Raw genomic sequence first — 72,089 nt, forward strand, 5'->3', positions numbered from 1 at the left:
CTACTTAGCTAATCTCTTGTCTCTTCTGACTTCTCTTTGCAGTAGCCCTTGATCACTCTGTTGTCCTTGATGCACTTTTCCATGTGGCTTCCCGGTACCTCCCTTTCTCTCTCCCTTGCTCTCTCTTCCCCATCCTCCTCTCTTTTTTTCCTGGCTTCTCTTCTCAGTGCTCTTTGCTGGTTTCCCTGTGTCTCCTTCAACTCTGAGTGTTCAGTGCCCCAGGACTCAGATCGTGGGTCCCTTTCCATTTCTATCCTCACTGGCTTCCTTGCCGACTTCATAGTTTTAACTTTTCTTCTATGTATTTATGATTCCCATATTTCCATCTCCAGCTTGAACATCTTCCAAGTTATGCCCATACATCGTCTCCACTTGGATATATATAATAAACCTCCCAGCATGAGAATGTTCAAAACAAAACTCCTGATTTATTCTTTTTCTGTTTTCCACAAAAATCCATTGTTATCTTCAGCTCAGAAAATGTTGACTCTATCTTTATGGTTTCTCCAGTGGTGGGTGTGGGGGGGGACCTGGATCTGTGGAAACAGCCTGAATTCCTTCTCCATCTTTCAACACCCACATCCATTCTGTGGGCTCCACTTTTAAAACACAGCGACAATCTGATAATGTTTCTCCATTACTCTCTTGGCCAACGCACTGTATTTTACCCGCGTTTCTTTAATATTCTTCTAATGGGTTTTCCTCTTTCAGGCTTGTTCTGCTATGTTTATTTTTAGCATGGCAGCCAGAGTGATAACTTTCAAAACCTAGATTAGCCAAAGTCACCACTTTGCTCAGACCAGGGTTTGCTTTCTTGCTTTAGAATTAAGCTAAATCCCAGTAATGAACTCTAAAAGCTTTGCATGAATTGGCTTTTCATTACTATGACTGAAATATCTGAAAATAACAATTTAAAATAGGAAAAGGTTTATTCTGACTCGTGGTTTCAGAGGTTTCAGTCCAGGGTTGGTCAACTCCATTGCTTTGGGCCTGAAGCAAGGCAGAAAGGCATAGTAGAGAAAAGGTGCTCACTTTATGGTGGCCAGGAAGAGGAGAGAGAGAGAGAGAGAGAGAGAGAGAGAGAGAGAGAGAGAGAGAGAGAGAGAGAGAGAGAGGCTGAGGGTGGGACAAAATAAACCCTTTCAGGGCATTTCCCTGTGACCTTCGACCATGCCCCATCTGCCCACAGTTTCCACTTCTCCCAGGAGTCCATTCAAATGATTAATCCAGTGATGAATAAAATGGATTAATCCAATTACGAAGTTAGAGCCCTCATCATCCAATCACTTCCCCCAAGCTCACCACTGGACACTGGCACTTTGGAGACCCAATCTTCAACACATGAGCTTTTGTGGGACACTCCAGATCCAAACCATAGCGACTTCATTTCCTGCCACATTCCTAGCTTTCTGAGAACTTTATTCAGTGCCTACAATGGCACCTGGCACCTTGTAGATTCTTAATAAATATTTTCTAAATCTGTCAAGTAAAAATCTGGCTCCTCAGGAAGGGAAACAAAGTGATACTATATGTCAGTAATAATTGAAAGTTGCTCAGAAACTCCCAGTGAGGTAAGGGACATGTAGAATTTCCTGGTGACTGACCCCCTCCTCTGTGACTTTTGTTCATTCCCTTCTGTTTTCTACCTTCTTACCTAGTTCTCTTTCTTGCTTTTATTCCACCTGAGCAATACTATCTTTCTTATGTGTTTCCAACAAGCCAGGCACATTCCTGTGTTGGGGCTTCAACACTTATTGATTCTGAAGCCCTCTTATCCCCACATCTGCATGGCTTGCTCATCCCTTCACCCCTTCAATCCTTAGCTCAAGTGAGCCTTTTTATTTTCAACTAGTTCCTTCCTGACCCTCCTTTAAAAGATTTTAATCCACACATGTATCAGCTCATTTTTCTTCTTCCTGAAAGTATTGCTCTTCACCCAGATGATAACTATCTGACACTTGATCATATTGTATTTTTTATTTGATTAAATGGAAACGCCTTGAGGGATTTTGGTCTGGTTGGTTTTCTGTTGAATCTGCAACATTTGCACCAATGCTGGCACATTGGAGGTTCTCAGTACATGTGAAATGAATAGAGGGGAGAGATAATGAATGAACCATCTCTGATACAAAAAAAGCTGAAACCTTCATTGGATGAGAATTTGAAAGACAGAAATCTCAGAAATTGCAATTGATTTTTTTGTGTGTGTGTGCATGAATGAAAAGAATTGCCAGAACATGATAGATTTTAAAATACGTCATTCTGAGTATTTTACATTTACATTGCTACACTTGCTTGTAAACGTGATTTTAGATTTGTTCATTATAATCTATGTCTGCCTACTAGGGAAAGTTTACCTCCAAGATCAAATATGAGCACAGAGACTTCTTGACCTATGGTGGAATTATGTATTCCTGAAAAACCCATTCTTAGGTTGAAAATGCTGTAAGTTCCAAGGGTGTTTAATTTATCTAACCTACCAAATGTCATAGCTTAGCTTAGACTGCTTTAAATATGCTCAGAACATTTCTGTTAGCCTATAGTTGGGAAAGATCATTGGAGATAAAGCCAGTCTTATACTAAAGTGTTGAATATCTCATGTAATTCATTGAATACTGAACTGATAAGGAAAAACTGTAAAGAAAAAACATGTGTATGATTTTGCATAACCGTGATACAAAGATCAGTAAGTTGAACCATCATAAGTTGGGGGCCATCAGCATAAAAAGAACAAATTGTGGTGGACTAAATTTAATTTCTAATTTGTCTTTTTAAAAACTAGAATTCCAGAAAAATGTGGCAGAGGTTTTTTTTTGTCATGGATTAAAAGACACTGATTAAAAATCTCCCATTATTTTATTATGGACATAACGAGCAAAAATAAGCTAGACCTTACATAATTAGATGGATTAAAGGTTTGTTTAACAACTAAAGTGATTGCCATCAGCCTACATACATATTCCACTCAAAGAGTCTTAATCAGTTCTCCATTTTTGACGATAATTCCCCATCCTTTCCTTTTCTCCTCTAGGTAGTGATCTGTAGTACCCGGTGGCTCCCTTCCTCATCCAAATCAATACCTTCACCAGTAAGTTTATCAACATTATTTTTTAGATAACACTTGGTTGGGAGAAATGGCAAATGTATTGAATGACATAAAGTGGGTCAGATACTATCTAGGCTTGTTTGGATGGAGAGTTCCTCCTAACAAGACTAAGTATTTGGGGTCCTGCCAAGTTTTAACAGCTGGTAGCACCCACTTTAGATGGGACAGACATAGCTCAGTAATCGCACATGCGAAAAGACTTAGAGGTTTGATTAGAGAAGGTTGAGGTGAAGTTGATACAGTTTGTTGACTTCATACATGATAGTCTGAGTTCACTGGGACAATTGTGTTTCCTGGACCATTGCTTGGTGTGTCAGGACATTAGTCTTGTCCACAAGGTCAAAATGACCCAGTTTTATGTCAGTGTACCAGAATGTGGGCAGGAGGAGGGAAAGTAATTTTATTTTTTGTTTTATAAAATTATTTTAAATTTATATATAATAAAACTCATGTTTTGGAGTACATAGTCCTATGAATGCATAAATTTTTATAGTCATCACGCTTGGCTCTCTGGTTAGAGAATATGGGCTTCTCTTGGAGCTTTCTTTCAGAGTTCCATGTTTGGACTACCCCAGAGCCTAGACTGACATTTATCAGAGGCATGAACCAATCAACAAACAACAACAATGCTGTGGGGTCACTTTCAAGTCCTGAGTTCCCTATTCAGTCCTCTTGTTCTCAAGTACTTTTCAGAGCCCTCTGATAGTTCCTTCATGTATTATTCACAGAATTTTGAACTGTAATAACTGGGAGAGATACGATGGGTGTGTTTACTCCACTTTAATCAGAACTAAACCTTGTGATTTCCTCTTAAAGGCATGGATGGACATTCTTAATTGTGTTTGCTTCTATTGGTGAGAACTTAATAACGGTCACACCCAACAGTGAGGAAGGCTGGAAAACACGTCCTCGAGCTGAAAAGGTAATGTGACAAGTTAGACTCTTTTATGAAGAAGCAAGGAACATAGATTTTTGGAGACTATTGGTGGTCTGCCACAGGGGTGTTAGTGAAGAATAGATTCAATTTAGGTTGAAAGAATAAGATAGCTAATAAGATCTCATGTTATGTGTTTCTGAGTCTAAAATAGATTAGAATGAGACTCTCCCAGCCTCAGTTTCACTTTGCACTCCAGTATAGACCATAGAGACCAAAGCCAGGATCAGACTGATTGCTCTGTGAAGAACTGCAAAGATGATAGCTACAAACCACAGTGCAGAGATAGAGGAGATTTGGCAGGAAATATCTTTGTAAGAAGCTGTGGCCTTAACTTCTAGCCTCCTAAGGGCAGCTTCCATGAATCCATATGGAAAGCTGCTGTGTGTATCCATTACCACTGAGAGGGGAGCTGGTGCCTGACTTATATACCTGAGGCTGGAGGTGGCTGCATCTGATAGACCCAAAATTCATTGAGACAACGGTGGACCATGCTGAACAGAGAGACAGGTGGAAGACTATATTTAGTCTATCCACCTAAGAGACAGACAACTTCAGAAGCAAGATAGTGGAAGAAAATAAAGAATTCTAAAGTTTAGGAAGGGTCTCAAAGAACCATAGTGGAGATAACAAGCCATCAAGTGAGATAGATATGGTCAAGAGATTTTCCAGAAAAGAAATTTCCAGGGCTGGAATTCTCCACTAAAATACATGGGTAGGCCCATGAAAGGGTGTGGGATTAGTATAATACATCTACTAGTCCCAGAGGGAGCAAAGCCAGGATGTGATTCAAGACCTTGTCAACTCTGGACAGGTCAGAATTTATCTGGTAAGCAGAGAAACAGGTCAGAAACCAAAAACCATACCACTACCTTTTCCACATGAATACATGCAGTTGCCACCTTTTTCCTCTTTCAGCCTTCTAATTTTGAGCAGACCTAAGCTGAGATAAAATGTTGGATGGATGAAATTGGCAATTTTGATTAATATCTTGAACTAGGCATTTTAACTACTGAACAGTCTATTTTTTTGTGTGACAAAGTGACATAAGGAATATCTGTTATCTAAGAGTGAGAAAAATATCATGTTTCTGTTATAGAGAGAGGAAGTTTACTTTCTCTGATCATATTTTAAAGGGAAGATAGGAGACAAAATAGTGTTACATTTTAATTGTGCCACAAAGCATACTTCATCAATATAACAAGTACAAATATGTGGTATTTCAGAGGCAAGAAAAGAGAAAAAAATTCTTTTGCTTAGTGAAGAATTTTGTGGTGCATTAAGTCACCTTTTCTTCTGTGATCAAAATGCCCAGGAAGAACAAATTAGAGGAGGAAAAGTGAATTTTGGCTCACAGTTCCAGAAGATTAGTCCATGGTTGACTAAATCCATTGCTCTGGGTCCGAGGTGAGGCAGAACATCATGGAGGAAGGGCTTGGTGGAGGAATGCTCCTATATTCAAGTCACCTCCTATATGGAAGTCAGGAAGCAGAGAGAAGAAAGCAGGAAAGAAGTAACAGGAAAAATTAACCCTTCTAGGGCTCACTCCCAGTGACTCACCTCCTCCAGACATGCCCCACCTTCTACAGTTACCACCCAGGCTATTCAAACTAGGACAGACTGATTACATTACAACTTTTACAGTCCAATCGTCTTACTTCTGAAAGGTCCTGCATGAATACAGGAGCTTTTGGGGACCGAATCATAAACATGTAAGCATCATATATTAAGAAGACAGAAAGAATCCATCAACATCAATGTGACCATAGACAGATTCAGAAGGATCGTGTTACTATTTTCTCAAACTTAAGGACTGTCATGAGGAAGATTAAGCATGCTCAGTAGACTAACAGATGAAGTAGATGGAAGCCTCATAGCCTCATGTATATATATGTATATATATATGTGTGTGTGTGTGTGTGTGTGTATCCTCTTTAGTAATCTTGGGGCTCCTCAGATAGAATGTGCTGCCTTGGAAGGTGCTAAACTTTGCATCATTGGAGATACTCAAGTTCACTGAATGATATAGTAAGGTCATTTTACAGGGGATCTAAACACCAGGAGGGTGGTTAGAATTGATGATCTTTAAGGTCTTTTCCAGCTTTAACGTTATAGTATTCTATAATTTCTACATCCCACTGAGCTTATACTTTTCAGAAACTGTAATGCTGAGTTTTAAACACAGCGAAATTGAGAACTCCGCGTACCCTCTTATGTAACAAGCATTTACTCTATCTGATCACTTCTTTTAGAACCCCATAGGAAAATGGCCAATTGGAAAGAAACTGCAGCAGGTTTTTAAAAACATGGAATCTATACCTTTAAAAAAACATTGCTTTGAATAATGAGAGTTTAGCTATGTGTAAATGATCACTAAATTTATGGTTCATTTTAACTACAAAAATAGAATCTTTCCAGCTTCCCCTATCTTTCCTTTTCTTCCAGTGCTGCCCTGTCAATCACCCTCTCTCAGTTACCCACTAGCTCTTTACAACTCTATCCACAGAGAGAAAGGTAAATTTTTGTTGCAATACATCCAGACCATTATCTGGACCCATCTTTCTGGAACACAGTTGAGGGAGCACAGCTGCTCCTGGCTAAATATGCTGCACGGGGGTTCCATGTGCACGTCTGTTCTTTTAAAGAGTTGTTTATGCCAATGGCTCTTAGATTTTTCTCAGAGTCCACAATAGCGGGAGGCACATGGGGATGTTCAGTGGAGAAACAATGATGGCCTATTCTTTTCATCTTTCTTTGGGGAGCTACTGAGAGAAAACCAAATTGGTCTTACAAAGAAAACCACACGGCTTTTAAGAGTGCTGGGCATTGCTTTCATCCTCACTTATTTGCTGACCATGTGAAAGAGAAAGACAAAGCCCACAAGCTCCCCACCATTAATATGCCAGTAAGTTGGTTGGAGAAGTTAAACATGGAGAAGTAGCTACAGCAAAAGAAAATAGATGAGGGTAATAACTATTATGGGCAGAATATTACTTTTCTACCCAGTTGGGTAACCTGAGGCCCTTCCAAGTCTCCTGCTTTCCTGAGTACTGCCTTCTGAGAATCACTTGAAGCCCCACCCCTTGGTGTGACTGACATTGCAGTGTGCCTTCCCAGCAGCCATTGCTCTCTCCTTGCTCACAGGATCCTGCTGGTTGTGTAACCCTGTGCTCAGCCCAAGGAATGAATCCGGGCTGGCTATCCCACCCCTTTATTGTGAATAATTGATAAAGGGATGCGAGTGTGACAATGAAATTTAAGGAAGTTCAGTGGGTGGCTTCAGCTTCAAGGGAAGATTTCCTTTTCTGAATAAAAAGCAAACAAACAAAAGACCAGTGAGAAGGATCTTTGGCCTTTTCTACTTTATTTCAAAGGTAGATGCTTATGTTTGAGGAGGTGACACTTCGAGCTGGCATAGACATACTTATGCCATGAAGGGAGACATTGCCAACACATGATAGATGACAGATTGCTATAATCAAAAGAACCAAAATCAACTTCTATTGAGGCTTCCTAGAAAACAATTCCTGTGTTTGGTGTAATCTGCATATGCTTCTTTTACTTTCGATGATAAACACGGCTAATGTTTTAGCCATCTCTTTTGTTTCTGTGACCAAAGCACCTGACAAGAATAACAAAAATAGAGGAGAAAATGTTTATTTGTAGCTCACAGTTTGAGAGATCTCCATCCATAGATGGGCCAAATCTGTTGCTCTAGGCCCCAAGGGGAGGCAGAACATCCAGCAGAAGGGTGTAATGGAGGAAAACAGCTCAGAATATGACAGTCAGGAAGCAGAGAGAGCAATCTCTCACCAGTGACAAATATATACCCCCGAAGGCACACCCCTAGGGACCCACCTCCTCCAGCCACACCCTACCTGCTTACAGTTGCCTACAGGTAACCACTATCAGGGAATTAATGCACTGATTAGGTTAAGGCTCTCATAACCCAATCATTTCACCTCTAAACCTTCTGCATTGTCCCACACATGGGTTTTGGGGGGATACCTCATATCTAAACTGCTAACTTTTGTCTTTTGTAACTTCCTGTTTGTGTCTACCCTCCTTACTTTACAAGAATCTTGGAACCTGGGTTCTATTGTAAATAATTCTGATGCCATGCCCACTCTCATCTCTTTGTCTCACCGAATGCTGGCACTCCTCAGAGGGCACTGGTTCGGTTGCAGCCCTTTCAGCTAATTGTGTCATTCTCCATTCTCCAAATGTCACAGGGATCGGAGGTAAGGATGGCATTATCCTAGATGCCTAGTGCCTGAGTAGACCATTAATTCTCTACTATTGTGGGGAAAGAAATCCTTCCTCCTCCTTTGAGAAGCAAAGAGGAAACAGATTGTGATTATACCTGATTATGCCTAATAATAGCTGCCATCTGGCTCAGACATCCTCTACCCTTGCATGTTGTTGCCATGTTCTCCACCCTCCTGGGTAACGCCTTCACATTCCTTTTCTGAAGTCTTTGGCAATTGGTCCACAGGCTTCCCCTTTCTCTTAACACTGCCAACGGCATAGGTGACTTCAGTATCCATGTGCATGACCCTTCCCATACTAGAGTTCCAGGAAGAGGAGTTCAGCCTTTCACTGAAATGGTGCTTTCATCAAGGATAGGCTTGTTAGAAAGCCATCTTGAACATCCAGGTTCACTTCTGGATGATTCCATTCTCCAGTCATGGACAGAGCCCCATAGGTCTTGAATTTTTCCAGGTAGAACTTGGAACAAACCATGCCAGTTGTGTTCTGTCCAAATTTTTGGCACAGAGTTTGGGAGTCTAATGAAATTGGTGTTTTAAGCTATTAAGTCTCGGGATAATTTGTTATGCAGGAATAGCAAGCAGAAATCCTGCAACTGGCTTTCAGAAGAGGGCAATGCATTCAATGATCATTAAAGTCCTCTAGAGAGGACCTCGGAAACAGGGAACAAGACAGAACAGGTCTTATCCAGTAAAACCTAATGAGAATTACTAATTTTTGTACACTACCATTGTGCCAGGTACTGTGCTCAGGTCCAGAACATGACATTGGTATCAAACAAACTCAGGTTCAAATTCCTGCCCTGATGTTTATCAGTTATAATTCGGGGTAAAAAGCCTCGTTACATTTCTGAGACTCAGTTTCTTCATCTATAAAATGAGATATCGTAGGATGGTTTTAAAGATTAAAGATAAGATAAATTATATAAGCTGAGTGTTATTGGCATTTAACAACTGGTGTTTACTTTTGATAAATCAAGAATAATATGGTTTTGTGTTTGTCAGCCTTTCAAAGCTATGACCAAAATATCTTAAAAGAATAGTTTAAAGGAGGTGAGGTATATTTTGGTTCAGTTTCAGTTCCTGATTGACTGGTTCCAAGGCAGAAACATCATGGTGGAAGGGCACTGCAGAGGAAAACTGATCCACTCATCACACACCAGAAAGAAAGAGAGAGACCCTGGATAAGATATAATTCCCAAGGACACATTCCCTAGTGACCTACTTCCTCCAACCACGCTCCATTTGCCTACAGTTTCCACCTTCTACTTGTCCATTCAAATGATCAATCCATCAAATGGATTAATCCACTGTTGAGATTAGAGTTCTGATGAGCCAATCACTTCCCAAAAGCCCCACTTCTGGATATTGCTGTATTGGGGACTAAGACTTCAACACTTGAGTTTTTTGGTAGAACATTCCAGATCCAAACCATAATAGTTTCTATAAAGAAGAAGTGAGAAATAAAGTAAGCGAAGCTACAGAATCTTAAATATTGGGTGAAGAAGTTTGGAATTTGGGAGAGCTAATAATTTTTTTTTAGTCTAAACAAACAGGTTTTCATCAGTTTAATATTTTAATTTGTGTAGGAGAGTGGCTTGCATCTACTAAAATTATATTTAAGGCTCACTTTACTATGTAACAATTTAATTTAAAAATACACAGTTAAGAAATATTTATAAAGTCAAGGGAAGAAAAAAAAATATATTAGTTGCCAAGGACTACCCTCATTCTCTCAAATGCTAATATTTAGCCAGCTTTTTGTTTTAGAAGACTGATTTGGTAACATGTTACAGGATGAACTGAAAGGTGGAACCCCAGAGGAGGGAGGACATTTGGAGTGTTCAAGTTCTCATTACTGGGAGGTCATCATGCAACGGTACAGGGTAGGTGGCAGGCTGGGTGGGAGAGTTGTGACCTCCTCAAAAGAAGATGTGACAGGCCTTGGCTATCTGGGACACTCATGGTCAAATTCCCCTCTTCCTCATCCCAACATTTGATCATTAATCATTTCTCCTTTTGCTTGCACTAAAAATAAAACTAACGAAGTGTGACTACTAAGCAAGTTACGCTAAGATGTGTGAGCAATTTTGTCAGAAATATAAATTCTACATATTGCAGTAAAGGAAACATGGAATGTTTGCCAAGTTCTTGTGAGAAATCTCTGTCTAAAAATTGTGCCAGCTCACTAAATATAGAGTTGGTACGAAGAACAGAGCCATCGCGCCTGTTAAACCCATCTTAAACGAGATAATGGGGTTCGGCTGCACTTTACCTCATCAACTGCTTCTACCCCAGGGGAATTAGGAATAAGGTTAAGGGAACCTTTATTCCTTTGATCCACTGTCTCCCAGTGTCTGTAGCTGCCCCTCCCCACAAAAGGTGCTAGGAAGTATCCATATGGTCTCCCACACCTGGGAAAAGAAGAAATCTCATAGGCAGATGGCTGAAACAAGGCCGAGTACTATCTTTGTATTGTTTAATATTTTTCTGATTAAATAACTCAGGGGAATAGAGATACTCTTTGAATGTTCTCATATTATTCCAAGACTTCTGTACCATGGACTTATTTATTTATTTTTTTTAAGAACAAAAATTAGGTCTGGTTCCAAGGAAGTAGTCACCCCTAACATTAGAAAGCACTTAAATATGTTTGTAATGGACTGACTTGAAATATGGTGTGTTTAACAGGAAGTGGGGATTAGGTTGGGGAGAAGAGGCATGTGTGTGGTTTTTGGATATCACAGTGATTAACATGCGAATCACCTGTATCTGGGAAGGTGAACTGTGTCTTGGGCAAACCTGAAGTTATACACTGCCTTAGATGTAAAAAAGGACATGCTGGTGGAAGAAGGTGCTGGAAAAACTACTGTAGTGGGTTCAACTGTGCCCCTAAAGACATGTCTGAATTCTAATCCAAGTACGTGTGAATGAGACCTTGTTTGTAGGTGTAGTCTTTGATGATGTAATTAAGTTAAAGATCTCAAGATGAAATTACTATGCATGTAGGGTAGACTCTAAATCTAAGGTTGGTATCCTTATTAGGAGAGAGAGAGGGTGGGGAGAGAGACTCTTGGGAAGTAGAAATTCACTGAGAGAGAAATGGGCAATGAGAAGACTGAGGTAGAGATTGGAGCAGTGCAACTCTAAGTCAAAACATATCAGGGGTTACTGGCAACCTCCAGAAGTTGTGATACAGGCATGGAAAAGTTCTCCCTCTGTTTCCAGAAGAAAACATGATGACTTGATTTTGGATTTCTGGCCTCTGCAACTATGAGAGATGATTTTATGTTGGTTTACACTTCTAGTTTATGGTAATTTGTTATGGCAGCCTCAGGAAGCTAACAGAACCACCCAGAAAAATACACACAAACACAAAGAGGAGATATGGGGCTGAGAGTGGGGACTTTGGTAGGTCTAGAATATGGTAGCATTAGAGTTTAGGGCAATAGAGATACTCTTTAAATGCTCTCATATTAGGTTGCTCAAAAATATGGCTATTCAATAAATTAATTAGGATTAAATATGATAAAATCTCAGTTCCTCAGTTGCACTAGCCACAGTTCAAGTGCTCAGTAGCCGCTGTAGCACACAGTTCCCAAGTGAGACAGCCCAGATAGGAACATTTCCCTCATTGTAGAAAGTTCCACCAGACTGCAGTGCTGTAGAGGGTAACTGCTGTAGGAGCTACAAATCAAGGTCCCATCTTTATGGGGAAGCAGCGTGTGTGGGGACTGTGGGCTTCAAATCTGTCTATTCACTCACACCTGCACCAGAAGATAGCAGTTAGTCGCTGGTGGTGTCACTTTTGATTATGAAGGGACAAAAACAGCAAGGTGTAAATATAGTGCAGCCACCTGTCTCAGGCTTCCTCACACATGCCATCTTCCCAAACAACAAACATATTAAATGATACTATTGATCAGAAATTCTCTCCCAAGCCAACATCCCAAATCACTAGGATAGCAACCATCAAACATGTCACTGTTATCTGTAAATGCTAGGTGAGTCATACCCAGGTGACCTTATTTACCCAATTCCCCTTCTTGAATATTCCCAGTTCCTTTAAAATTTAAAGAGGAATATCCCCCCTTGGAACCACTTACCCTGAGTTCTCTTATTGAGAACAGCAGGAGCTCCTTGATGGGCTTGGGAAACGAAGGAAAGGTTTTTAACCGGGGATTGATATGATATACAGTTAATTTCTCCCAAAAGATGAATCTGGCAGTGATGTTACAATGATTTGAAGAGATAAAGACGGGCCGTTAGGTGGTCTTGATGAAAATGGGAAAGAAATTATGCTCTGAATTGCCAAAGCTGTCTTCACTGAGATCCACCTGCTCAGAGCTATCTTTAGCTGCGGCTGGGAACACTTTATCCACATAACCTTTCTCTCCCTCACTTCTCTTCCCTCCAGGTACAGGGGAGGAGGAGTCTGCAACATGAACATGAGAAAGTGCATTGCAGAATTATGAGGATGAGTGTGTGTGTGTGTTTGTGCGTGTGTGTGTGCCCATGTGCACACACACCTTTATGTGCAAGACAGAGCAATGCAGAGAGACACAGAGGCAGAGAGAGAGAGACGAGACAGAGAAAAGAGAATGATTATATTTTATGGGGTAGGAAGGAGTGAGAGGCATTTTTGGTTACAGATAGTTTGAATGGAATCATTCTCCATGGTTTCTTACAACCTGACCACAAATGCATCATCCCTTTTACTCTAACCCTGCTTTCCTAGAACCACCAGGTGTCCCCTGAGTATGTCGTGTATGCCATCTTTTGTCCCTACCCTACTTCATCTGCTGGGCTATACTTTGTCTTCTCCTTGTGGTAAGTTCCTACTCATTTTAAAGGCCAGCACATAGGTTCGATAGGAAATTTCCCCCATCATTTCCCTTTCCTTTTAGAAGGTATTTCTGCCTCCTCCCCTTCCCCATTCTAATTATGTTTGCCCACCAGGCAGAACTTGAGTTAGTTGTATTTGTTATGATTTTTTTTATACTTTATCATCAGAATTGATCCCTCAATGCACACCCAGGGAGAACATGCTTGGTGGAGGTGTGAGTTGGGTGGGGTTGTCTATAGTTAGGTGGGAAAGGATAGGCTGGAGGGGAATCTCTCAGACACATTTCTCATTATTTGCCATATGCTGCTATGCCCTGATTTCATTCAGTGAGGCTCACTGGTCTATAATTTCGAGGTGGCATATCATTTTACATCCGAATAAATTACTCATCATAACAACAGGACTCTTTCTTCTTCTCACCTATCCACATGTATTTTTCTCCATTAATTCCATCTGCCCCATCCCCATTGCATCCCATCTTAGAAAATGGTACCTCCCTCCACTTAATTGTGTAAGCCAGAAATCTGGGCTATCTACTGCATTTTGTTCCTTTCTCTTTACATTTCCTGTCATATCAAATCCGTCATTATAATTTATCTATCCTCAAATTCTCTCTTCATCTCGTCTGTTCCGCAACCATTGAGAAGAGTATGTTCCCAGAATATTAAGAGATTTAATATTATTAGTACTATGGCACACCCACCAGTATCTTTTTTTTTCTTTCTTTCTTTCCATAAAGTGGCCAGATTGACAACTCTGGAAGATAAGTTGGAGAATTCTATTCCTCTGCTGAATTGTTTTAATGAATTCCCACTGTCCTGTGAATAAAATTGAAATTCTGGAACATGGCCTATGAAGCCCCATAAAGTCTCTCCCACCACTGACCCCCAGCTCCTGTTGCTATCCTCTTCCCACTCACTCTGAGCTTCCCTCACTCTGAGTGTCTTTCTTCAATCCAGAGCTTTGCCCAAATTCATCCGATTCAAATGATCTTCCTTCTGCTTGTGGAGAGTTGCTTCTTTCTCAAATATGACTCATACTTAATGGAACTTCCTTAGCAAGGACTTCTCTGACCTTCACAACACAGGGTTCTATTTCTACAATTTATTTGTGCCATTCATAGGACTTGTCGCATTTGTCATAAATTCAGTGACTGGTATGTTTGTTTGACTGTTGACTGTTTTCCCAGTGGACCGTAAGCCCTACAAGGGCATAAATCATGGCTCTCAAGTTCATTCAGTCACTAGCATGGAGCCTGGTGCAAAGTATGTGCTCCATAAAACACACATTGAATACAATGATTGAGTATTTGGACTCCATTTCCTGTTCATTAACTATCCCAATCTTGCTTATGCTTTAAGACTTCCTTCAAAGTCAACTCTGCAGTTTTCTCCAATACCTGTATTCAACATGAGCCCTATATTGTTGTATTTAAAGCATTGATTTTGAGAAGCAATATGTGCTATAATTGAGAGAAGAGTTACCAGTAAGCAGGACTTGAGGGGAATCCTTGCCTTGCATATTTTACCTTTATGATCTACTTGGGCAAACAAACTCTCTGACTTTTTATTTCTTTATATTAGGGGAAATGTCTCCAACTTCATTTATATACAGTACTTGGTGCATTGAAGGAGACTTGCTAAGTGCTATAGCTACTATAACATGGTTCATCATTATATGAATGACTTGAAAGCAAAAAAGTGAACCTTAAATGAAGGCATTTGATGTCTGAACCAGGTCATAGCAGCTTGATATTGGAGAGTATCCCAGGTACTACAGTCGTAAAATCCTGGTGTTAATCCCCAGCTTTAGAACTAATTGGCTGTTACCTTGTGTAACTTTCTTGTCTTTTTGAAGTTTAGTTTCCTGTTATAATAGAAATGATACTATCATAATAGGAGTCTTGTGAGGATTAAATATAACATATACAAAGGTCAAGTCATAACTGCATAAACTACTTTTAACCCTAGATCTATTTCACTCAACCAGGACAGAGCTGTGGTTGAAATGAATGTAATCAAATCTGACATGCCTAATGATGCCAGCAGAATTCCTGTCAATTTCTTAAAGCAGCCAAACTTACCAGAACCTGACAAAAAATGATTTTCTCAGATTGATGAACCCAGTGTAAAGGTCTGGGCTTTTCTCCAAAGCCTGCCAGTCTGTTCAAGGTAGTAATTTCAGTCATTCTTGCAACAGCTGTGGGTTCAAGGTGAACTCTGGATGGGACTGACTTAGTACTAAAACATGGTGTATTACAATGGTTCCTGATCAGCTGGCAGGCTTGTCTTCTTGGTGGGACCTGAGAAAACTGCAGACAAAACACAAAGCTTTCTTTAAAAAGAATAACAAATACCTGATTCCTCTAGGGAAATATCTTTAATGCTCAATTAATTAAAGAAAAATGTATGGAAATTATTTTAGCATATTTCAAAAGGAGAGGACCTAGGTCTGGTTTGAATAGGGTCTCCCCCGCAAGTCATGTCTACCTGAAACTTGAGGGTACAATTTTATTTGCAAATAGGATCTTTGCAGATGTAAAGTTAACATCGGGTCATAGTAAATTACGGTGATTATATTAAGTTCAATATAATTAGAGTTACATGATCATTATAATAGATGAAGAAATGTTTGAAAAAAATTGATATTTTCATAGTAGAAGTACTCAACCAATAGAGTATAGAATAAAACATACATCAACATAATAAAAGCCAGATATGAAAAATCCATAGTTAACATCATATTCAAAGTGAAAAACTAAAAGCTTGTCTGATAAGATCAGGAACAAAAAGAATGCCCACTCTTGGCACTTATATTCAACATTGTACTGCAAGTCCTAGCCAGTGCAATTAAGCAAGAAGCCAAGAAGAAGAAAGGAAATATATTCAAATTGGAAAGGAAGAAATAAAATGATTTCTCTTTGCAAGTGACGTGATATCTTTTAGACAGTAATATACAAATATGTTTCTATATGCTAACAATGAACTACTAAAAAGGAAATTAAGAATCCCATTTATAATAGCATTAAAAGAATAAAGTTATTTAAAAATAAATTTAACCAGAGAGATGAAAAGCTTATTTTCCCAAAACTATGAAACATTGATAAAAGATATTTTAAAAAGACACAAATAAATGAAGAGACATCCCATGTTCATAGATGGGAAGATTTAAAATGCCTGTATTACTCAATGTGATCTATGTATGCAATTCTATTCTCAATAAACTCCCAATGACATTAGTTACAGAATAGAAAAAACAACTCATAAAAGTCATATGAAATGGGCTGGGGATGTGGCTCAAGTGGTAGCACGTTCACCTGGCAAGCGTGGGGCCCTGAGTTCGATCCTCAGCACCACATAAAAATAAAATAAAGATGTTGTGTCCATCGAAAACTAAAAAATAAATACTAAAAAATTCTCTCTCTCTCTCTCTCTCTCTCTCTCTCTCTCTTTAAAAAAAAGGGTCATATGAAATAACAAAAGGCTCAGCATAACCAAAGCAATCTTGAGAAAGAAGAAGAAAGTTGGAGGCATCACATTTACTGATTTTAAATATATTACAAAGCTACAGTAATTAAAATAGACATTTGAAAAATATAGTAGAGAGCCTAGAAATAAATTCATAAATCCATGCATGTAAGATCAACTGGTCTTCAACAAGGGTGCCACCAATAGACCATGGGTAAAGATATTCTCTTCAACACATGATGTTGGGAAAACTGAGTCTCTATATGCAAGAGGATGAAGCTGGACCTCCATGTTACATAATCACATAAAGATCGACTGGATTGGATTAAAGACATAAACATAAATTTGAAACTGCTAAATTCCTAGAAAAACATGGCGGGGGGTGGTGGGGAAGTGCCATATGATTAGTCTTGTGCAATGTTTTCATGGATATGACACCAAAGTGGGATTATGTCAAACCAAGCAATTCTGCACAGCAAGGGAAGCAATCAATGGAATAAAAAGACAACCCACAGAATGGGACAAAATATTTGCAAATCATTATATCTAATAAAGGGCTAACATAAAAGTGTACAAGTAACAAAATAACTCAACAGCAATAGAACAAATAACCCAATTTAAAAATGAACAATGTGGATAGACATTTCTCCTAAGACATACAAATGGCCAACAAATATATGGAGAGTGTATCAGGGAAATGCAAATTGAAACCTCAATTAGGACCCACCTCTGTTAGAACAACTATTATATAAAAAATGATTCACAAATGCTGAGAAGAATGTGGGAATTGGAACTCTTTTAAAAAATTTTTATATGTTCTTTTTAGTAGTTATACATGACAGCAAAATATATTTTGACATAATATATACATGGAGTATAACTTCTCATTTTTGTGGTTGTTCATGATGTGGAATTACACATGATGTGGAGTTATTTGTGTATTCAAATATGAACATAGGAAAGTTATGTCTGATTCATTCTACTGTCGTTCCTATTCCTATCTCTTCTCCTTTCCCTGCATTTCCCTTTCTCTAATCCAGTGAACTTCTATTCTTCATCCCCCTGTGCCAGTTATTGTAAGTTAACATCTATCTATCAGAGAGAATATCTGGCGTTTGGATTTATTGGGACTGGCTTATTTCACTTAGCATGATAGTCTCCAGTTCCATCCACTTACCAGCAAATGCTATAATTTCATTGTTCTTTATGGCTGAGTAATATTGCATCGTGTATATCTACTACATTTTTGTTATCCACTCATCTATTGAAAACCACCTAGGTTGGTTCCAAAAGTAGCTATTGTAAATTGAGCTGCCATAAACATGAATGTGGCTGCATCACTATAGTATGCTCATTTTAAGTCCTTTGGGTATAAACTGAGGAGTGGAATAACTGGGTCAAATGGTGGTTCCATTTCAAGTTTTTTGAGGAATCTCCAGACTGCTTTCCTGAGTAGTTGTACCAATTTTCAGTCCCACTAGCATCATGTGAATACCTTTCCCCCAACATCCTTGCCAACATTTATTGTTACTTGTATTCTTGATAATTGCCATTCTGACTGGAATGAGATGAAATCTCAGTGTCGTTTTAATTTGCATTTATTGAATTGCTAGATATGTTGAAAGTTTTCTCATATCTTTGTTGACCAATTGTGAGAAATTGGAACTCTCAAACAATGTTGGTGTGGATGGAAAATTTTGAGTCTACTCAGTAAAACAGTATGGTAGATACTCAAAAAATAAAACTAATATATGATCCAGCAATTGTATCCTGGATAGATAGATAAAAGAATTGAAATCAAGATCTTGAAAATGTATCTGTGCACTCATGTTCATTGTAGCATGGTTCACAGTAGTAAAGATATTAAAACAACTAAATTATCCATCAACAGATCAATGGAGAAAGAAACTGTGGTCTACACATATAATAAAATATTGTTCAGCCTTCAAAAGAAGGAAATCCTATCATTTGTGACATGAGTAATCCTTGAAGACATTAAACTAAGTGAAATAAGCCATTTACAGAAAGATAACTATTATTTCACCTAAATGTGGTATCTAAAGTAGTCAAAATTCTAGAAACAGAAAATAAAATGGTGCTTTCTAGAAGATGGGTGTTGGGGGCGGGGGTTGTTGTTTAATGTGTATAAATTTACATTTATACAATAAGTTCTAGAGATCTTCTGAACAATCCAGTGTCTACAGTTAACAACAAGGTGTTATGCACTTAAAAACTCAAGAGGGTGGATCTCATTTTAAGTGTTCCTATCCCACACCCATAAGTGTGCACACACACACACACATACACACACACACACTAAAAAAGGACACAAGTAAACTTTTGGAGGTGATGGACATGTTTATTATCTCGAGTGTGGTGATGATATCAGGAATATATGCATATGTCCAAACTCATCAAATTTGTATTCATTAAAAATGTGCATTTTAAAATATCAATTGTAACTTAATAAAGCTATAAAAATGCTGATGAATTAATGTCACAACAGGAGAAACAGTATAACTGTAACAGTGTGGTCCTCAGTTGTAACTGATGGCAGTTCCCCTCAACTCTCCCTGGCTGATCTTACCACCCCAGGGCTTCTCTGCTCCAGCCATGTGGGGCAGATGCAGGACTCATTGCTCCCAAGCACTGCAAACCTGGGAAGTTTATGGTGACAATATCTTATGGGATGACTCTTGACCAAGAAAGGCAGGATCCCAAAGTAGAGGACTCTCAGAGTCACAGGCATAATCCTGGGGCATTTTCTGCACAGCTCTAGAGCTGTCCTTGCCAGTTAGAACCCTCATCACCACAGAGTGAATCAGCTGGATAGCCACCCTTGGGTGGCTTTCTTCCTAGTCCTCACTCTTTTTCCTTAGGGTCACTTTCTCAAATAAACTACCTGCACTCAAGCCCTTGTCACAGGTCCTGCTTCTTGAAGAATTCAGACTGAAATACAAGGATAATCACTGTTTTGTCCTGAAAAAAAAGAAAGAAAAAAAACATGTAAATTTATGTAAAGTGCTGAGGCTGGTGCCTGGATCATAGAAAGCATCCAGTAAAGGTTAGTTGTTTTTTTCTGAGATGGAATGTTCTGGAAGATAAATTTGCAATATGCCATCATCAATCTCTCTTGCTAAGTGTTGAGTGGACACAAGACAGTAAAACTTGCTGGAGGTTTTTCAGCATCAACCCCCAGCTTCATTAACACAAGTGGGGCTATAATAGCAGGAACATGATATCAAATTCCACTCCCCTTATGACACCCACTCAAAACCCTGAATCCAAGAGCTAAAAGTGAAATAGTACTGTTTCCCAGCCAGAGGGAAAAGAGAATAACAGCATGTGTCTTGTAAACTTAACAAATGTAATCACAGTAATTGAGCAGCCCAGGAAATAATTTGGCCAGCATAATTATATTACAAATTGCATATTGCACAATTAAACAATTGCGTTTTGGTCACAAATGAATCTCCAAATATACAATTTATAGTGAAGTGGAGATGTAATTTAAAATGAGAAAAGAAAAGCAAAGACTCAAAAATTCATTTACATGTATAACCATATTGGAGGGTGTAAAGAAAGTAATAGAGAAAAGATTAGTGTTTTGTAAGAAAAAAAAATACAACCGAATTGAATGACTATTGCCAAATATTGTATAAGTACTTAACACTGTTTGACTCTTCCACTTGCAAGGAAACCCCAAAGACTCATTCCTTATTTTAAGTAAAATTCCTGTATTACAGGTTCTTGACTTTGGCTCTTAAGCTGGGTTAGTAAAGTTCTGAATTTGGTGGGGAAATCCAATATCCAATCATCAAAACACAGGAGGAATCATATTATTTATTCTTGTTTAAATATACATATATATTAATATACACATATTAAATATAATAGTTGCTATATGCAAGAGAAATAAAATTTCTTTTCTCACTGTTCTACTGAAGTTTTCTGGGAATTTGGTCATTTTGTCTGATTCTCACTCAATATTTACTATGGCTCTATTTACTATTTAGGATGATCCAGGTTTCATTTTAGGGGGCCCCACAGGGAACTTAATAGACATGGTCCTCCCATGACAAAAATGTTAGCTGTGAGAAAATAGGTATAAATAATTCATTAAATGATTGTAAATGTGCAAAATAGCAAGAGGTAAGAGCATAGACTACCATGCATGAGGATAGCCTGATGGAGGGAGAGGGCTGGATTAGAGAGAGAGGCTCTGAGGGAAACTGAGGAGGCCCAAGAAATCTAGGGCTCTTCTCAGAGACAAAATTTGACTAAATATTTTTTTTTCAATCAGTAATGGGTGAAGGGTCTTATTGCCTGTGGACTCCAAATTCTAACTCCTGGTTCTGATGGGAACCATTTCAAGGCCACCAAAGCAATTAAAGAAAATATCTCCCCCCGACACACACAAAAAAATCTTCAAAATAGAACAATTTCAGTGATTTCAGGTCTAGTTCTATAAAGAATTCTGGGTTTATCTCCTAGAGGGCTAGAGATTTAGTATATATAATGTATTGGATTTTTGATAAATGATATTAAAAAGACACTCAGACCCTCTTTGCTCAGCACTTAACAGTTTAGCAGTAGGATAACACCAGATACTTTTAAAAAATCAACAAAATAATACACATTGTTTCTCAACATTTTTTGAGTCTTTTACTGTGTACCAAAGTCTCTGTTGAGAGCTTTATAGATGTTGACCTGCTGAATCCTCCTAACAGTCCCTATTTTTATTTTGCATATGGCATTGCTGAAGCTTAGACAGGATAAACTTATTCAGGACCTCAGGTAGTGAGATAGCTGGTACTGAACCCAGTGTCTTTCTGACCAAATAAATAGGTGCTTGCTAGCATTTTTCTATGAAGCCTTTCATCACCATGAGATGGATCCTCAGTCTCTAGTTTGTTATTTCTAGGCTTGATCCTCAAAGTATGTTCCCCAGAACAGTCGGCTTCACCTGGGAACTCGATAGAAATGCCTGGCTACTAATTTTGGAGGACTTGGGGTAAAACTTGAAAAACTGAATTTAGATAAACCCTTGGGTGAGTCAGAAGCTGGTTACAGTTTGAGAGTGGCTGGTTTAGACAAATGTGGGAGGTTCTGCAATGCCCTCTGTTTGTTTAGGATGTGACAGTCTCAGACAACGAGGTAAATATGGTTTATTGCCTCATGATGGGACAACTAACGTCACAGAAAATTGATTCTTCATTCAACCTGCAGATTCATAGCATTTTGTGGATTTTGAAGATTCATAGCATTTCTAAAATTTCTCTCTTCATTGCCTTCCCCACACTAATGTATACTTATCTTTGGTCCCTGAGGTTTCTTAATTTTGATTCACATCATCTTGCCTTTTAACACAGATTAATTCATTAAGAAAGTTTCTCTTCTCCTGTTAAGGTCTTGGTTTTTATTATATTCAAGTGTGTGTTTCTTAGCTGGGAAATATGTCAGATCCACCATTAGAATGTGAAAATCTGATGGAATCCAGGGAAGTGAAGACTTTCTAAGGAAACTTAATGAATCCTTTTCTTTGCAATATGGAAGGGAATCAACGTCACAGGGAAGAAACGAGTAATAAAAACAAAGGAAGCAAACGGCCTGATGATAAAGGCAAATACTAGATATATGGAATTAGTTTTTCTCATAAAAAAGAAATCAAATCTGATTGAGATGGACAGTCACTGCACAAGTGGCATGTCCTAAGTTGTTCCTATTGGTCTGTCTCTCTTTCAGGTAAATACTTACCTGAGACTCAGCTTTACAGGACTCATGGGTCATATAAATAAGAAAGAATTTCTAAGATGGGTTGAATAGATCTATGCAATAACATCTATTCGATACATCTATGTGATACAAACTCTGCAAGATAGTCTTTGAATTAATTTAGAAGATGCTGTGTGCTTTTCTCCATCTTGGAGATTTCAGAGCACATTTAACACTAAAGAGAAGTGCTTTGGCACATGAGCTGTTTGAGAATTTCTCAATCTTATTTTATTTTAGAACCATTTGTAAACAAAATCTCTTAATATTCTGGGAATGTACTCTTCTCAAAGTCTTTATTACTTGGACACCAAATGGTTCTGGGTACATTGAGGACAGCATTATCTTTCATATCCAACTCATAAATTTGACAAATGGTTGGTACCATTCCGTCTCATTCTCTGGAACAAACAGTGGTCCTAAGGTGTGGTGCATGGAACATGAATTAGATTTCCTGGGCAGAACTACTGAAACAAAGAAACGGAATAAGAGATTCATCTAATATTTTTGTGCTGTGTGGAAAGTTTCTTCACTTCTTCTATTGGATGAATCTCTCTCACAGGTAGTTTTCTCTTCCATGATGCAAAGCATTTCATGATTGACACCTTCCATGAGATATTCTTTTTTTGTCATGCCTGACTTGGAGATGAAGGTAAGGAAACTCAGCCTTAACTGAAGTAAACATCAATCATAGAGGCAGCAAACAGGATTAGAAAAACAATGAAGTTGGCTAATCTTATCTCAGTCTCTTAATTCTTGGCATTGCGATCATCAGCTACAACTTCAATACTTCTCCTTTGCTGAGTCAGTCTTGCTAAGGAACATCTTAATCTAGTCTGTGGCTTAACTGATGCATCTTCCTTTTCATCACTCAGCATCTCCATGACAGGTAATATTTTTGTCCCTTAAACACACGATCCTCTCTTTCTCTTTTTGCTGGATATACTTCTGCTCCAAACACTTTGCTTTTCCCTTTCCTCTCAACTCCGTTCTTCTAAACACTTCTGTTTAGACATGACTTTCCTCTGGAAAACCTTTCATATTTGTTGGGGTTATTTTTAGTTCTAAGTGCTAGAAACCAAATCTGGCTTATTAAGCAGAAAAGGATATTACATGGTTCATAAAATTTTGGAGCATGCTGGCTAATCAAGCTCAAGACTCATTTCCAGAGACTGTGCCCCAAGCCCTACTGTAGGACTCATCCAATGAGGGAACAGCCACTGATTACATCACCTAGCCTTGAGTGTTAGGTATGGACTACAGCCAGAAACCTGACTTGACTGGAACCCTGATTACCACCAGCATGCACACAAAACCTGAGCCAAGAACCTGACTTTCCAATCAGAGCAGCACCAATTTGAAGGCCAAGTATTTCCATGTGGGGCCTTTGGATCTAACTGTTCAAAGTTAAATGGAACAATACAAAATGGCTTTGGATTTAATTCTAAATCCAAGTCTCTCATACGTGTGTCTGAGTGGTGTGGTTTAAGGAACATACTAGGTCCCACTGCAAAAGAGGCTGGGGAGGCAAGTTTTCTGGGAAGTTAGATATATAAATCTAGAAACTTCATGTAGATTTGAAAAAGGACTCAAAGATTATGGGCTACCATTTAAAACTACAAATATGCATTACCCACTTCCTAGTTTTATATCTAGGTGTCCCCTCAGCCCACCTGTCTCCTCTTCTTGGCATCTTTTTCCACCCCCATATTATAATTGGTTCTCTACCATTTTAAAACTCTCTCCAGACTATCTCTGAGAAGAAGGAACTGGGAGCTTTGAGTTTCTTTTTATTCACAATTGTATTGCCAGTCTCTAGCTTAGTATTGATCTGCATACAGTAAGTATGCAATAAATATATGTTGAGAAAATAAATTTGATTCAATTAATCTAGACTTCATTAAGTTGGCATCCACGGAAACTTCATCTCATACCTTCTGTATCCATCTTATTACGACTCAGCCATAGCCTTGTACTGAATTCTTTCAACTTGCACTCAATTCTATGATTAAGGTGAAGAAAACTACTTTGGGTTTCACCTCTGTTGATGAGTTTGGCCCCAGAGCTCTGACAAGCAATTGCTAGCTCTGTGTTCTTGGAAGCTTTGCCTTTGTGTTCCAACCACAATGGAGCCTATTCCCACCCAGAGAAACAACACAGGGAAGGAGCAATTCTCTCTCACCTGCCTAACTTTCTCATTTTTCTAGATTTGGAAACTTTGTTCCCACCCTGTTAGTTTCTCTTTTAAAATATTTTTAAAATTGGTTCTAATTAGTTATACACAACAACAGAATGCGTTTCTTTTCACTATACACAAATGGAGCAAAACTTTTCATTTCTCTGGTTGTTATAGGATGTTGAGTCATTAGTTTCTCTTGATCATGTCATTCCTATTGTTATTTGCCTTACACATTTGGATAGGCTTCACAATTAAGTTTGCTCCTATAGCTCCAGGTCTGCTACCTCTAGTTCCTTTTTTCTCGTCCTAGCCCTACACAGAGAGCTTAGCATTCCTCAAGATCAGATGAGGGTTTGTGGAAGAGTATAGCATTTCATTTTGGTCTCACTGAATTTGAATTGTGGGTGGAATATCCCAGTGAAAATGCCAAGTAGGAAACACTGATCTTCAGCTCATGCATAAAATCACAGCCAGAACTGAAAATTGGAGTCACTGGCAAAGGAGAGTAGATAGAGTACACGATTCCAAAGATCTAATGTAGAATGAGAAGAGAGGCAGGAACCAAACTCAGCCTGTTTGTAATCCAAGAAGAGCTGGTTCAAATGGGAAAGCCAGATTGTGAAATAGATGGCCAGCTCCATTCCTTGGGGCTTGGAATATCATGGTAGAAGAGTATGCAGGAGGAGACCATCTGGGAACATGGCACCAGGAAGCAGAGAGACAGCTCTCTTCAACAAGAGCAAATATAAACCCCAAAGACATGCCCCCAGGAACCTGCCTCCTTCAGTCACACCTTATCTGCCTAAAGTTATTATTTAGTTAATCCCTACAAGTGGATTAACACACTGATTAGTTTAAGGCTCTCAGAACCCAATCATTCCACCTCTAAACATTTTTGCATTGACTCATACATGAGCTTTTGGGAGACACTTAATATGTAAACCTAACAATCCCAGATTTTTTTTCCAGTGATTCACAGTTTCCTAGTTTCCTAGGAAAGCATACATGTGATATTTCTCGTGTCTGAGGGACATGTTTTACAAGTGTCATCTTATTGAACCTTCACAACGTCCTTGAAAGGAAGCAAGGAAGATTTCCATTATAAAACTAGAAAATGTGATTTACCCAGGTAAATTTATTCAAGATCGCTCATCTATCAAATGGAAGAGAGGAGATTTAAATCTAAGTTCTTGCCAAAGTCTAGACTATTTTCACTTTTTAATGTTGTCTTTCAATAAGACCTGAAACTCATTTTAAATGAGTTTTGGCCTTTTCTTATGTCTATATTTTCATCCAGGTCATTCCTAGTTTTGGTAAAGACCTAAAAGCTTTAAGATATGGTTCATTCTGCTAGTCCTCAGGATTTAGTCTTAAGAGTCAACTGAGGATAAAAGAGAAGTTTGGAATAATTCCTATGTATGTCAAAATCTCTGGAAAATGCCAAAGGTTTTTAAGGCTTTATGTGGTTCACGATGAGAAATGAGAAAGATAAGACTAGAAAAAGAAACCTCAGCTAGAAAAATATTTGGCCTATTTTATGTCTCTGGATCCTGTGTGGCTTTTCATCTAGATTACTTTCTCACATTGCTCCAATTTCCCCTCAGCAAATCCAAAGTAAGAAGTGAAGTAGGGATAAACTCAAAGAAGTAATGTTAAATCAATAGGAATACTACTACTAAAGTTACAAGCAGACATTATCAGAAAACCCAGAGGAATGTTTGAACAAATTACTAGAACTAGTGAGTTTAGCAAAGTCACTGGATATAAAATTAACATACAAAAACCAATTACATTTCTATCTCAGAACAATAAACACATTAAAAGTAAATCTAAAATCATCATTTACATTAGCTCTTCTTCTTATGTATATAAGAATTTTTTAATCAAAAGAAGTACAACACTTCTACAAAATAAAAATTAACACATAGCTGAGAAAAATAGGAGATATCTTAAATAAATGAAAGATCTTTATAGATAACAATATCATTAAGATGTCAGTTATCCTCAAATTGCCAAATAGATTGGATGGATTCCCAATTAAAATTCAACAGTTCTTTTAAATTTTAAAAACCTGTCCTAAAATTTTTATAGAAATGTAAATAACCTAAAATAGCCAACAATAAAGTTTGTGACTTATTTTACCAAAATCAATACTTATAAAATTATACTGAGACAGTGTGATAAAGGCATATTGGCATTAAGCCTAAATAGATCAATAGAACTGAAGAGAGTGTCTAAAAATAGGACCACTCTTATACAATCAATTATTTTTCGACAAAGACTTCAATGCCATTCAATAGGTAAAGGAGATTTTTAATAAATGGTGTTGGGATGACCAGATATGTCTATGGAGAAGTAAATCTTAAGAATGAAATATCACATGTGAATCTATTCGAGATGGACCATAAACCTCAGATTAGAAGCAAAAGTCATATAGCATTTAAAAGAACATATATGAGGCTATTTTCATGACCTTAGAGACTATTTCTTAAATAGGGAACAACAAACATGAACAAGGAAGAAAAATTGAACTTTACCAAATTAAAAAACTTCAATAAGAACAATATTAAAAATATGAAAGGACCTGAGATAAAATGTTTACAGAGCATTTATCTGGTGAAGAATTTGTAGATAGATAAACAAGCTCCTATAAATCAAAAATCAAAAGACAACTAAAAATTGGCAATGATTTTTATCCCTTTGATAAGAGAAATTGCCAAATTTCCCTTTTTGACATATGAAAAAGTACCTAACATCATTAATCATCAAAAAAGTGTCAATTAAAACCATGTAGAGTCACTACTGTGTCTCCAGATTAGTGAGAGTGTTGAACAATGGAAACTGTACACTGTAAGAATAACTTTGAGAAATTAGCCATTTCCACTTAAACATGCACCTACTGATCAATCAGATACATTGTGAGAGAAATGCATGCATCTATTGTCTACACAGGACTTGCTTAAGGGTATTTGTAGCCTCTTTATTCACAATAATAAAGTCAGACCTCTCCTCCACCTTATATAAAAATTAATTCAAAAAATAGCAAAGGCCTAAATATTGTGCTAAAACTATAAAACTCGAAGAAAACATATAGAAATCTTCATTAGCACAAATAGACAATAGTTTTGTAGGCCTGACATCAAAAGCATAAGCAACGAAAGAAAAAAATACAAGTGTAATTTAATTAAAAGTAAAAAAAATTGTGCTTCAAAGGATACAATCAAGAAAATCTATGGGGTGGGAGGAAAATATTAGCAAATCATATATCTGATAAAGGCCTAGTATCCCTAATACATAAAGAACTCATAATTAAAGGAAAGACAACACGTTGCTTAAAGTGGACAAAAAATTTCAATAGATATTTCCCTGAAGGACATGCAAAAATAAACAATATGCACATGAAATTATGATCAACATCATTAGTCATTAGGGAAATAGAAATCAGAACAATAATGAGATGCCATTTCAGAACCACTAAGAGAACAATATTTAAAAACACAGAAAAATGAATATTGGCCAGGATATGAAGAACTTAGGCTCCTCATACATCATACATTGTTAGTGGAATGTAAAATGGTGTAGTTGCTTTGGAAAATACTTGAACAGCTCCTCAAAATGTTAAAACATAAAACCCAGGAATTCCCCTTTTAATTATACTCCCAAGAGAAATAAAAGTATACAGTCACATAAAAACTTGAACACAAATGTTCACCACAACATTATTCCTTAGAGCCAAAGGTGGAAAAATTCAAATGTCCATCAACAGGAGAATGCATCAACATTTGTGATATATCCATACAATGGCATAGTACGTAGCTACTAAAAGAAAATTAGTACTGATACATGCTGCAACATGTATAACACCAGAAAATGTTGTGGCAAATTAAAGGAGTTAGGCACAAAAAGTCACATGTTGTATCATTATATTTCATGGAAATATCCAGAAAATAATGGAAAGTAGATGATTTCCAAGGGCTGAGAAGATAACTAAGTAGTGACTGCTACTGGGTTAAGCAGTTTATTTATTTATTTATTTAGTTAGTTATTTACTTATTTTTATTGTTGTTGTTTTGGGGATTGAACCCAGAGTCAATTTACCACTAAGCTGTATCCCCAGCCCATTTTAGTTTTTAGTTTTGAGATAGGGTCTTACTAAGTTGCCCAGAACCTAGCTGAGTTGCTGAGACTGGCCTTGAACTAGCAGTCCTCCTGCTGCTTTAGCCTCCCTAGTTGCTGAGAGTAGAGGCACACACCACTGTGCCTGGTTATGTGATTTATTTTTGAAGTAATGAAAATGTTCTAGAATTAAACTGTGATGATGGTTGAACAACTTTGATAACACACAATAACCATTAAATTGTGCATTTTGAAAAGGTAAAATTTTTGGTATGGAATTGCATATCAATTAAATAAAAGAGAAAAAAACATCATGTTGAATGAAAGATGTGAGGTACGTGCTATGTGATGTCATTTATTTGAAGTTTGAGAACAGAAAAAACTATTCTATGGTGGGTGATCCAAGTCAGAATATCTCAGAGGGTGGACACTAACAATAAGAATACACTAGCAAATACAAAAGAGCCTAGAACTTTATGGGTGATAAAGTGCCCTTTATTTTTATCTGAATAGTGGTTGCGTAGATGTGTACTAGTCTAAAACTTCATCAGGCTGTGTATTTGAGATCTCAGTGCAAAATTTTATAAAGAAGAATAAATGAAAAGAAGACAAAAGAAGCAGATTTATTTGTTTATCCAAATAAATGTACCCATTGAGAAGTGACTGTATGCTATTTACTGTTGAGGGTTGAGGACACAGCAGTAAAAAATTTAAAAAAGAAAAAGGAGAAGAAAAGAAATCCCTGTACTTACAGAGCTTTCACTTTAGTTACAGGGTAGTGATGGTGGTGGAGACAAATATATAAGTTTTAAAGTAAAATGCAGACTCTATATGGTGGTGATTTTTGCTATTGACAAAATAAGGATATTAAGGGGGGTAGAGGGTTCTAAAAGAGGAGGAGTAGGTAATTTTAAACAGTGTTTAGAGAAGGTTTTGAGTAAGGACTTGATACTCAGAGTAGGTAAGGGACTGAGCCAAGGACATACAGGTGGAAGAAAAGGACAGGTCGAGGCAGCACATGCACAGAACATCCGATGTCACACGGCGGGTGGTGTGAAGAATGATGAAGAGGTCCCGTGTGGTCGGAGTAGAGTGTGAGGTCAGAGTGCTCATGGGGAAAACAATCAAAGGAGGGCATTTAGATGATAAGGAGGACATTAAACCCTATTTTGGGGAGATGGTATTGGTGTGGAGGTATATCATGGTCTTACCCAGTAAGGACTCACTGTTGGCAACTGGTGGCATCAAGATGTGGAATGTCAACCCAGGAGTCAGTAATTATATCTGGGATCTCCAGAAGGCAAAGAGGATCCCAGGATCCGAGTAACTGGGGCAGATGACTATGTCAATGAGAGCACTCCAGGCGAATGAGGTGAGTCAAGTGGGGCCACGAATCTTCTGCTTTCGTATATAAGTCCCTATGCAATGTCTTTATTTTGTCCTTTTTAACTTGAAGAGCCTAAAATATTGACCATCCAGCCAAACTGTGATCTACAGAATTCACCAAGAATTGTGATCCAATAGTGTTGAAGTGATTGATAATGAGCTAGGAGAGAAATTAGGGAAATCTTTCAATAGTGAAAACGTAAAATCATAAAGTCATTAACTGCAACAGAAGAGTGGATGAAACAGTTTCGTACTATAAGGTTGAAACCTAGAGCCTGGGTCCCCTCCGTTCCATGCTTTTAAATTTTTTAATATTTTTAATCCTGCAGAGAGATTGACCTAGGAGTGGCAAAGGTTATTACCAGGAATAAAAAATATAGTTTCAAATGAGCTTACCGTTATCATTATGGAGATATAAATGGTTATTGCATTGAAGGAGAATTTAATAGACAACTTGAAAACTATAAAAAGATTAAGTACATAATCAATAGAGGACCATCAATGTTGAATTCTGAGCAAGTTTTAATGCAGTTCGGAGACCAACTTTTCCTATGAAACTATTCTAAATGTCCTTGGTTTCATCTCTAATGTCTTGCACAGAAGTAAACTTGCCATGCAAATTATTCATTGCCTGAAGAAACTGGGGCCACAGGAAGCTAAAATTAGACACACCATCCAAAGAATTGTTGTGAAATATTTCAAACAACTGATGCTCCCCTCCATCATGGTCATGGCAGGGAACAGAAGAAGACGATGGAATAACTTTTAATGGCTGGATATTTTTCTGAGCTACTTCTTTTTTAAAATTAGCCCCAACAGTTGCTTCAAGTCAGTGGGAGACAGCATGAATGGTGAAGAATGTTGAATTTCAAGCAGAATGCTGATCTGCCATTTTCAAGCAATGTGATGTTAGGTAAGGTACTAACAACCCTCTTTGAACTAAAGTTTCCCAAACCACGGAAATGGATATTTCTAAAATGCAGTGGGTTATGGTGAAGAGTGGAAAAAAATGTGTGTAAAAGTTCTTAGTGCTGTGTCTGGCATGTGTGGGTACCATATTTTAGAAGGTGAACCTCAGTTCTGTACCCAGGTAGTTCCCTGATCCTCAGACAACACTCTCTTGGGGATATGCCTTTTCTGAATCAGTTTACAGAGTCATGAAAAAGAGGCATTTTGTCAAAACATTCCAAATGACTATACATTGTTTAAGCAATAAGGTAGCAAAATTAACTGGCCTCTATGGGAATAATTCAAAATAGACACTTGATTGTTCGTACTCATTTTATTCTTTCTAAAAGGTCAATGAGCCAAAATTCCAATAAAGAGTGCCAATACTGGATGCGTATTGGAGAGCCCCTGTTCCATTTAACAGCATCGACATGCTTTTTAGCAGCATCCTCTGTACTTCTCCAAATCATCATATTGAGCTAATAGGCCATCATTTTGTAAGGCTCTGTGTATATGTAGAGCCTTAATTTTTGTTGAGAGAAACATCCAGATCTTTATGAATACCTTCTTAATTCAGTTGAGATTCATCAATTTCCTAGGCAGCTCTGTTGCTGAGAGCTAACAGCATTTTAAACTGTCATTAAAATTTGATCTTCCACTGTATGGTCATTTTTCATAAGGAAACAAAGCTTTCATTATGTCACGGGAATTCTGCACACCTCAATAATGAGCCATGAACAGCAAATGCCCATTGAAATGTGAATCCTCTGTTAGGCTGATTTCCTAGCTGAGGGGTTTGTTCTCAGAAACTAGCCTCATAATCACCTGAAACTCAAATTTCTGCTTCAGCAAAATAAAGTTTTACTGCAATGGGATGGAAAGTCTGGGACCCCTGGCTTCAGCGACTGAAACTGACCCAGATCTTCCTACCCTTTGCCTTATTGGTTGTGTGATCTGGGATAAATTAGCTGATGCAGTACCCCACCCTCCTAGAACAGGGTTCATATTCTATAGAATCAAGGAGAAAACACTCAAGGTTGGTGACAGAATGAGCCCAGACTGTCTGGAGAAGGAGTCAACTCATAGCCCTAACCCACCTTTGAGGAGCTTCTTACACATTTCGTGGTGTTGCTTTCACACCATTTCCTCAAGCAGCTTTTCATCCATGTCTTGACTATCATCAACACATCACCTTAACAGATTCAAGTGATGTGTCCAAAAAGCTACCTTAATGTTTCTTTAAAAAGGCTTTGTTTTCTTTGGCAAACACATATTTACCCACCCAGTGTTTTTAAAACATTAGAGAGAATGCTCAACATCTTAAATTTTGAGATCTCAAATTAAAGTTCTGGTTTCTGGCTTTTCTTGAGAAGTTACAAGGCTCAGGCAAGTTTGGGATGGTGGTCCTGCTGACTACCACCATGATGCCCCAATGAGTAGCCACACTTTTGATGGGACAAGGGCTACTCCAGACCTACTAGATCCCACCCACTCCTACTACATAGCTCACTTATGTCACCTGCTCTTGCAAACCTTTGTGACTCCCCATATAAATATCCCAGATAGGCTGGTGCTATCAAGCATAGCAGATTGGTACCAGGATCACACAGAGAGGTGTACAAAAATTATTGAACTTAAAATTAAAATTGTAATACTTAAGCAATAAAAATTAACCTACCTGGATACAAACACTTGCTTATATGTTCACAGAGTTTCTGATCTTATAAATAATAGGTAACATCTATTTAATTCTATGCATTAATCAGATTCATTTACTTCATGTTTGTGCACATATGAAGACTACGTTGACCCGTCCCCTAGCACCTGGGTGAGGTTCTGTGATTGGTTTGGTGGGTACCTGATGCATGCTATCACCAGGTCTGGTCCTTAAGCAAAACTTCCAGGTATAATTCTCCTCTTTTCTCTGTTCATGGAATCTTCCATCCTATGAATGAAAGATGATGGCATTCCGAATAGAAGGTACCAAATAGAGGCAGATTCCTGAGTCATTACTAGAAGAACTGCCACCTGGCAAGGATCATTAGTGCTGAAGAAATGAACTTTGATTTGGAAGAGCCACTGAAATTGGGCATGTTTTGCAAAACTGGTAGTTGTCATGACTAATAGTCTCACTATTATTCTTCTCTTGGCATTTGACATATAGAAACTCAATCCTCATGGATACTTGGTAAATTCTCTGTTTTTCCATCTTATCAATGAGGAAACTGAGGCACTGGGAGGTTAGTAATTTGGCCAAGGTCACAGGGTTCGTCAATGGCAGGGCCAGGAGCTGAACACGGGCTGACTGGCTCCAGTCTCACCGTTGTCCATTCTGGGTGTCAACAAATTTCCACTCAGCACGTGTGAAGGTCCTCACGTGAAGCCAGGTGCTAAGGATGCAAAGTCAATAAACACACAGTTCTTATTCTTAAGGAGCTCACATTACAACCGTGGAAACAGCCATGTATAGGAATTCAATAATTTTCTAAGCGTTTGGATCTGTCAGACACTTTGCAGGGGAAGAAAGTCGTCCATGACGAAAGGCAGTAAAGGTCAGGTTAGGGTGGAGACATGGAGGAGGGAGGGAACCATGTCACACTGGGAAGCTGGGGACACATCCTGTGGGAGACTGCCACCCGTGGCTTGCGAGGCTACTTAGACTTTTGCCAGTGTTAGATCAATTCTAAGTTGTCTCCAGAGCTGCTAGATCCCACCCACTAGAACAAACAGGACATACCTCTTTCTTGTATACACAACCTGGACTGGAGGTTGTGTATACAACCCGACTGGAGCCTCCTCTTTTTTCCCCAGAAGTGATCATAACGGCTTTGTTATTTTAGGAGCAGAGACTGAGAACAATTAAAAAACCATCAATTACTGTAAATAAACTTGACAGTCAATATCCCTTATGATACCATAAACCCATGAAACCATTGACTCGCTCGCAGGTGAATAATTCTCTACAATCAATGATGACAATAATGCTTTGCTAAATTTAGAACCATCAAAATAAACATATAAGTACATAGGGTCAAAACCATTCCTCATATCCACCAGGGAAATTTTCATCAAGTTAATGTGCCATGATAAAGCAAAAACAAATGGGGGAAAAAATCCACTTCTCCTTGAAATGTACCTTTTTTTTTCCTCCCTGTAGAGAATTCTAGAATTATTTTATTTTTTCCTAAACTTAATGATATTCTGTGCAACAATGATATTACCTGAGAAAAATGATCACTAGTCAGCATAGTACAGAGTCACTGCTTTTAAAATATTTGTGAGGGAGTTCAATTACCTTTAGCATCCCACGACTTTAGCTTGGTTATTGCAGCAATTATTTGTATTCCTTAGTTTTTGCTGTTTTCTTCATTTTATAGGTTTTGGTTGCATTTTGGATATTCTACCTCTGAAATATATAGTGTTTTGAAATGTCTTTTTTTTGGCAGTGGGATTTATAGTAAGCTGAAATTTTATATGACCTTATATATTCAAATATATATTATCATTCAAATCTATGCTGCTATGTACTCTGCTGAAGAGGGAGGCCAGAGACATGTGAGTTCTAATACTGTCTCTGCCCAGTTCTCCCCTGTATATCCCTGAACTTAGCTTACTGGTTTATGAGATGAAGTTAGTAATAGAATCTTCCTCATAATGTGGAAAAGTACAAATGAATGACAGGGCACAGGTTCTTGGAGTGAATGTACACAAGAATGAGCAGAGTAAAGATGGCAGGACAGCTAGAGGTGGGTTGAAGGGCCAAAGAAGACTCCAGACATTTTCTTACCATACCATTGAATTCTTCTTTTTTTCACCCACAATTTAAAACATGGACTCTGAATTAACTAGCTGGATTTCCAGGTCATATATATCTATCCCATGTCATATATATATATCTGTATCTCTATCTATCTGTCTATTTATCTGTCTATCTATCTATCTATACTGATTCCAATTTACCTTCTTCCTGTTGTAGTCTTGGCTTAGTCTCAAAATAATTGGGTTATAGTCCAGAATTTACCATTTATTGGCTGTGTGATTTAAAAGGAGGGCTGCTGATCCTCTCCAAACCTTGGTTTTCTCAGCAGCAAAATGTGGATATAATTGTCTTACAGAAAATGGTGAAAGCTGAATGAAACATTTAGCATAGAACCCCACACCTCATATACACTGAGTAAATATATTTTCCCTTTTCTTTGCTTGTATGAAAAGTCCTCTGTAAACTGTTAGACATTTGGAAGGGTTGAATATCATTATATATACAGAGCAGCTGGCCCAAGGATCACTGCATTTATACAGCTTTCACAGAGCTGCATAAACACATAAATGTCTAGGTAGAACACACATTGTCCTTCCTAATTGTATCGAGTTTCTTAAAGTCAACCATGAGTAAAGAACGACTCCACAGGGATACAGATGAAAATGATGTCATTACAAACTTCAATTCTGGCAAAAGGTATGGAATGGAAATTATTAAAAATACCATCCAGTAGAACATTACAAAAGTATAGTGGAATATTTTTTTTTCCACTATAAGAAAGAAACTTCTGCCTGGGGCAGGTTTCTTGTGGGGTTTCCCATTGGGGTAAAAACTGGAATGTTGATCCTTTGGTCTCAGCCTGGGTACCTGTCAGCCCTGCCAAGCTTTCCCTTACTTGAACCTCTTGTTCACGGACGACTTGGGTTAAATTCACTGTCACTTCTTCCAGATCTCAGTAAACAAAGTTTCCCTGATCTTTTAGAAAAGCTACTCTGTCCACCATTCAAAGAAACCTCTGCCTAATCCCATTAAATTTGTGGGTGTTGATCAGACTGCACTTAGTAACTACAGACATCAGTACTTCATGTCCTTTTAACATCTTTCTGTTCAAACAACCTGTGTGAAATGTACTGACTGATCTTTAATGGGATAGTCAATTCACCTTTTCATTCCGACACCTAAAAAGTTTTCCATTTTGGTATTTATAAAAATTACTGTGATAAATCATGTTGAGTTCCAGTTCCATTTCACTTCCTATTAGATCCTATGCCAAATCTTGTCGGACCAGCATTCAATCTGCTTTCACATAATAGAAACCTTGTGCATCTGAGGAAGGAAAGTGGCCTTTATTTTTCTGGTGGTAAATAAGAATTGCTCCTTCTTGCACATGCATCATGGGAAGCAACTCCCTTACAAATCCTGCAAATCCTCAGTAAGAAGGTGGTTTATTTTCCTGCTGATAAGTGACAAAACAAAGATACAATAACTGTGGCATTAGGAAGTTCTACGATAACAACTTTAGTATATTTATTTTTGGGAGCAGCTAAAATGCACATTTGCTTTTTGAAAAAAAAAATAAGTTAGAGAAATAGACCACTTATTAAGGCCATACAGTACAGATAGTATGCTCAACACTGATAAAATGTCTCTAATTTAATCTTCCCAAGTTTATAAGGTGTCGTTAAAGATAGAATTAACTTCTCATCATTTACTTGCCAAGTGGTGGAGCTAGTTTTGAGTCCAGGTCTAGAAAAGTCCAAATTATTTTTACTCTACTCCACCAACTCTCTCTAACTATAGAAACTTGTAAGTAGAATCAGCTTTGGTTTAGAAATGTTTATGTCACTCACATTTTTTTTTCTGCATGGCTCTCCCTATTCTTTGATTATAAAATGCTGTATTAATGTATGTGAATTAGAAGAAACATCAACGTGGTTTTAAATTCAGGCTCAGCAACATGTTAACTCTGTAACCTCAATCAAGCATCTTAAGTGCTGAAATCCTTGATGTTCTTATCTGTAAACTGGGGATCAAAATATCTGCATTCCATGATTGTTGTGAACTTATAAATAATAAGTACAACATATCCAGCAGGATGTCTGGCAGATTGTTTTCACCTAAGGCACCAGTTGTTCTTGTTACACTGAGTGGATATTTACGTGGTGACATTGAAAGCAGTTACTCCAATTGATGCTAATGTTTCGAACCAGAAAATTAGAATGTCTCCTTCATAAAGGATCAGGGAAAAGAAATGGATGAGAAATGGTTTCCTCACGCACATAACTGCTAGGGATGTTGAAGAATTATTAATGCAATCTGCAAGGCAAATAGGTCTGTCAAAGGTCGAAATAACAAATGCATTCCTTTTTTTCTTTCTCGAGCTTAAAATGGTCGGGTGAAAATGCTCACCATGAAAATAAATTTGGAGTTTTTCACTGAGCTTTTTTTTATTCATTCTTTAGGGGGGAAAATAGTCATGCTGTAAATATAACAGGTCCTAAACTTTAAGTTTGAGTAATTTTTAAAGTGGTAGGCCAAATTATATGCATGCCACCTAGTAGCATTTTTCTGAAAACCCTAATATTACTCTAAATAGTGTCAAAATGGGCAATTTCTGAGAAAGCAGAAAAGAAATGTTAAGAGCATTTTATTATAGCATTTGATAGTCCTCTGGCTGACAACTCTCAAGTTGGGATTATTCTGGATAATAAGGATAAATGTAAGTAAACAAACATCACCTTGTAAATGGCTTCCTTCTCTTTCCTCTTATTCCTTAGTAGCAACAAATATGCAGAAGATACTGCAAATTTCAAGTGCAGGCTTTTATGGAGGTGTAAATCACTAGAGACTATGCCTAATGAAAATCATTGCACAATCCATCTACTGGAAATCAAAAAGGTCACACATTCTAACCTTGAATTTTAGAATTGCTTGTTTTAAGCCTCAAATGTGTATGCAAAATTCAATTCATTCGGGGCTTCTTACCATTTTTGCCATTAAAAAAAGAGAGAAGGAGAGATTGTCATCCGTTAAGACACTGAATACAGGTTGTCTACAAAAACTTAAGGAGAACAGTGGTTAAAATACCAGACATCTACTCTACAGTATGCATTTCCCTATGTGTCTGTAACAGCACCTTGGGGCAGGATGTCGGGGTGGATAGGAAGGTAGTTCAGAGGGACCTTTGTCATCTAGAGTCCATCACAACACTCTAGAATGGATGTTGGTATTTTAAACATTATCCTTATATTTTTGCCAATGGCATGTATTCAGTGTCTTAACAGATGACAACCTCTCTTTCTGTTTCTCTCCTGTTCTATGGAAAAAAAAAATTGTCAGAAACTCTGAACGAACTGAATTTTACATACAAATGTGAGGTTTCCATCAAGTAGTGTTTCCAAACGTTATCAGCATTGGAGCCAGAGAAGGATTCACACCAAGCCTTTTGGCCATCCACCTCCTGCCCTTCCCTTCATGAGAACCTGAAGTGACAGGACAAGTAACAGGAGCATGCACACCAGATCCCTAAGGAAGGGCCAGCAGAGAAAAGGACAAGAAGATAAAATGAGTCCATTTTTATCCCAGCTTAGTCTCAGCAGCTCAGTCTCATATCTCAAGATATGCTACCTGTAGAGGTCAATTATAAAGTGGCACCTCAGGATGAGCAGACTTCCACCCTCATGCATTGGTGAGACTGAAGGGAACCCATGGGGGACAGCTGTCCCCTGAGTGTTTTTCACCTGTGAGGATGGCAACACACATCTTACAGGACTTTTAGGAGGATGAGTCGACCTATATAAATTGGTTAGAACAGGGCCTGGCACGGTAACTACATTAGGTGCAATAATTCTTACCTTATTAAAAAAGACCCAGTCCTTCTCATTATAAACATGCATGTCCATTGTTCCAGGCTTGGAAAGTATTTAACAAATACTTACATAGTACTTAATATGTACTTCACAAATGTGAACTGATTTATTAAAAAGAAAGTAAATGTTATCTAGCACCCACACTGGTGGAGAGTTTATACAACTTGGCTATAGTGAGAATTGGTATCAGAAACAGGATTCAATGTCCAGAAAAATCCATGAATCAAACCATTATATTATGTGGCCTCTCAAACAGAAGGAGGAAGCAGAGAGACCTATAATCCCACCACCTGCAGAGTAATTTTGTTTCTGTGTTCATTCTCCCCATGTTTATTTCAAAGATGGTTTATTTTTTTTTTATTTGATTATTTTACCTTGAGAGGATCATACTCTGATTTCAAGATAGGGAAAACCAAAACTGTCATGGATTAGTAATCTACTATGCCCTAGACATTGTTCTACATCTTGTACTTTCCAGTTTGAACTTCCCAGTAGCCCTGGCAGGTAGGTTTTCTTTACCTCCATTTAGAGATGAACAAGAGAGGAAATGTTCATAAAGGCTTCTCATTCGAAATTAGCTATGTAGCAGAGACTAACACAGCAGTTTAGAAGGAAGAAGGATCCTTAAGGTACACTCTGCTGATCTTAAAGTGGAGAAAATAAGCATGGGGAGAATGTATATGATGTTTGCAGCTGCAGTTCACTCCTCAGGTCAGGAACAGAAAGAAGACTTGAACCCCAGACCTCCTAATTGTACTTCAGTGCTCTTCAGGCCATCCCACTCTTTGTCCCCTCTACACACCTGCGTGACATTTTAAATTAGCATTTTTTTTCTTGGTCTCTTTTTTTTTTGCTATTCATCTGCCCCCTAGAAGTGGAAGTGACAGAGAGTCAATGTTTCAGAGCTGATCTGTTCCTTAGCATCCTGCTTCGCGATGCACACAACCGTCTATTTGTCTGCAAGACAACCTTGCCGATCCTCACGACTGCTTCCCTCCCCACAGATCACTCTGGATATCAACACATTTCTCCGGTGGGACTCACTTTAATATGCAGAGGGAAGTTTGGGCTGAACAAGCTGGATTTGGAAGGACATCCCAGATGCATTTTAAGTTATTGGAAGCTTAAAATAAAGAAAATACAGTGTGGTTGAGGACAGATAATTCTGGGGGAAGTCGTTAGCATTTTTGTCAGACATAATACAGAAACTACAATAGAGAATCAGACTGTGACTTCTGAGTGAAAGGGTGGAGGGAATAGAAAATGCATTTCTGAAATAATGTGTACATGGTCACTGAAAATAGACATGAGCAGAGGTGTAATAACAATAATGATGATGATAAATCTCCCTGATATTGGGGACTTATTATATATTAGGTAGGTCCTGTGCAAAGACACTCCAGCTATATCGCCTCATTTTTGCCTTTTAACTAGCCTAGACATAATCACAACCCAGATGAGGAAGATGAAATATCATGTAATTTACCACCTAAGTAATTTATAAACACAACTTCTAAGTGACAAGAGCTAGGGGCACAGTTTTTTAATGACCACACTTAGTTTCCTCAAGAATATAAGCTACAGGAGGGTAGAAATTTTTTTCTGCCTTATTTAAAGCAAAAATTTGAGGAAGAGATAAAACTCTTAACTAGGATGAAAGATCTGAATGGAGCCAGACAACCAGAGAAACTGTAGCCTATCTTCAGAAGCCCATATTAGCAAGGTAGACAGAATGCAGTGGAGGGGTCGGGGTGAGTAGAGGGCAGCCTCAGCACATAATAGAGGAGCAATAGCAGTAGCTAGAAGCATTTGCAATGCCCAGTCCTATGAAATGACAATTCTGCACAAATTGCTTCTACGGAGATAATAAGGATAATGGGAAAAGCATCTATTTCACTCACTCTCTGTTTCCAGAATTTAAAATAATAATAATTGCATGCAAAACATTTTGGAGGGCTACTTATTGCCATTCTGCCAAATGGGATTCCTCAACTCTCTGACTTCTGTGATTCATCTGTCTGTGTGCAGATCATGGCCTGAGGTGGTAGCTGTGATCACGTATTTCATGAATCAGCTCAGGCTTTTGGACCCTGAACTTCTGTGTAACTCCTGAGACTTTTTCTATTGAAGTTGTATCTAACATCAGAGGGAGATGCACTGGCAGAGTAGTTAGTAGAATTTTGAGTCCCCAGAGGGAGAAAGTGTACCCTCTGGATGGAACAGACTAAGGCATGATCTCAGGAGGATCTTCTATCCTCTGACCTTTGAGATGACTCTGACCTTTGAGATTCCATGACCTTGTTTCTGGCTAGAGAATTTCCTTGGCTCTATTTATTTATTCTGAGATAAATTTAAAACTTTTATACAAATGGCTATCGTAGGTGACAAGAGACACATTGTTGTTACAAAGTAATAGATGACCTGAGGGCCAACTTAAGCATCTCATAGGCCAACTTAGCTCTCATATCACTTAGAAGTTTGATGCAACCTGGCCTGGGGACTCCAAGAGACAAGGTCAGGCTACCTTCATAGATGTAACTTTCATGAACCTTAGAACAATGCTTTCCTTTGCAAGAGCAATTTCAAAAGAAACCCTGGTAACTGACCTGGACTAAATTTATGTATAAGAATGGGACAAACCATGAGCATAGTCTCGGTTCAGACTTCGGAGTTAGTTCATCCTCTGAGCCCTTGACTGTATCTGGTCCACAACTCTGTGCTCCTGCTGTTTTTGTAAGACTACAGGCACATTAAACTGCCTAAGTGACAGATGTTGTCTAAGACTCACCTTTGACACTAACTGGACTGAAGGGGACAAATGACCTCAGAAAGCTGGTGAACCAGGCCCTCCTGAGACCCCTGAACATGACAATGGATCATTATTTTCTTTTAGCCTAAAATCAGAGTGGCAGTAAAAACAGAGATTGGAACTTTGAACTTTTTCTTCATTCAAGGGAAGGTGGATAAGGACACAGGCTGTGAAGACGGTAGACCTTGAGTTCAAATCCAGCTCTTCACTTCCTGTGTCAACTTTCAAAAAATAAAGCTTCGATTAGTTCAGTTTCCTCAACTGTCATTGGAAAGGTGGGTTACTAGTATCAGGCAATTATTAATGGTATTTGAATAAACAAATATGTTGCTTTGGGGATTATTTGAAGAATGTATGTAAAAAGCCTAACCCATTGTAGACACTGTAAATAATAGATTTTATTATTAATATTACCTGGAATTGAACCCAGGGGTGCTTAACCACTGAAACACATCCCCAATCCCCACTTTTTTATTTCTTATTATTTTTTTTTTAGAGACAAGGTCTTACTGGGGATATAGCTTAGTTGTTAGAGTGATTGCACAAGGCCCTGTGTTCAATCCCCAGCAGCACACACACACACACACACACAAAAAAAAATTCTAGACACAGGGTCTCACTAAATTGCTTAGCTCCCACTAAGTTGCTGAGGCTGTCTTTGAACTCATGATCCTTTAACCTCAGCCTCCTGAGGTGCTGCGATTACAAGTGTGCACCATGGTGTTCAGCTTATATTATTTTTTATCTACTGTATATAAAAAACATTAAGGCCAAAAATGTATAATTTCTATTAAAATTGTATCAAATCCAAGACTCAAAACAATAAAATTCTTAAAAAGTTATATTAAAAATTAAGCACTGGGCAAAGAGTATTAACAAGCAAGTCATAAAAGAAAGAAATGTAAATGAATGGTATGCTTGTGAAAAAACTCCCTCAATACCATATTTTATTTTCTCCTGGAGATGCAAAATTAAAAACAAATACTGTGTTTCACAAAACTTATGAGAAAATAGAATAGCTTGATAACATCTTACAATGAAGATGACATGGGAATAGAGCAGAATGAAGTACGTGCTTTTATGAAAAGTAATTAGGCAATTATCTACTAAGGATAGCATTAGACATATTCTTTCACATGGCAACCTCACTTTGGAGATTGATTTTATAAAATAAAAAACACCAGTGGAACATCATATTCTGGATCATAAAACAAATCCTTAATAAACTTAAAAGGATTGAAATCATATAATATATTCCATGACAAAAATGAATTAAGTTAGAAGTCAGCAAAAAAAATTCAAAAGTATAATTTAATATTCAAATTTAAAAGAGAGCTCTTCTACCTAGTCAATAGTGAAATCACAAGAGAGATTAGAAAATATTTTGAATTGAATAAAAATTAAAATGTAAAATATCAACATTTATGAGATCAATTATCAAAATTTGTATGACATTTATAACATGGAAAACTTACATTAGAAAAATTGAAAAGACCTCAAACAATGATTTGCCATAAGAAACCAGGAACAAAAGAAGAACAAAATAAGCAGAATAAAGAAATAAAAGATTGGAGTATTAATAATGAAATGGAAATTAGATAAACAATCAAGAACAGCAATAAATCTACAAGGTGGTTCTTTCAATTCAGTGGATAAAATTTTAGCTAGAACAATCTAGAAAAGAAAAGAAAAAACAGAAGTCAGTAAGAAGGCACAAATTACTGACCTCAAGAATTAAAGCAATGATTCACTGCAGATTTTAGAAACATCAAAGAATAATAAATGAAAATCATGGAAAAAAAAAACTTCATGTCAATTTGGTTGAAAAATGACATAACATAAACAAATTCTTTGAAAAAAGACCAACTATAGTAGGGGATAGGAAAGGTAGCAGAATACAACAGTCGCTAATATGCCATTATGTAAAAATGTGAGTATGTAACAGATGTGATTCTGCAATCTGTATTTGGGGTAAAAATGGGAGTTCAAAACGCAATTGAGTCAAATGTATGAAAGATGATATCATGAGCTCTGTAATGTTTTGAACAATCAATTAAAAAAAAAGAAAGAAAAAAGACCAACTACCAAGCTCAGAAAGTTGAAAAATAGGCAACAGAGACATCCTTGTATTATTTAAAACCTTTTCACATGGAAAACTGCAGACTTGGATGACTTTGACCAGTGAATTATATCAAACATCTAGGGAAGAAATAATACCTATGTTGCATACTTTTCCAGAAAATAGAAGACAGGGGAAAACGTCCTAATTCCATTTATGAGGACAGTAACATAGGCCAGATGCAAAACTAGACTAAGGTCATTACAAGAGAATACTATAGAACAATATAATCAATTCCAACAACATAAAATATAGAATGTATCATGACCAACTGAGGTTTATTCTAAGAATTCAGGGTCAATACAGCATTTTGGAACAAAAATTTACCAATTTAACTGACTAAAAAGACAATAAAACAAGTATTAATAGATGAAAAACAGGGAATACTTTCCCTCTGATAGCAGAATAGCCACACTCACTAATTCTGTTCAGTGTTGTTCTACAAGTCTTCAACAGTACAGTGATTCAAGAAAAAATGTATAAAGATTGGGAAAAATAAATAATACCATCTTTTTCATATAATCATAAATGAACATGGAAAATCTTAACCTACAAAAAAACTTAACTAAGCTCATCGTTGTTATAGGATACAAGGTCAACATACAAAAATCAGTTGTGATTTCTATTTAAAAGCAATGAATGATTAGAAATTAAAATTTAAACAAATTTATAGTAACATAAACTATCTAAGAGTCCCCAAATTTAACAAAATAGGTGCTAAATGAGCACTCTGAAAACTGCAAAATTTTGCTAAGAGAAAAATCTAGATAAATGGAGAGATGTACCATAGTTTGGATTTCAATATAACAAAGTTGGACCTTTTTCACCATCTGAATTCAACACAACACTCTAGTAACCAAGAGAACATAGAATCAGCATAAGGACAGTCTGCAAATAGACCAGTGCATGTCTGTTCAGTTGATTTTTTTTGACAAAAAAAAAAAAGAAATAGAAATTAGATAAACAGTGATAAGTTATATTTCATCAAAATTGTAAGCCTCTGCTCTTCAAAAATCTCTATTCAAAGAGTGATAAACCAAATCACAGATTAGAAGAATTTTGAAAAATTCTAGTTCATGATTTCTAAAAGCCAAGTAGGAAGCCATCAATAAAAACTATGAACTGTAAACTTTTATTTATTTTAAATTTTATAAACAGTCCCATCTAGTCATGAAAGCAGATTAGTAGTTGCCCAGGGCTGGGGAGCAAAGGGATATAATAGAAACCTCTTTGGGTGTGGTGGATGTGATCTATATTTTAATTCTGGTACTTACACAATCATATATATTTTGTAAATATTATTGTGAAAACATGTTCATCTGTGTGCTTAATATGGACAACTTTCATTGTATATAAACCATGCCTCAATAAAACTTACTGAAAGAAGCAAACAAACAAAAGCATTTTCATCTAGGAAAGATATATTAGGATTTTTTAAAGACACTATCTCCTCAAAAAAATAACATCATGGCTATTACCTGGTTGACCTTCTATAATAGATCACTGTGCACATATAGTACATTCAATAAGAACATTAGATAGCTTTTTAAAAAGTTTGCATCCATGTTTTATTGGTTTGAAGATACATGTATGATGTTTTGTAGAATTCCAAAGTAAAATGTGGAGAATATGCCTATGTTATTATTAGGGAACTTTATATAAGGAAGCAACTTTAATTTTTATCACTTTAGGGTGCTAAAATTAAAGGCAGGGAGCAGGGGAGATGATGGTATTCTTTTTTAAATTACATCTGTACATTTTAAACACAATTACATTTTTCAATTTAAAGCATATAATAATAAAGTTTAAGAAAGTAGAATAAGTTACCTCTTTCTGAAGGGCTTCTCTTTTTAATATTACTATCATATGTAATCATTTATAGCGCTTATGCGTCTACTTTGTTTGAATATCTACCACATTTTATTTTAGTTGCTCGTTTGCATGACTGACTCTTCCTGTATTATAAACCCCTGGGAGTTGGGGCATGTCATATTCATCTTTGACGCTCTGGGACCATTAATTTATCAACACTTTATCAAGCATCTGCAAAATGCTAGCCACTGGTCAAGGTGTACACATATTTTTTAGTATGTAATAGAGAATTAAGAAATCTCAGTGCTTCTTAATTCCTGATTGACTTCAGATATGGAGGACATTGAATGAATCTACCACTTTCCCCTCTAACAAATGTTAAGAAACTAAAAAAACTCTGTAATATCTGTCCACTCATAATCGGGTTTAAAGTGGAATTTGGCTTTGCAATTTGAGTGTGAAAAGGGAGAGAGATGAAAAATTACATAAAAAGTCCAATTTAAATTGTTTTAAAAAGAAGCCATATGTTCTATATCTGATGTTCACTGCTCTCTCCCACATCCTTAAGACTATAATTTAAGATCATAAATCACAAACCTAGTAGAAATGAGGACTACCGACTTGCGGTAGAATTCACATTTTGGTAAAATTTAAATACATAAAACCTATCTGTCTCTGGATAGAGGGGGTCTAATCTTTATGAACCAGTGTGAATTTATGAATCAAAATAACTGTGAGAATGTTAACCCTGGAACATTAATGGCCTCCAACTCCACAGGTCAGGGAGCCCTAAAGAGGCCCACATCCCACTCACAGCCACTGTCGGTACCTCTGATCTCAGCCTCATGAATGGCATGCATTCGCAAAATGGAAACCAGCACCTGCCACAGCTCCCCTACAAGCGCTAGCACAGCCTCAGGTATGGATTCCATTGCCTGCTTTATAGTCCACACCCCATTTGCTGTCTCTGTGCCCTTGGGTAAATTAACCCCTGTGCCTCAGTTTCCCTATCTGTAAATTGAGAATAATGAAACCGTCCATCTCAGAGAGTTCTCTGAGGGTTAATGGATTAACAGCTGTGAATCTCCTTAAACTATCTCTGGCCATGAGAAATATTTGAGGGAGAAAAAATTATTCCCATGCCTGGAAAGCCAGCTGTGCCCCCCTCCATTTCTGCTGATGAGCAACCCCAAGGCCTGCAGGGGGGAGAGACTTGGGGCCGATTGAACCCATGCTCCGGTTAGCCTTGGTATTTTTTACCTCCTTCTTGGAACCTGGGGTGCCTTACCAGAAACGCAGACCAGAGAAACTTCTAAATGAAAATGTTCAGAGGAAGAAAATGTAAACGCATCTTCCCCATGCCAAATTTCTTCATTCTAGGATTCTGGGGCTGGGACTTTGTCATAAATTTGAGCAATGGTGTTATAAAACAGACTGACAAGGCTGTGAATCGCAACACTACATCAAGCTGGAGTCCTAAGCTGTTACACTTTTTTTTTTTTTTTTTGCTTTGGGTTTTTACCCCATATGCTTAGCACTTCTGCAGACGTACTTTCATGCACTGAGATTTCTATTTCCCTGGGAAAAAAGTAACTGGGGTTTAAATCAGTCAGGATGCTGTCATCTTAGGGCAAGAGAGTTTGGGAATTAGTAGGGAGAGAGCCCCGGGAGGAAAATGTATGCTTCTCTCTACTCCCTTCCCTTTCCAGAATCTGCTTGTAATGGCATTATTCAAGCCTGTTTTGGTTTTTTCATTATGCTACAAGTCATCTAAGATAAGAACTATCCCTTATTTATTTTTTAATAATAAATGGCAACCATAAAGACAACAGGTGATGTTTACTCTGTGCCAGCTCTTATGCTGTGTCTTTTATATGTGTTGCCTTTTAAATACTTGCAGTTAATACTAGCTGTTACTTTTATTCCAGTTTAACAGAAGGGGAAGCTGAGACTTAAAAAGGAACATTAACTAGGTGAAGGTCATTCACATGGCTGGGGGTGTGGTCAGGTTTGGGATGAGGATTTGTCAAGTTTCAAAACACATGCCCTCATCAGGCAAGCATTTTGTGAGTCCCATATGAGATATAGGTGCTGAGGGCTCAACAAATGATTTTCCCTCCTTGGAAATAGCTTGACACAGCATAATTGAGAGAAGCATGCAGGGGAAGTATCCAGTAGGGGTATTCTCAATAGGTAGTGGGTATTCTCCATACTTAAAAAAATATATGCATACTTATGCATTTCTTTATATAATTTATTACTAAACTTCTAGCTTTTAGGTTGAAAAAGCATTTCAGAATAATGGGGCAACAGAAAGTATAATGTATCATAATTGCAAAGATGGTGGAGAAAACATTTTGAGCTTACTGGCCACATGATGCTGGTCTATGGTAAATAATTATGATGTCATGGGAGGGCCTAGACCTGTGGTCCAAAGGACTTGGGCTCATCATCTTTTGCTGCTTTTGTTTCATGATCATAAGGCCGAAGAGTCCAGGGGTTCAGTTGATCTTGGTATGCTCACCTGTTGAATGGAGGTAATAATAGTGTCCTTTAAAATCGAGGATCATACCAGTTGGTATATATGAAAGCCTTGTAAGTCATGAGGATCCATCAGGTTCCATTTCCCCCCAGTTGCTAAGGCATTGGGAACAGTGTGGGGGTCTTGTCCTTACAGGCCATTTGATGAGCAGATGAGAGAAGTACAAGAGAGGTGTACAGGAAGGATGAGAAGAAGGATACTTCCCTGGAATGATGTAAGGCAGCAGCATGAGCCCTTCTTTGACTTCACAAGAGGCCCCTCTTCCAATCTGGCCAAGTGACAACTGGCAGTTTGATGGGGGAACAAGGAGTAGAAGAGAACACGGACTGATGCTACGTGGCTGAGAGGTGCCAGAGGACATTTAGCTCCAGAGAAGTGGAAGGTGGGTTTTTTTAAAGATTCCTAAAAGTGTGAAAGTACAAACAGAAGATTTGCCTAGGCACAGCTTTTACTACCTGGCAGGGACTCAAGGCTGTGTCCTTCAAAATTCACAGGTTGAAGTCCTAACCCCCAGGGAGATGATATTTGGAGATAAGACCTTTGGGAGGTGAATGGGAATGGCTGAGGTCATGAGGATGGGCACTTCATGATGGATCAGTGCCTTTATAAGACACTTGCTATCTTTCTCTCGGCCAGGTGAGGACTCAGTGAGAAGGCAGCAGTCTACGAGCTAGGAAGAGAGACTTCACCAGAACATGTTCATGCTGCACCCCAATCTTAGACTCCCCACCTCCAGCACTCTGAGGAAATACATTTTATTGTTTAAGCCCCCCAATTTATATTTTGTTATGGTGGCCTGAGAGAGGACAAAGACACTGTAAGAATGTCAGGTAAATTTGGGAGAATATAATCAGCAAAAATATGGCGGATAGTCCATGGAACACAGTCACTCGTTTGACAACCTGATCAACATGATTTTATCTCTTTTGTACTCAGGATCATCTCTTATATGGAAAGTCTCTCCTGTCCAGTTCCCTTTTCTGTTTTCCATTCCACTGCAAATATAACTTCCTTTATGTAGTTCAGATTTGTTCATTTTGGATTTTGAGTAAGAAAGAGTATTTTTAGACACCAGGTCTGCTAAGTCTGAATACTTAATACACTTCGAACCCTGTAGACGAGAGGCTTTGCCGACTACCTATAAGGGATTAGGTGTTGAAAAGATGACTTTTCATTTTAAAATCAAAGTGATGATAAGAGTAGAATGAACTAGCGGTTGTTTCACTTTTGGAATTAATAGTAAAAGAATCTGTTCCTGCCTTGGAAACAGTCTGTCTCGACAAGCAAAAATGTGATTAGTGCTTTCCACTTATTCCAATGACCCTCATTATTAGCTTGAGAACAATTATGTTTTCAAAAGGATACAGAAAAGTGCTGGTAAGACCGGTATATAAGAAATCAGCAAAATGATGGTAATGAAAGGGCAGTTCCTTGTGTGGAGGATATAAATTCACTTCCACTGTGTCTTCCTTCCAATGAATTAAAAAAAAAAAAAAAGTAACTGGATGTCAGAATCTCAGGAGTGAGAAAAAAGAAGGCTTCAACTAAAATGTCCAGAGCCTCCACTGTGATAAGTTACTTCTGTCAGGTTGACACCCCTGATTGATCATGGCTTCAGAGCCACCTCCTTCTTGCCTGGAAACTTAACCTTCAGATTTTGGTAGCAATGAAGATTGACTTTGTGCTTCTCATGGCACAGTCAGAGTAATTCAAAGAGGAGAATTACAGATCTTACCCCATTGTGCTGCTAAGGAAACTGATTTAGAAACCTGTTTGCAGAGAGCCATTTTAACCATATTATGGTCCGAAATTGGACACTCTTTTTGAGACAGGATGAAATTTGATCCCTTTGTCAATGACAATAGAGGGTTCATTGCTCACACAATAGAAGCTTGCATGTGGTAGGTGATTCCTCAAAATTTCTCAGCAGTTATAAAGCAAACAAAATAAGCTCTAGGGTAATGTGATTGTGAGGAAACTCAAGATCATGTGCAGTATACACCTCTGCTTTCAGCAAAAAGCTCGATTTGACCATCACAAAAGTATACATCTCCTTCACTGTTTTTCTAATCAGATAGCTTTCTATATTGTACAGGTCAAGTTCATCCCTGACGGTAGGGCTACCGAAGGCCTCTAGAGGCTAGCTAATTGACCACATTGACTCTCAGCGGGGTCACTCATTTATCTTGCTGCATTTTAAGCCCAATTTCTTCTTGTGCATTCTTAGAATGGAAAACAAGTTAACTTTTCCTGTATTATAAATCCACTTGACCAGAAGGCAGTTCTAAAAGTAGCTTCATTGTTTTTCCTCTGTTTTTCGGGCTGAGTAATCCTAAATTCTGTAGGTAGCCCCAGCCCGTGTTGGGACCTGATTTCTATCTCATAATTCACTCTTTGATGAACTCTAGCTTTCCGAGATCTTTCCAGTTTTAGTTGGGCCCAACCGAACTGTCATCATGAATGTATATCAACAGTAATATAAGTCTATTTTACCTGAAAGTTTCTCTCTAACTGGATTGCTTAGGCCCAGAGCCCCTTAAACCATTAACATTACTTCTTCTCCAAAAGCATCTCCTGGAAAGGAAGGGGAGTGGTTCATGAGGATCTGTGGTTGCAGATGAAATTTTTTCCACTAACTGGCTGGGAGCACCCTGCAGGAGGAGATAGGGTGGTGCTGTGCAGAGAGCTCTGGACTGCAGGTCAGCAGGCGGGATGTGGCACTTTCAACCTTGCTCCTCATCTATGGGGTGATCTTGGCCATGCACCTGAGTCCTGGGTCTCTTGTCTGCATCAAGAAGATAGTAGCAAGAAGGTATTTCCAATCTTGCTCAGCTCTGAAATTTGTAATTCCACAAGTAATTATATGAAGCAGGGGTCTAAGAGAACATAATACAGATTATATTTGGTAGCCCAAAGGGTTGGTGAAGGCTGTAGCAGAAGGCCATTTGTATTTAGCGGAGATGCAGGAGAGAAGATTGAGAGTCTGGGTATAGAATGAAGATGTGGGATGCCTGGTAATTGGGGAGGGTGGCCAGAGGAGGTTCCTGTTTTGTCCCGGGTTTCAGCAATGTTAAAGGCAATATCTGAACTCTTCTGTTTCCTTACATAAGGCCAGCTATGCTGAAATTGATCTCAATGATTCTAGACACATTTAGTGTTAACCTAATATATACCTTTGAGGAAAATCTTATTTGTTCCAGGCAAAATCATCTCCTCTAGAGTTGCCAAGTTGATAAATATCCTGGCAGAAAAGTTGATGACTCCCTATCAAGTCCTATAGCAAACCCAAGAGACAACTTGGAGGATTTATCTTTCCTTTAATTTCAAAAGACCTAATTCCAAAGACTCAGCACCTACAAAGCTTTTGAGGTCAGTGCTTTGGTTGGAGGTATCTAGAAGTGATAAAAGAGCCACAAATGAAGGAAACAAAAGCTGTCCTTGAACCTTAGATCAAATGAGTTAGCATTTCTTCAATAGTTAAAATCACTATTGCATAGGGTTAGATGTGTTCATTCTGGACTCACCCAAGCCTGTGTTGGACCCCTGATTCTCCCATTTAAAAGCAATGAGAGCTCAGGTAAGGGTGGAGGCTTTCTGATTTCTGTCTCTCCACAGCTATAAAATGGAGATAATAATAAAAGCTATCTCAGAGTTTTCATATAGGCTCAATAATTAAAAGTTCTAAGTTTAATATGTGCATATGGTAAATGCCCAATAAATGATGATGATGACGATGGCAATCCAGAAGCATACAAAAAGGCTTCTGAGTCAGGAGGCAAAGTCCTCAAATATGCTTCCAATTTCTTGCTGGCTGCTGGTCGTGGTTCTTGGAAAAAAAGCTGGAATGTGGCAAATATAAATTTCACAGAAATAGGTAGAAAACTGCTTGGAGCCAGATTCCCAAGCCAGGCCTGTGTCTGATATTAAACTTTCCCTACAGACATATGAAGTATTATTACTATATATTGCTTTGAAAACAAAAGCTGAGACCAGTGTCCTCAAAGTTCCTTCAGGCTATGTTGATCGTCCAACCCATCCTGTCGTTTTCTGATGGAATCATTGTTATGATTATTAGGAGGCAGAAGGCTGAGATTGGCCTGTTTACCAATGCTTTTATTTTTATAAACACCAGTGAAAAACAACAAAAAATTTCACAATAGTTGTGAATCCAGCCCTCTGTAGAGGAAGCCTTTAGAATTATAAGGGTCTTTAGGAAATGCAAATAATATGACATTTGATGCAAACCCATCAAAAATATTAAAGTGCTTTATCTAGGGAAGTCTAGTGATAAGCTGAAATATTGCATTATTGAATTGAACATGAATGTCTAACAATTGAACAGGACTGTCCATTCTTACTATAAATTTTGTTTCTGTCAATTCAAAATTCTTATTTACATTCTTTTTTATTTTTAAAAAATTTTGTGTACTTAAACAAGTTCAAGCCGCAAAAATGACATCTGTGTTTGTACAAGACAACAGACACCATTTGAATTTATTAATATGAAGCATTTTACACCTAGAAGAGATTCAAATAACCAATGCAGTAAGCAGATGGGAAAATATAATAAATAATCTGTCTTTCAATGACATTTATATCTTTTTCTCACTCAGCAATGGCAGACTAAATAGGCAAATGGACTTTTTTATAGTTATGGTCTAGGAAAGCTGATTTGAAGCTACTTTTATCAGAAACTCTTTTTTAAAAATATTGAATTGAGTATCGTCTCATCAAGTGATCTGCATCTTATGATGTAAAAGTTTTAAGCCATTTTAGGGGAAAAAAACCCACTTAATTTATAAGGGTGTTCAAATATAAATAAAAATCAACAGTGTTTTCTGAAATGGAGAACATTTTTGTAAAATACTTCAACCTAAGATATTTAAATCTAAATTTTGCTTTCAGATCCACTTATTCTAATACACAAAGGAAAGATCTCAGAGGAGAAAACTGAAGGGGCTAGAAGTTTCCAGCTTAAAGGACAGGAAGTATTGGAAATTTTTAAATTAAAAATTTATTAGAAGTTTTTGAAAGTTTTGACAAAGAGAACGGAGACATATTGTTCTCTGCCTTCATTGACTTCAAACATACTTTAAAAACTTAAGAGCATGAAGGGTCTAGACATTCTCATGTGGAGGTCTTCATTGGAAAGAAGGTACCAGAGTTTTTAACCTGAGTTAAAGAGTTAGAAAGTCCTCAAAGAATTTAAAATGCTTTTATGACATCTTTTAAGATATGGCAGATTCTTTTCTATCAAGTTGGAGTGAGTTTTCAGGTGCGATTTCTTCAAATCCATTCCCACCCTTTTCAAACTCTTCTAGCTCAATTTGCTGTTGGCAAAAGATGTGGTTTCTTAAAAAAAGTGGCTTCAGTTCCATTCTTAGGAGAGGACTAGAGTATAATTCTTCCTTTATTTTTACTTTTACTGTGATCAGGGCCAAAGTCATGACTATCCTGCCAGATCTTTCAAATCCCACTGAAATCTGTCACAATCAAGACACATTACAGAGTGACTGCTTTTCTGGACCCTTTCGTCATATATTTTTTTCAGGATATATCTCATAAAAATATATCTGTCACTGATCATGGCTTTTTCCCCCCTAGTCTACAGATAATTTGAGATGAAGAGTCATCAACCAGGGACTAGGGAACTTCCTGTAGATCAGGAGATATGGTGCAGAAGATTCAAGGATTCAACCCGTAAGTGGTCAATCTGGATCCATATATCATTCTTCTTTCATTCAGCAGCTAACATAAAACAATTTTATGTAACTTTTTCAAAATGTTGCTTAATTCAAAGTGGGAGCTGTCATAATTTAGCACACGCCTTCTTTTCTGAAGGACGATGCGGTCACTCAATATATGTCTCAGGTCCCGCTGTTCTTGGGTCATTCCGTGTACTTCTGAACATGGTCCTTGGATATAAACATTATGAATCTTTCTGCTGGAGATATTTTTTTCTAATGGAGAGAGGAAAGGAGGAAAAATGGATAATAATGAAGGAACTGAGCTTTTTCTACCAGAAAGCTATGTTGTATGTAAAATTGATCTTTAGAATGGTTACCCAGGACAATGGGGGAGAGTGACAGGAACTGGACTGAGGTCTAGTGAGAAGCACTCTAAACTTCATAAAATTACAAACTGAGTGGTCATTGGAAAGAAACTAGAAGCTTTTTATAATGCATACTTTTTTGCAAAGAGGCCAAACACTCTTATAAGTACTGCTAAAACTCTTACAGGGAATGAGGGTTTTGATTTTAAAGGAAGATTTTCACCATTTACTTATCAAATTATTTAACCTTTCTATGCTTCATTTTTCAAAGTAAAATGAAGACCGTTTTATATACATATATAATCTCCATAAGGCTGGTGGGAAGATGAAAGCCCATAATGTACATGAACACTGAATATGGCACCATGAGCAGAGCAAAGCCATTATTATACTAGAAAACATTTAGTGAAGAAGTAACTTTAGATAGAAACCAAAAACAGTGTCTGTGTTGTCATCTATATCATAACACATCAGGATAGTCTCTTCATAAAGCTGTTGGTTTCATAGTTTCATTTTAGTGATGGTAAAAATATCCATCAGATAAATATTTGCGAAACATTTTATGAGTTTACCTAGGATCATTTCTGACATTCCTTCCTTTGTACTATATTTACAGACATATATCATCATGATTTATTTATGTACAGAAATACAAATGCTCTCCTATTGCTTACTACTTAGCATTTCAGGGCTTTATCCCTGATAGTTGAGGTGGGAATTCACACTTTTGGAGGAGTTAATAGCTGATTCAAATGCAACCTCTATAAAGGACCCCAAGTTTCCTAGGAGAAGACAAATTACAAAATTACAGACCTCTAATATATGAGAGAGAGAGAGAGAGAGAGAGAGAGAGAGAGAGAGAGAGAGAGAGAGAGAGAGAGAGAAAGTTTGTGTTTGGAGGGTCATGGAAATGTGGAGCCCATTTGATTTAAATTTATTTAATTTAATTAAATTTATTCAATTTAATGGGGGAGAGGGATGTGTCCAAATTTGAAGCCAATGTACCAAATAGCTTACCATTATTTCCTCACAGAGCTTCTTTTGATGAAATAGAATTAAAAACTCTTCTAAAGACCTAATGAACTGATGGGGGATTTCATTTTTTTTAATTTGGCTTCACCATCAACTAAAAATATATTGAATTGCAAGTCAAGTCCAAATTCCAACCAAGCCTCTTTACAAATATGAATCATTTCCTAATTTCTATGACAACCAACTTATGTTTCTGTTTCCCTGTGAGGCTCGAAATGACTTTGACCCAAATTGGGGCCATCTTTAACAACAATAATTTAAGCTATTCAAACTCCCTCATATAATTTGAGTTGCTAATCTGTCTTGTAAAAATTTAAAAATTATTCATAAGCTGAGGTCACCTGATTGTGAAGACCAAATTTTTCAAGAACAGACATTCCAATCTTACTGGGTTTTGTTCAAGAAGTTTTTTCCTGCACTGATCCATCTCTTCTTGTTCTTGAGACTTTTTAATACTTCCACTCACTAAACCCCCAGATCTTCCTTTTACGCTGTGATAGGCGAATTTATTCAGTTTAATCATATTTATTGGACATCTACTAGGCAGCAGGCTCTAGGCTCTACAGCACTTTTGAAAATGTGTGAATGAAGTCAGAAACAGGTCCTGCCCTCACAGAGCACTTAGTCATAGGTAGATGAAGACCCATTAATGAGGCATTGTAGTTAAACAAGGTAAGGGCTCTGCTAGGGACAGTATCGTGCCATGGCAGTGCCCCTCAAGTTCCTTGATGAGGTGGCATGGATGCCTGAGTAGAAAGACTTCTCCCGCTGCTTCTTATTTTAAAACACAGCATGAAGGTGGAAGCAGCTCTATTTTTCTATTCTTGCTTACTGGCAGACTTCAGGGCCAAGGTGATGATCTTATGTCTGCCTGTGGTGGGTGGGCGAGGTGGGAGACCAGACTGCCACAGGAAGCCATCTTCTTTCTAAAATGATAATGGTCCCAACTTGTCAAATAGCTTGCCAAAAAAAAAAGTGCCATTTAAAAAAAAAATCCTGCTTGTCAACACTTCTTTAAACACAACCTCTGAAGAAGAGATCACCGAGTTTGGCTCAGCCTTATTTTGGACTAACAAAAAGATGTCTGGAACTAGCCAGACTCCAAGAGTCACTGACAGAGTATTTGAAAAGTCCGTGGACCAAAGACACATCAATTTAAAAACTCCAAATTGATTGGCTTCTCATTTCTTTTGAGCCGTCTTCACTTCTTGTTCTTTATCCCTATCTGAAACATCTGGAATTTTCTTACCACTTATATCCTCATCTTTCCCTCACTGGACGTCTCCATCTGTGGAAAAGCAACAACAAGAAGAACCCAACAGTATGAGCCAATGTGTCATGGCACACCTGCTAGAACACAACATGAAAAAGTTTGGCCTGTGTTTGAACACTTAAGACTGTCCTACAGTAAGTCTCCCTTCTTGAGCCTCAGTTTCCCCATACGTATGCATAGAAAAATCTCAAGAGTTGTGTTTTTCCCCCCTAGCAGGGCTTTCTGTCCTTAAAATGTCTAAGTCACACATTTGCCATCCTGTGTGTCAGAACAGATTTTTGCCTGTTGTCTCTATGGTTTTATCTTATGAAGGTAAACTCTGGGTAAGGTTGACATGGGATCACGTAGCTGCTGTCCTGTACAGTGGAGGCTGCAGATTGTCCTGTGATATCTATACTTCTCTCCTCCCAAGTTTTAGCCAGGCGTAAGCCCACTTGGCATAAAGAAAACATCCCCAGCTTCCCTTGAAGGTCTCACCAGGTCTGTAAGTCCTGACCGGTGAGAGTCATTCATTCAACAGACAGTTACTGTGCACTCCCTGTACACTGGGCTCTAGAGATCCTGCACTGAATAAAATTAAAACAAAATCCCAATAATCTCTGCTCTTCCCCATGGAGTTTATAGCCTATTGGAAGGACATAGGTAAGTTGAAAACATGATCTCAGGTGATGCCAGGTGCAAAGGAGGAAAAGGCACCAAGGCAGGAGGATGGAGAGCGACAGGGAGGCAGGTGTGGTCTCGCCACCCATGAATTCAAGTGCTCAATGAAGACTGGCCTGGGATTCAGGAATTCTTGGGGTGACTGATGGAAAGGGGGACAAAAACACACTGGGGTAACAGCTGAACGGATGTGGAGTAGTGAGCTGTGAGTATTGAGGTTTGGTTAGAAGCACCAAGTTCCCCCTCTTTACTCCTTCCATAGTGGTGTAAAAGTGGGGGCAGGAGCAAAGCCATCCAGACCGTACAAATCTTTCCAGTGAAGCCTCCTGCAGCTGCCATGAGCAGTAGGGGAATGTGAGCACTCATGTCATAAATGCATCTGTCCCATGAAACAGCTTCCCCTAACTACCCTTAAACCATCTGTTAGGTGTCATTTTTCTTTTCATTCCTTATTCCTTTCTCCATCCTTATGCTTGGAAAAAAGATTTGATGGCGGGATTTCTAGCAGCCATCGGAATCATGAAGTGAGGATCAAATTTCAGGGAATGGGGGGAGCTTGGTGCCTGAGACTCTTAGATGACAGAGTCAAGGTGCTACTCCTAGACTAGCATGAGATGAGCACCTCATTTACTTCAGAGTAAAACTAAACTTCTTTCTTGTTTAAGTCACTACTAAAGATTTTTCTACATTCAGCAAATCTATTCTTATCAAATACCCTAGAGCCTGCAGGTACCAGACCTATCATTTATCCCCAGAATGTTTTATGTTGGGTTGGTAACGTACTGTGGTAGACAAGTAATTTGGCAGGCAAAAAAATCACTGGGATTATGTCATAAGGAGCATCTGAACTTCATGTTCCTGTTTAGAAAGATCAACATTCCTAACAGAAGAGCAAGTAGCAAGACCTAGAGGTGAGGGCACATGTGCCCAGTCTGAGGAGCTGGCCGTCTTGCTGGGAGTAGATTGTGAGTAGGGAAGCATGTTCCATGGGCTTGGGGAGACATCCACTGCTAAATTTGGCCTAAATTGGAGTTTCTGTCTTTACTTCCCCTTCACCCTGATTGCACTAGTCATTAAATAGCCCTGATTTTGCTCTTGGAACATTTGTCACATTTGTCCCTCTCCACGGCCTATGTCCTGCTCTCCTGGTCACTCCCTGTGTCAATGCACGGCCCTCCTGACTGACCCCACCCCTTGTCCTGTCTCGAGCCATCTCCCCCTCATCGCCTCTGGGGTAAAAGTGCCCAGAGGAAGACTTAAGTAGAAAGGAACAAAAAAAAAAAAAAAAAAGAAAAGAAAAAAAATTGGCTCTGTTACCAAAACCAGCAACATTCTCTCACCTTGAACAATGATTTTTAATCTTTTTCTGAAGACGACATGATTTTGAGTAGAAGTTTGAGAAGAAATAAGCAGACAATTCAAAGCATAAATTTTTCCCTTCAGTATATGATTCGTTTCCAAATAGAATTGTTCACCGCCATCCCCAGATACTCAACATGCTCATGGATTCAGCAAACATGCACAGGTCCGTTGTGACATTGTTTTGTCCCGTTGCATTACATCTCTTAGGTCAGAATAGTTTCCCCTCCCTCTGCATCATGTCACACCTCCAAGTTCAACCTTTTATTATGACCCTAACACACTCAGTGTGGAAAAATATAAGCTCTACATTTTACCTTCAAGTTCTGAACGTTGACCTACTATGTTGGTGGCCCACCCATGTGCCATAGCATACTCACCAGGAAGTATTAACCAAGAGGAGAGAACTCAAATCCCACAGCATGGCACATACATTCTCCATGACTTAGCCCCTCCTTGGTGCTCTTCTTCATTAGCATTGCCCTCCAGAGGAACTGAGTGGCTTGATGCTATTCTGTACTCCACCTTTATGTCTTTACAGTTTAGCTGAGGCTACTTGTCTGCCTAGAATGTTCCTAGGTAATTCTTTTGTTTTCTATATGTTATTTCAAATGCAACTCAACTGTGGCCCCTCCAGATAGGTCATTCCTCTGTTACTTCTCCCTACTACCTGCATGGATTGAAAGTCAGACCCCAGAAGTATGGTCACCTCCTTGAGAGTGTGAATGTAATCTTATTTGGAAAGAGTCTTTGTAGATGTGATGTGATTTATGGATCCTGAGATGAGATTATCCTGGATTATCTGGGTGATCTCTAAATCCAGTGTCAGGAGACAGACAGAGAGTAGAGAAAGATGGAAAGAGGAAAGGCTGTATGAATGGAGAGGTAGAAATGGAGGGGTGCAACCACAAGTCAAGAAATACCTGGAGCTACCGAAGGCTGGCAAAGATTGGGGAGGACTCTCTCTGGAGAGCCTTTGGGGAAAGCATGTGTCCCTGCTACCATCTTGATTTCAGGCTTCTGAACTCCAGAACAGTGAAAAAAGAGATTTAGGTTGTTTCAAGACAGCAAATTTGTGCTAACTTTTTACAGGAAATGAATCTTTTAGAATATATAAGAAACATTGTCTTACAGACCAATTATTTGTTTTTAATTGTTTTAGTTTCTTCAGGCTGCTGTAACAGAAACCATAAACTGGGTGACCTATAACAGCACACATTTATTTTAAACAGTTCTGGAGGCTGGGAAGCCCCAGATCAAGGTGCTGATCCATGCAGTATGTTCACAGATGACACCTTGATGTGTCCTCAGGTGGTGAAAGGGACATCTTAAGGGCACTAATACTATTTACAGGGGCTCCACCAGAATGACCTAAGCACCTCGTTAAAGGCTGCACCTCCTAATATCATTGCTTTATGGGGCAGGATTTCAACCTAGAAATTTCAGGAAGACACGACCATTCATTCTCATGTAACAGGGTGAGTCCTTTGAAGGGACCCCTCTCAGTCCTTTACGTCCTTACATTACAGGTAATGCAGTATGGGTTTGTTAAGATAAAAGGAAGAATGGATAAAGAAAAAAGAACCAAACATTTCAATACCTTGACTACAAAGCGTTAAACCAAGGATTTCTAAACTCGGCTTTGCACACCGGGCCCTGTATCAATGTTGTCCTGAGCGCTCTGGCTCTTGCTGGGTTTTATTTAGCTTCACACCAAATCAAAGGAAATTAGATGTTCATGCTTTCCTTGCTTCCTGGGGTTTAACCTTCCTTGTGCATGAGTCCTTCCTGCCTCTCACAGCAAGGCAGTGCCCGCTGCACCCTGAAAGTGCTGTGTTCAGCTCCATGGGAGGCCAAGGTCTACAGAGCGCCTCTGACCCCACCCCCACTTCCCTTTCACTTGGTCTTTTTATTTAATTGGTTGAAGGCTGAATGCAAATGTTCGCCTCTGGCACTAATTCCATGTGGAGATGGGTGCTCACTCACTCTGATGTGTTTTTTGCAGTTGTGGGTCATTTCCACAGCATGACGAAAGGGACCTTGAACCCACCCCGGGAAGAACCATGTTTCGAGGCTTGGTAATTAGGTCCCCACACACCAGCTCTCATTGGCTCAGACCCACGCACTCACTATGGTCACTATGGCATTTGCTTAGGTTTCATGATCGCTGAAATCTCATTTTCATCCATTTAAAAGTCCAGACACGAAGATGAGGGGACAAGTGATCAATCCTCCTGTGGAAGGAAGGGGCTCATTGGTGATCAGGGAAGCTGCTCACAGGGCAGAAGTCGAGGGGAGCGGTGCTGTGTGTCCCCACTGCCTATGACTCCAGGTCACCTGTGGGCTGTGTTTGGGCTGCCTCCTGGCTTTCTAGATCTTCCTTGAAACTCATTTGGTCAACTCTTGATTGAGCACCTACTGGACCACCAGGCACAGGACCAGGGGCTGAGATTACAGTAGTAAGAAAACGGAAACGATTTCTGCTCCTGGGGAGTTTGCTTCCAATGGGAGCCGGTGGCAAAGGATGTCATGGTCACCATGGTGCCCTGGAGGCAGCCGTAAGCCTCGGCTTACATAATAATGTACATAATAAATGTGCTCTGCAAGTTGTAAAAGTATTTAAGAAGAAAACAACATTTAGGACTATTTTTCCATGGGAAGGGCTTCCCACTAAGGCTTCTTTGTGCTTTTTCTGAAATGGATTCACCAAGGATAAAAGGCAGAAAGAGAGAACCTCCAACCAACCAAGCATGTGCTTGCTCCCCTGAGCAAGTATCCTTGGGCTTTGGGGACATGCTCCTTCTGAGAGCTGGCTGTGTCTGACATCCTTAGATCTACTCACTGAGTCCCTATGGTGAAGACCAGGGTCATTGGCTCCTGTGTGTACCTGCTTGCCTTAGAGGATGACAGCATTTGGAAGACAGATGGGAAAAGTCACTGGGAGGATTGTTGTCTGCACATGGTACTCCCTGCTCATACTAAACAATAAAAAATTAGTCAAATTACTGGGAACTACCAGGTGAATGATCATAAGAAAATGGGGATAAAAGGCATCGGTTAGAATTTCCCATCTGCAATATTAAAGGAAGATCGTTTTGCCTGAAGATTAAGTTGATGGTTAATACTTGTGGGCACACAGGCTACACATGTGAAATAATCAGAAAGGTAAAGAAAAAAGCAGAACAATGGATACAACATGTAGACAAAAACCATAGAACAACAACAGCCAAAACCCAGAGACTGAGCCAGACACAATGCCTATGAGTTCATGGTAATTTGTATCCTAAGTATCCTGAAACGGGAAGCAGCACCCTAGAGTGGAATCAGACAACAGTGGCATTGTGACTTCCTCGTCTAAAACATCACAGTACCTAACAGGGACCAGTCACTTTGCGCAACACTTCACATCCATTGTCCTGGTTCAAACCCCATCCCTTGTATGAGGTAGGTACAATTGCAAAGCACAAGACTGATTTTGTGATTAAATGAGCAAGTATACCAAAAGCTTCTATGACAACACATCAGAAGTTTTGTTAAGATACTCTTATAATTTTTGAGACAGAACTCTTCTTAGATCTAGGTTTGCCACTGCGGAGCGGCTTAATTTGGAGAGTGTGATGCTTCATCTTTGTTAACCTCAGTGATATCTCCATCACAGAGTGGTCATGGCTATTAATCATGTTAACACAGGAAGAGAACCCAGAATAACTTTGGAGCATGGAGGTGATTAACAGAAATTAGTCCCCGCAGCATCAGTCTGATGGATGCAAATACGACAGAGAGGCATTTATGTCTCCGCACTCCCAAACTTGATCCAGGTTGGAGCTTCCAAACATGCACCACATCTGTAATTAAAAATTTTTAGTGGCCAGATCGACAAAGTAAGATAAATAGGTATAATCCATTTGAATAATATATCTTATTCAACCCAATTTACTCAAAATATCTTTCCAGTATCAAATCAATGTAAAATCATGGATGAAATATTTTACATTATTTTTAAGGCTCAGTTTTTGAAATCTGAAGTGTATTCTATTCTAAACTTACACCATATCTCAATTTTGGCTCTAAATTTTCATTGGAAATAATAATCTGTGTTTAGATTTTTGTAAAATTAACAGTTGACAATGCAAAGCCACATACCAAGTCAAACCTTAAAAGGTTTCTTTTGGGGGGTGGGTAGTGGACTGAACTCAGGGGCACTCAACCACTGAGCCACATCTCCAGCCCTATTTTGTATTTTATTTATAGACAGGGTCTCACTGAGTTGCTTAGCACTTCACCTTTGTTGAGGCTGGCTTTGAACTTGAGGTCCTCCTGCCTCAGCCTCCCAAGCCAGTGAGATTACAGGCATGTGCCACCGCGCCCAGCCTTAAAAGTTTTTTAGTAAACAAATTATAAGTTTTTTAACGTAACTGACTAAATTTTTTTTTTCAATAAAATGAAAATTTCACCTCTCTAGTTTACTAGTCATGTTTTAATTGTGTTGTAACCATATGAGGCTAATGGCAACCCTGTTAGATATTCCCTACTTCCCTACATGATCAGCCAACACCAAGAACCCAGAAGAACTTCCCCTCTGTTCTCTCTGACATCAACCAAGGAGTCTCTGGATCAGTCTTCTGAGTTTGGGTGAAGAGCTGTAGATTTTGCTGGAACTGTTAAAGATGAAACATGAACATCATGTGGGTTCTTGTTAGGTTCTTGAAACTGGAGATGATGTTGGAAATATCCCTTGATCCTACAGGCCAGGGCTAGTATGAAGAAAGCTCCATGCTAGACGAGACCTGACCAAAGTTCTGAGGATTCGGTTGGAACCAGATGAACTCAGTCACTCACCAAAGGAACTGTTATAGAGGAGGCGGAAGTCTATTTTACTGGACAGTTTTCCAAATATTTGGTGGGTAAGAAACAAGGGAATGGCCACGGTCGTCCTAAAATAGACAATATAAAGGGTAAATAAACTATGAGGGTTTTTCTTTTCCCTTAAATCTTTTTCCTCAGATAGAAAAATAAAACCTAGAGAGCTCTGGAGACATATGGAGAAGCTGCTAATTCAGGGAAGGCAGCAAGAGTTATTCTCTGGGATAGTGGTGAGATGTTACTTGAAATAACCTGCCTTTATTCCTTCAAACACTAACTGGTGGGTGGAAGTCAAAAGAGAATAAGAGTTAAGAGAAAGAGTTCCTAGCTGAGATAAATGAAAAGACTTGCAACCTGGAAAGAAGAAGCCTGAAGGAGTCTTCATAATCCTGGCCAAATATGTGATGTGCATCATCAGGAAAGCGATGTCGATATTTGACATGAAAGAGGCCCGGAAATTTAGAGTAATAATACTCAGTGCTTCGTTTCAATCCAGAAAGGCACAGTGTGGATGACCCTTCACCGTTAGTAATAAAACTTAGTGGACAAAGGGAAACACCTTAAAATTAAGAGAGAATGAATGATGGCATCTCGATGAAGAGCAGGGTATAGAATACAGTCTGCTGTACAAAAGGAGCATTGTGCAGAGGGAATTAGAATTCTCTTAGACATCTTTATGACAACTTTAGAAAACAGGGAGTTAACAAGTGTGTAAATAATTTGTTTCTGAGTTAAATATAGAAATGACCTTTCGTACACACCTGTCATATTAGGTAGACCTTTTATTGAATGCCAGATCCATCCCCAGCTCAATGCTTGGTTAAAATGCAGACAAGGGGGCTGGGGATGTGGCTCAAGCGGTAACGTGCTCACCCGGCATATGCGGGGCGCTAGGTTCGATCCTCAGCACCACATAAAGTAAAATAAAGATGTCGTGTCCACTGAAAACTGAAAAATAAATATTAAAACATTCTCTCTCTCTCTCTCCTAAAAAAATGCAGACAAGACTCAATGATTTGTCTAAGACTGAACATGTGGTTAATGGCAGAACTGAGACAAGAACTCAGGTCTTCAATGTCTCTCATCTATCCCATTCTTTCTCCACTAAACAGTGCTTGTGTTTTCTCCAATTAAATGTGTGAGCGTTTAAAGATAAATCAAAATCCAAAAATTACTACCAGAACAGACTTAAAATTTGGTGTTTACAGAAAATTACCTATGAATATATACTCCCAAGTTATTCTGAATATGTGTTCCAGGAACATGATTGCAAATTTGAAAGCCATTACACATTACCATTAATACATAATGACTTTATAATCTGAATTAATTAAGGAAACATCGTATAGTAAGAGATTGTATTCCACTGGCTACTAATTGGGCAATCTCTCTAAAAGCTTTTCCTCACATTTCACATTTATTCTTCCAAAATGATCCTTTTGTTTTTTTCTATAGTACTTACTTTCTAGTGCAGTATATAATTTGCTTATTTATTATGTTTATTGTTTATTATCTGTCTCTCTTGCCAAAATTGAAACTCGAAAATAGTTATTTTCTGAGTGCCTGTGCTAAGCGCTGTTCATGTGAAATATCTGTATTCAGATTTCATAAAGCTAACAATTGAAAAAGTAGCTTCATATGCACAAATCATTCCAAACATACTCAGAAAATATTTGTCCAATTTAATGAGAGAATGTTGTTTCTTTTAATGAAAGCAACTTCATTCTTCTGGAACATCCTGATACTATTTGGAGGAAGCAGGGGATGTGGTGTAGGCAATCTCCTATCTCTACCTTTCCTAGGGAATCCCTGGCTACGCAGTAGGGTGGCAGAGGGACAGTTATTGTCATTGGCCTAGGAGATGCAGGGGCTGAGGAAGAAGTGAGGAGAAAATGACCACAAGAGGTTAAGACCAAGGGACAAGAACAATTGGAGAAGAGAATTTGGAGACAGGGAGTTCAGAGACAGGATGTTATGGTTTGGGTAACTATCCCCAGAAAGCCCATGCTTAAAGGGTTAATCACAGCCTGTGATAATAGTGGGACATGGTGGAACTATTAGGAGGTGGAGCCTAATAGAAGGAAGTTAGGTCATTGGGAACATGACTTTGAAGAGGATATTGGAATCCCTGTCTGCCCCCCACCTCTGCTTCTTGACTGCCATAAGGTGAACAGGTCTTCTCTGCCACTTGCTCCAGCCACAGGCACTATGCTGCCACATGTGCTGAAACTTCTGAAACTATCAGAACAAACTTTTCCTTTTTAAAGTTTATTATCTCAAGTATTTTGTCATAGTAACAGAAAGTTGACGAATACAAAGGGAGTTCAGTCAACTGTTGCAAATGAGAAATGTTAAAAAAAAAACAGAAAATATTTCAGGACCTAGAATTCTGAATTCTAAATCAAGTCTTTTAAATTTTTTTTTTTTGACAAAGGAAAAAACTTTTTATTTAATTACTCTGGGTGTTGTTTTTTCCTATTTGGAAATTGGAGATGATTATAAGGATAAATTATTTTTCCCTACTCTTCTTACCATCTCACTTCACCAAAACTCTGTCCCATATTCTTCCTGAAAAGAATCCTCAGTTAATTGTTGTTCATGTACAATTAACAGTTGTGATACCAATCATTAGTGTTGCTATTGAGATTGTGAAATTTTTGTTTTTGTTTTTGGCTTTCTGTCTTCAGTGGTGCGCAGAGGGTCTGTTGCATCCTATGTGCACAATACATGTCTGATGAATAAAGGAATTAATTAATTAATTAATGTGAATGACAAATACTAACATCATAAATGAGCATTACCTTCTTAATATGTTGGGTTGTTTCCAACAATGCCTGACTGTTCTACTTCACTTAGTTAATTTATGTATGCTGTCAGCAGATATTTATTGAACTCCCACTCTGCCCCATCTTTGTGATAGATCTAAGGAGTACAAAGTTGGAGACTGAGTTGAGTTGTTCTCCACAGAGAGCTAACATTCCTGAGATAAATCAGACCTGCCAACCCACATCTCCAGACAGAGCTGTCATTGCTGGTTTTAGTGGCGGAAGCAGCAAAGCTGTTGGGAATGAAGAAGGGACGTGAGGGCCCTAGAGGAAACTCAGGAAAGGCACCTCCCAGGGGGTAGTCTGTAAACTGAGTTGAAGATGGAGTAAGAGCTTGGTGTATGAGCACTCCTTACAGAGAAAGCCTGGAGCGTGGCGCACAGAGGCAGAGTAGAAAGGAGCATCACAGAGTTTCAAGATGGAGTGTTTGGGTGTTGTGAAGGTCAAGGTGAAAAGTGGCAGGGAGTGAGGCTGGGCTGGTAGAGGTGAGATCTCAAGAGCCTTGTGTTTACGTGGAGAAGCTTATATTTTATCCTGAAGGCAACAGGAAAGCACTGTAGAATTCTTTGCAAAGAAGATCACTTTTGCATATTTGAAAAGTTGGATTGGGAAGTATCAATGAAGTCAGGAGAAACGTAAGGAGGTATCATCAGTAGTCCATGTCAGCCTGACATAAATACTTACGAGTGATATTCAGGACACAAAATTTTAAAATTTAGTGATTGATCAAATCTATGAAAAGTAAGGGACGAAAAAGGATAGTTGAACCAATTTCCAGCTTTCTTGATTGGGATAAAAATATCATATGGGGTGACTTAAAACAATCAAAACTATCATAGCGCATTTCTAGAGGCTAGATGCTCCATATCAGGCTGCCTGCAGAAGCAGGATCCTTCTGAGCTCTGCAGAGGATGGTCCTTCCTTGCCCCTTCCTGGTGTCTTGGGCAGTTGTCAATCTTTGGCATTTCTTGGCTTACATCTATCTGATCACTCCAGTCTCCATCTCTGCTCTCCTGGGCATTTTTCCCATTCTACCTGTCCTCTGTCTTTTTTCTCTTCTTATAAGGACATCAATCACATTGGATTTTGCTTACCCTACTTCAAACCATGATAGAGTCGTAGAGGCAAGTGTCAGGTAGCGGCAGGTTAAGATTTTAATACAGGAAGAAAGAAAGATGTCCTGGAGAGGGTAAGTATACTTAGCATGTCTAGTCATCTGACCATGAATGGGAAGAGAGAGAAAGAACTACAGGGAGATTCCAGCAACCCAAAGGGGAATTCTTTATTTATTTGAAGCACAGAAAAGACTTGAATCGGTTTATATCCTGATATATAATGTCATCAGAGGCACTTGCATGTGAGATAGACAAAAGAATTGTTGATGAGGCTGATGACCCTCTTGCTCCTCCTGCTCTAATTAGTACCTCTTCTAATTCCTGGAATCTGTGAGTGTGCTACCTTACGTGGTCGAAGAGTCTTTGTAGATGTGATTAAACTGTGGCTCCTGTGGTGGGGAGACTATCCTGGGCAACCTGAGAGTATTTCATATAATCATAAGGATTATTGTCAGAGGGAAGCTAGAGATCAGAGAGGAGTGAAGATGGTGCTCTTTGGCTTTGAAGATAAAGAAGCTACCAGCCAAAGAATGCAGATGGCCTCTAGACACTGGAGAGGCAAGGGAAGAGATTCTCCTTGAGTCCTCAGAAGAGTCTTCAAGGGAACCCAGACTTCTGACCTCGAGAACTGAAAGGTAATAAATTCATGTTGTTTTAAACCACAGAAGTGCAATAATCGTAGCAGCCATAGAAAATTAATACTGCCTTATAAATGAGTTTGTGAAATTTACAAATTCAATTTTGGCCCTACACATTTGAAATATAATGGCCTGTTCTCTTGCTGAGCTACGAGAGGGGTTTAGACATGTTTCCAGGGATAATGGAAGATAAACATATCTATTGCATAGTCAAATATAAATGCATTATGTAACAGTATACTCAAATATGCAGCAGGCCTTGTGATTCACTAAGAGATTTATAAGTTTTATTCTTTCCAGTCTTCTAAATTTAAATGAAATTCCAGTGCTCTTCTCAAACATTATGGAACTGAGTAGACTTCTGTATTTTTGTACACGGACCCTCTAAGAATAGTTAGATATTTCTGAAATTAAAAAATAAAATCAGCCTGATGATGTGAACAGAGCTTCCATATTTAAAATTACATATAAGATCATTGAAGTTCAGGGAAAGCTGATTGATTTAATCTTTTCTTATTACTGGTTATAACAGAGGTATTTCTATGGTGAGAATATCCTTCAAGAGGCAGGAATAAGATTGTCTTCTTGCCTCTTTTAATCTCAGGGCTCAGACTGTCCCTGGGTTATTTTCTTATTTTGAGGGTCACTTTTCAACAGAGGAGCACAGCTGTATGTTTCCTTGAAAATACAAAAATAAACACAACTTCCTATTATATTTCAATTTCATTATAGGACAATTTCAGGCTGACCCAGGCTGTGTGATTCACTAATGTCCAATCATCATATGCAGTGAGGATAGCAGTACTAAGAGTCAGCCTTTCCTTCAACTGGAAATTTTGCAGACAAATGTTTATTTTATGAGGATGCTTCCTCTTCCCCATCGAGCTTACAGCACATAACCCATGCTGGCTGAATTGCAGCACTAAAGGCAATATTCAGAAATGACTCACATTTCCTGATCTTATTATTTACTATGGGTACACACCACACATTATTTACTTGTACTCGCATTTCACAGATAATTGCATCATTATAAATTCCTAGCCACCAGATAGCCATATATTTAAATGGTGCCTTTCACCCGCCAAAGAAGAGTCCACCTTTGGAGCTAGCAGACTCAAGACTAGCGTGGAAATACTCTCTCACAAGGATCATTGTCCTAAATGAGAAGCTACTAAAATGGCACCACTTATTGATTCTGTAACCCACCTACATGATTTGTCCTGCTCCTGGGACTCCGAGTGTTTATTCTCTGGTTTTGTAGTTTTTGTTTAGAATTCATTTCTTCCTCTAAACTCATTATCTTGCAGAGCTTAGTGATTGTGTCTGAAGATTTTTCTCCTACCTCCCAATAATAATGACTGGTGTTACCACCAAGGTACACTAACAGTGGTTCCCATGTTTTGAATGCTTGCTAAGTGCCAAGCTCTATGCTCATGCTGTCTCAATGTGAGGTGAATACCACCAAACTCATTTTATAGATGATGAAATGGAGACTCACAGAAGGCAGCATCTTGTTGAAGGCCAGTCATAAAGCTGGGGAATTCAGGAAGTAGGATTGCAAGTCAGAACTCTTTTCCCTTCCTCTATATTGCCTTTCATGGTATAAGCTGTATGGAACAAATAATGAATGGACATCTAATGTTTTAAAATCCACTTATACAACTTTTAAAATGGCAATAAACGTTGCTTGTAAAAATAGAAGAATGATTCAGTGTTGGAGCACTTTTGTTAATGGTTTCTTAACCTGTAAAAATTTTAAACATCCAGTGCTAAGGGCTATATTCTTAAAGACCAATTCAATCTATACCTAAAATTTTGTAGGGATCCTACAAAAGTCCTTTTCTGTAGACTAGTGTTGGAAAGAACTGGATTAAAAACATGCAGAATGGTTCCAGTTTGCTACCAAGGATTTGACTCCTTGCTAATCATCTTAAAAGCTTGATCATCGCTAGTAGATGATCAACCTGAAAGGAAAACAGGGACAGCTTCAAGCATGTGAACGACGGGTGGCTAGTACAATAATTTTAGGATCCTATTCTCAGATGGGACATTTAATATACTGTGATTGCCATCTTCAATCTCTTAATATTTTTTCCTTTGGATGCCTGTTTTATATGTGAAGTCTTCTGACAATGGAGTGGGTACTGGGAACTTGGAACCCTGGCTCACAGACAGGCTTGCCTGCCCAAGATGAGACCTTGGCCACTAGCTCCTCTGCTGTAGGAATAATTGGGGAAGCTTGGGTCCAAACATAGAAAGAGTCAGCGTCCAGAGTATGCCCTATATGATGAATTGTGGACAGACCTGGGGTGTCTGCAATGGATTTGCTTTTCTTGTGAGCATCTCCATGACCAAGGAAATGTGAGATTAGTTAGCAAATTAAGAAAGTACCAAGACAGGTACCAAGAAACTACAGAAAGAAGATAGAAACATTTTACCAGATTTTTCTTAAAGGGGGCTCACAATTTTATATTGCTGTGGGCCCAACAAATTACACAGCTTTCCCTAGGATGATTCTGTAACCCACATACATGATTTGACCTGCTCCTAGGGCTCTGAGTATTTAACTTCTAGTTTCACAGATTTGGTCATGGGCCCAAAGACAAATTGGACAACCGACCTGAACCTCTGACATCATGAACCAAAGTAAACCTCTGCTTCCTTTAAGTTGATTATCTCAGATATTTTGTTATAGTCACAGAAAACTGACTAACCTACATTAGTAGGTTGACTGTCACTTTTCTCCTTAATATTTTGAGGATATTATTTTATTGTTTCTGGCATATATTTTTGACAATAAATGGAGAAAAAAATATGGCCACAGTTAGATGGATGGCTTGCTTTTAAACTTGTCAGTCCAAATTGCTAGAAATTGGCTACATGACTATCAGTGCTCATTTCTTTAGTGAGAACCTTTGTAGAAAGTTATTGCATCTCCTGGTCTTTCTTATAGTTATGTCTGGCCAATAAAATGTGAGTTCAAGTGTGGCCTGGCCATAGAAAAATCTTCTGTCCTCCAAGACTGGTCCAGTTCAAAGGATCCAGCAAATGACTCTAAGGAACTCTACAAGATAGAAGTGATACAAGTTTGAAGGAAATAAGATTTCCCAATCATCAATGTAAAGTTGCCCATCAAACAGTAAAAAATACACATTGTGTAAAGTCACTGAGAATTCGGGGGTATTGTAGAAGTAGTATTAATTAACCCATTTAATATTTTCAAAAATAATATGTTTTTGTTAAGTAGAGTCTGGAAGCTTACAACTTTCAAACCAAATGTGCTAAACACCTGTTCTTATAAGTAAAGTTCTATTTGGAAAATGGCCATGTAAAATTGTTTATGAATTATACATGGCTATTCTCATAGTGGTAGAATAGTAATACAGAATGTATGTCCCATGAATCCTATAACATTTGCTATCTGTTCCTTTACAGAAATAGTCCACGGATTGCTGTCTTATGCATGACTGAAGAGGTTGTTGCATTGACTTTCATCAAATGTTCCCATGAAGACTTGTCTAAGTTAAAGAATGACATATTCTGGAAAATATGCTTTGATTCTTACTTTTTTCCTCATTTTTTTTTACAACTAGAGCAAGTTGTTTTACCAAGAGTGAATCCAAGAAGATGCCTGTTCTTATGCAGTTAAAATTGGTAATAATGATGATGATAATAATAATAGCTTTATAATAATTATAACGATAACTGCTGGAGCACTTATTGTCCACAATGTGTTGTGTATTAAATATTCTTTATATGATTTATTAAGTATGTTTATGTGATGTGATGCCTACAGAACTTTATGAGGTAGGAATTAGCATCTATTTTATTAATAAGGAATTTGAAGCTCAAAGAGCTGAGTGACATTTCCAGTATCCCTTGGGCAAGAAGAGGGGATGGATTGAGATAAATCCTATGAGTCAGGAGACCAGTGTCTCAGTGACAGGAGAGGACGCGGTGCCTAAGGTGACTTCTTGACAAACCACCGTGACTGTCTTTTCTTGAGTCACTGGAGACATTTTTTCAGGTTTGTAAATAAACAGAAGAAAGGTGTGAAACTCCCAAAGACAGGGAGAACAGGCAAAATAACATCATTTGAAAATGTAAACAATTCTGTAAGACAAAGCAGCAAGTGGATAAGTGGGTACTGATTGAAAGCACGAGAAAACAGGAATCCTCAGGGGATAAAGTCAAAAGGAGAGATCTATTAGTGTCACTAATCCCCAGGAAGTCTTAATATTTGGAGCTCACAGATACCTCGAAGTATGGAGTTAAAGATGGAACTGAAAAAGACTACAAGTGGTCCCCCCCCCCAAAATTGCTTAAATCCCCAGAT

Source organism: Ictidomys tridecemlineatus, chromosome 6 (genome assembly GCF_052094955.1).
Source record: "Ictidomys tridecemlineatus isolate mIctTri1 chromosome 6, mIctTri1.hap1, whole genome shotgun sequence".
Taxonomy (NCBI): Eukaryota; Metazoa; Chordata; class Mammalia; order Rodentia; family Sciuridae; genus Ictidomys; species Ictidomys tridecemlineatus.